Raw genomic sequence first — 72,089 nt, 5'->3', positions numbered from 1 at the left:
TTCCCAGGTTTTCTATCCTCAGAAAATCTGGAAGTGTGCCAAAATCCTTGAATCGATGCGTGGGAACACCCACACTCCACCCATGAAATGCCTTCCCAGTGCAGGGTAATGCAAGGTAGCAATTTGCTCTAACGTGTGTAACTCTAGATTTACTGAAGCAGGCAGAACCACACACAGTGACCTTGCCTGGCTTGGTAAATATAACTTAAGGGCTTCCGTTGCCTTGTGTCACGGTGCATGGAGCAAGGGCAACGCAAGCCCTTAGTAAATCTGGGACTTACTTTCTATAGCAAGCACCTTCCTAAATATCCAAGGTTACAAGCTCATGGCACTTCTGTCCAACACAGGAGACATTTTAATAAGTGCTTAATGAATGTCAAAGTAATCATGGCTGGAACACCCAACACAACACAACAAAACATCAACACAATACAACTCTGCAACTCAATAGCACAAAACAATATTAGCATTTCAAAATATCAAAAAACAACAAAAACAAAACAAAAGCACAAACGCAAAATAAAAACAATACTCAACAAAATATCACAAATACATTATACAACCCAACACATCATAAATACACGGCACACATTGGCATTGTTGTGTTATTTTTTATCTTCTTTTATATTACCTGCTGTGTTATTGTCATTGTGTTGTTAGGTAGCTGTTGTGTTGCTACTATTTTGTAGTTGTGTGTTCTGTAGTATTGTGCTGTATTGTTGTATTAAAGGTCCTTGTTGATTTGTTATTTGTGTGTAATGGTGGTACGTTGTGTAGTGTATTGTGTACCTGTTGTGTTTTTTGTTGTGTTGCCATGGCAGGTGTAGTTTGTTATCTGCTATGTGGTGTATTTTTGTGCTACTCTGTGTTCTGTGTTAGTGTGCTCAGTTGGATAGGGTGCTCAGCTGGACAAGATTGAAAATGAAGAGATGCATCAGGGAAACCTTAGGCTAGTACGGAAGTCCAGGCTTCATATTGGAACTAGGTTTATGTTTTTGTGGTCTCTGTCATGATTTTTGATGCCCTAGAAAATTGTGAGCAATATGGAACCTAGAACTCGGAACTAGAAGATTAATTTTCCCGGGGCTGAGACATGGAGGGGGCCACTATCCTATAATGTAGATCGAGAGTTGGCAAAAATGTGTCCATACAGAGTGCTATCAAACCTGTCAGGACTTTTTGTTTCAGAATCTTTAAACAAGATGACAAGAGTCACATCAAGTTAATTAGATTTTTATTTTCTTGCCTTTTTATGGACTTAAAATGCTATCCAGAGAAGCAACGTCATTTTTTCTAATCGAATTGCTAGCTTCATTCAGGTTCCCGGTTATAACAGGTATAAATCCCCCTGGTATAAATACCATTTGCCCACAGTATAGAGTTTGGCCTTGTACCCGTTTTTCACTCTTGGAGTAAATAATAGGGAATTAACTGGTGAAAATTTACATATGTTTTATGTACAGGACTGTGGATGGGGGAATCCCCAAATTATTACATCTCAAAAGATACCTCTGTAGCACGCTCAGAGGTGGATGGGCCGAGAGGGGGTTAAATCTTAATTTATTGAGGCAATATGTACTGAGACAAGAAACCACGCAGCATATCAGAAATGTGGTCAATTAAGTGAGTTCTGGGGCAGGAATAAAACAATTAGAAAGGTGTATTAAAAAAAATCTTAAGCTATTGTACAGAAATTTTAAATGCATAAGATTGCTACCATGAAGGTGTTTGTGATATAGAACAATACCGAATAAAAAACAAAATTAGAAAGATCGCAAGTCCCAAATGAGTAGCAAAACCAAAAAGAAATCGGACAGCATCCCTAGCAGCATTGCAAAGTCTTCTGGCTCACCCCTAAATGTGAGTGTTCATATAGGAAATCGTTCCATGGAACATCAATAAAACTGCAAAATCATCATGGTGAGATCAAAAAAGTTATAATTTCAGAAAATCGGAGCATAGTTCTATTAAACATGATATTGCCTTACCATTTAAGCTCTATCCCAATATATGAATATTGATTCCACCTCTCTATGCCAATATCATCTGGAGATAGCAGGACAAAGTAGTTACAAAACAACAGTGAACTATTGTGAATGAATACAGTACAGTGTGCTAGCAGAGGGGGCCTTGAGGCCTTGCAACATTACTGATACCCCCTTAGAAAGTTTTCTGCTAGAACAGCAAGAGCAACATCAAATTAAATTAATAAACAAGACTTTGGCCTGACTGTATGCTGCAGTAATAAGAAACAGTAAACCTGCATGATGAGACACTCATTTTTTAAAATTTTATTTTTGGTGTCCTCATTTGCCTTATACACTTCCATAATGATCTCCAAGATCTTTCTCTGCTGATATGGAAACGGCCCCAGGAAGATCAAAGTTCTCAGAATGGGAAGTCAGGGAAAAACAGACTAGTGGGTGATCCCACCTGTCACCACGTCTTAATCCCATGTGGCTATAATCATTGCACGTTCACCTTGCTGCCAAAGGGTTAATGTCGTGCCCTGCCTTCCAACCACCTTATCCAGGGTGCCCACATTTTATTAACCTTTTTTTATGTAGGCTCGATTAGAGTCCATTTTACATACATAAGTTACAGCATTCAGCCATTCAGCTTTAGCCGGGGACTTCAAAGGTGTCCATTGTTTGCAAATCTCCCTTCTGCCCAGTAGCATCAAGTAGAACAGCAAGTTTCTTCTGTGTCCATATGAGGTGTCTACATTGGGTGACCACCCGAAGAAAACCAATTCCAGGCTTACATCAATCTGCAAGTGAAATACCTCATTTAACACTTTACCGACCTCTTCCCAAAATTCTTGACTATGGGGCAAAATACAAACATGTGGAGGTCATCCGCCTTCACTAAGCTGCATTTGCTGCAACACATCTTCCCTGCATCTCTTAGTTTTGCCAATTTCTTGGGAGTCCAATAGACCCTACGGAGGTCAAAAAGGTGTTTTTTTCTTAGGTGCACAGGTTTTACCACTTGATAGAAAAGGCGTCATGATACCTGCCATAAACGGGTGACGACTTTGTTAGGGGAGAGATCTCCCCACAAAAAGTCTGGGAGGTTCTGATCTTGGTCGAGAGTACCTAAGAGTAAACCATAGCAGGCTGCCATTTCTTTCAGCTTGGCCTTTTAACCAGCAGCTACTCCAATCTGTTTGTGTTCATACACTCCCATCGCAGGGATCAGACCCAGCTTTGCAGTTGATGGTATTTTAATTTTGATAATTTCCGGTGTCTTTGCCGAGAGTTCCTCCCATGCGTACAGTTTCCTGTTCTGTATCATCTGGCCCCACTCTACAATGCCTGCTTCTCTCAGGGGAAGTGATAAGCTATCACGCAGGGGCGTAGTTGCTATAGTATGTTAGATTAGTTACTTTCCTTATCTGAGCCCATAACTGAGAGGTTGCCTGTAGGACTTTTAGTCTCACCCTTTTGAAAAAGTTGGGGTTAACGATTTTTGTACATAAATATCGGCCCTCCCCCTTCTGCCCCCGCCAGCATGGTTTCCCTTAACTGATTTCTACCCGACCCAGGTGGCAGGTCCCTCGTATTTTTTTGTTGAAAGGCCCAGGCATATAGTTGGATGTCCAGAAGTGCTATTCCCCCTTTATCATATTTCCTTCTCAGCTTCCTTTTTGTGATTCTAACTCCTTTAGATGCCCAAATAAAGGAGTCTATTTTCCCTTGTAGTTTTTGTAGCCAGGCCTTCTTGAAGTGCAGAGGAATCCTGTTGAATAGGAAGGTGAGTTTCGTCAGAATGGATATTTTTATTTGATGGGCCCTTCCAATCAAAGATAGAGGGAGATGGGCCCAGCTTAGGAGCAACCTGTTAACTTTTTTCATTGCGCTACTAAAATGTACCTCAATGATTTCATCCAGGGTATTACGGATCCTGATACCCAAGTACTCTAATTCTTTTTTTATCAGGCTATGTTCTTCCTCTATGTTCCAAGCCATGGTTTCCATTTTAGATATGTTGACTAAATACCCCAACACCTGCCTGAAATCCTTCATCAAGCGCTCTAGACTTTCCAAAATAGAATGCAGGTTACATGTGTAAACCATGATGTCGCCCACATAAAATGGTATTTTCTTTTCCCAGCCTGCATGGACAAAAGGTTTGATAGTCTGGTCTTTCCTGATCTTTTCCACAAGTGGCTCAAAATATAGGTTACACAATAGTGGGGAGAGTGGGCAACCCTGTTTGGTCCCCCTTGTAATCTTGAAATCTGCAGTTAAGTTCCCATTTAGCAGTATTCTGGCCGTCTGGGTTGTATAGATTTCCTTAAGAACCCTGCGAAAGTTCTTGCCTAGGTTGTAGTGTACCAGAAGCGTATTCAAGTACTCCCAATTTATCCTATCGAAGGCCTGGGTGGCATCCAAAGTGATTATCAGAAGAGGGATTTTATTTACAACTGCCAGATCTATAGATCCGATTAATTTGTGAGAAAGGTCATGCATATATCTCCCCTTTAGGAAGCCCTTCTGATCTTCTACTATCAGTTTTCCGATATACTACCTAACCTGTTTGCTAGGATATTTGAGAAGAGCTTGTAGTCATTGTTTAACAATAAAATTGGCCTGTACAATTTGCACATCAAGGGATCTTTTCCTAGTTTAAGTATCAATGTAATCACCGCCTTGTCTCAGAATTTCGGAAGAGGGATGCCTCCTCTAAGAATGCCATCAAACAGCTGGGTTAGAACTGGATTTATTACCTCTTTCAAGCACTGATAGAGTTAATTTGGCAACCCATCTGCTCCTGCTGCCTTCCCCTTCTTGCCTTTCTAATACCCTGCCATCCTCTGATGTTATTGTATCCTCTAGCACTAGCTTACCCGCTCTGTGAGATTTTTTGTCTGCAACTCTTCTAACCATTCAGATCCTTGGGGTGCTGTTTTTTTGTTTGTCTTGTGTGTATTGTGACCCAATACAATTGACAAAGGCCAGTTGTACCTCCATTGTCTCCTTTAGCTTTTTACCAGTGATGTTACATCTTATCTCCCGCACCTCATTTCTTATTAAGTCTGTCTTGATTTTCCATGCCAAAAGCTTTCCTGTGCTTTCACTGTACTAGAAATGCTCTAATTGGCTTTCCTCCATCTGACCCTAACCCTTGCTTCTACGACGACAGCTAAAGTGACCTTTTATGCCATGATTGCTTCCAACAAAGCTTCTTTCTCCACTTCCTGCTCCTGTAATCCTAAAAGCTTTTTCTCCAAAAAGGTGATTTCCTGCACTGCCTTCCTGTATTCCTTATTCTTCTGGGCTGAGAGGCTAATAAAAATGTCCCTTATAAAGGCTTTAAAGGAGTTCCAAACCACCTGAAGGGCCGTGGAGTTAATATTAACCTCAAAGAACTCGCTGGTCTAAGTCTTCAGAGTTTCTATCACTTCCTGGTCTTTCAGGAGTGAACGATCTCCTTGCTTGATTGCCAGGGTTACACTTCATCTTCAGGATGACTGTGGCATGATCAGCTATATGCCGACCATTTTTTATATATGCCTTGAGTGATCTATCTATCAAAAAATAATCTATTCCTGATTGATATTTATACTTTTTGTTGTGAAATGTATAAGCTCGCTCTAGGCCATGGTTCTCCCGCCAAATATCCAAGAGCGCACATTTTTTCAGTATATATTTGATATACGTCTGCGATTTTAGCCAGCCTTGTGATCTATTCTTACTTGATTTATCCAAGAAGTTATCTAAAACCACATTGTAGTCACTTGACATTATTATTGGGTGTGGGGTGTCCAACAATTTACAACATAATTCTTGTAGGGGCTCTGTGTCGTCTATATTAGGGCCATAGTATCCCGCTAACGTATAAGCCCTCTCAAAGATCTTAATGTTAGCTATAACCCACCTTCCCTTTTTATCTGATTTGTAATCCAGTACAGTGGCACTTAGCTGGTTCTTAATTAGGATCAGAACCCCCTTCGAGTGGCTGGTGTGATCTGCGCAGACCATCTGCTTTACCCATCTCTTGGATTTAAAGATGTTGAGATATTCCTTTCTTGTGAGCTGTGACTCCTGTAGAACTGCTGTCTGAGCAGGGGCATCCCTTAGATATTGAAGGATATTTTCTCTTATGGGCCTCGAAGACCATGCACATTCCAAGATAAGCATCTCCTGAAGATCCCAGTATGTTACGAGGCACACCTTTTTTTCCATTTTCTCCTAATGCTCCCCTGTGCACCCAGTACTCCCTACCTCCTCCCCCTATCGAAATCTCCCAACCCCAGAGAAGGAGAGTCCTTCCCTGCTACTGTTTGGCTGTGATGGCCACTTGGGAGCTATCGGGCTATCTAAACGCAAAAAACAGGGATAGATAAGGAAATGCTTAGTCACATGTTATTATCAACAGGTCGGGGGGGATAAAAAGAAAACACAACTACACTAACAGTTACTTATGACTTGTTCTAAGCATCTCAAGTAGATTGTCTGCCTCTTCCCAGTCCTTCAAGTTGTACATTTTGTTGTTCATCATAACTTTTAAGGTTGCCGGGAATTTCAGCTGAGCTGAGACACCCAGTTTCTTAAACTCGTCCAGCCCCTTTCCTAATTCCCACTGTTTATTTGAGGTGGTGTGGAAGATATCCGATCTAATTTCAAAGGTGCAGTCCTTCCCACTCAAAGTTCCCAGCTTTAGCGCCTTGTTCAAGATCTTCTCTTTGATGGAGTATGTGAGGAAGTTCACTAAGATCCTTCTGGGCTTACACTTATTTGCAGACTTCCGAAATGGATCTCAATGCACTCTGTGAATATCTTTAACCAGAGTATCCTCTGAACCTGCCCAGTCACCACTATGTAGAAGAACCTCAACTACTAGTGCCTTAATGTCCTCTCCTTCTTTTCCTTCCAGGACATTTATCGGTCTGATATTATTCCTCCTCGCGTTATTCTCCAGTGATTCAAGCTCATCAAGGCTTTCCTTGTATTTTGCCTTTAATTTTTCCACCTCCTCCTGCCTGTCCCTGGTAGTGGCTTCCTTTAATTCTTCTACCGAGACCTCCAAGGCTTAAGTTGTTTGAGACAACGCATCCAACTTTTCTGCTAGCCCTTTGCACACTCCCTGTATCTTCTACTGGTTTGCCTGGCATACGGACCAGCCACCTCCCTACCTCCAGGGTTGCAGGACCACTTCTCTACTTCCGTTGCTGCTAGTGACTCCTCCAGGGATTTCTTCTTGCCGTTCTGAGGGACAGAGGCCCGTTGCTTTCCTTCTGGAGGTGCAGTTGCTGTCACTCCAGGAGCCACTAATCTGCAGGAGAATGCCAATGTCACCTCTTTGGTGCTGCCTCTGCTGCCGCTGCTCCCGCTTATCCCCCTCAGCATGACTCTGGAAGTGAATCTGCGCACCTTCCTCACTTCCAGGGCTACCCTACTCAAACGAAGTCAGTTGTCACCCTCTCCCGCTCCATGCATCGCCGCAGCCGTCTGGCATGCTCCCGCTGCGTTGCTTGCCTAAGCCCCGTTGCCGCTCATCAGAGGGGAGATGCGCCAGTAAGTCAAAATTCTCTTCCTCTACTCTTTCTCCATACGCTGTAACATCATACCAGCGCCCTTTGCGCGCTGAGTCCATCCCCCATTATCGAAGAATTGCTGTCAGCCTGAGGAGCGCTGCGATCAGTTGCTAGCTGACCGCCATGTTCTCCCTTGTCGAGAAATTCATTTTGAACAAGATGGAGTTGAGACCTAACAGAGGTGTAGTTAGCATAATCCAGGTCATAGCAACTTTCTACTTTAACAAGTCACAGCAAATTGCTTTCAAAGGTAATAACATTAAAAAAATGTACTCATGTAACTTCAAGTGTAAAACTACATTTTGCACAATATTAATAATGCACAATTTCATAAATGCAGCAAAAACTCTCCCAATACTAACCCTGGTACACATTTTGCTGGCATAATTTCCACTGAGACTGACCTAAAGGAAACTCCCCAAACAAAAGTCATGATTCAGTGATATTTGCACTAATCCTGTTACAAATGCAACTGACTGTGCCTCACCTTTTTGTGGTGCAGAGCCAGTGCATCTCCTGATAGTCTTTTTGCCTCTGCTCCCCTGTCCATAATAATGCATAAGCACGGAGGCAGCATGTTTCTCTCTCATTAGCCCGTGAACGCAGCCCCAGGCTAGTGAGGGAACATACCCTTAGAATGGCACTGGCGCTATATGTGTTCCGGCTTTATCTGTGTTACAGAAGGGGCTGTGTCAACATCTGCAGCCCCATCTTAATAACAATGTGTCCCCAGGATTAAAAGTGCACATGCCTATTACACCTCTGGGGCACTTTACACAATATGGTCTCTGAGCTTTATATAAAGTGGAGGATTGTCAACCAAGGAGTGCCGTATTGGTTAGGCAAAAGGTTTGGTTTCCTGTTTTTTGAATGGTCATGGCAAAATCAATTTTTTGTTTTATTTTTGGTAATCTGTATATTTTGCAAACTAAGTGATCTACCCATGGTTGTCAGAGAGTGGAGATGGGCAATGCAAAAAGATGATATAGAGCAGAACTTCGGAGAATCCCAAAAGTAGCACTGACAATTTTTAGGCTTACTGCATGGCATCAGCCTTTGACTGAGGATCTGGTTCAACTAAGGACATTTGCCTAGAGTCCAAAGCTGGGAGAGGTAATGCCGATGGATGTTATTGTTGACAGTGTTGAAAGCTAAGGACAGATTTTAAATAACAAGGGTTTTTAAAAAGGAAAGGCCAAGTGGCTGAGTCAGCAGCTTCCCTAGAAGATAGGTGGGTAAAGGATTGCAAGGAAGTTCTGAAGTTACTGTATTATTTCTGAAAGATGTCCCTAATTCTGAACCAAAAGCATTTTTCACTAGCATAAATGAGACCATCATTTATAATTAGGAAAACTGCCTAACTTGGTAGTTTATGATAAAATCACACACTTCATCTCAACTGAAGAGGGCAGTGTTTAGATGTTCTCAATTTTGTTGTATGATTTACAGCTACAACCCCCATTTTATCTATATTTATGCTTTTTTCCACATTTGCAATGTACTTCGGGAAAATATTAAAGCAGTGAGCAGTAAACCTCGGAGTATGCGTGCACTTACTTATTAAATGTGTGCCATATGATATCTCAACAATTATGTATTGACGTAGATTGATGCAAGTAGGGAATCCCTTGTGTCAACTGATGTGTGAACCTAAGCATAATTCCCTAAAACATTTACAAAATCTTTAGAGTGTGAAACCAGGCATGGCTTTGTGAACCTGTACTAGTCCACTCTAACCAGTAGTCCACTCTAACTTGTCATACCATGTCCAAAAAATAGATCATGACCGTCAAGACTGTTAAAAGTTAGCCTTATCAGAAAACAGTTTGCAACGAAATCTTATACTTGATGTGATCCATCTGCAGTGTCTCTAACAAAACGATGCACCGAAATCCTCCCAGGACAGCATGGACCAGTGTTAATTAACCTGGGGTCGGCGGACTTCTGGGTGCTGTGGCAGCTTCTCGGGGGATCTGTGACTATTTATAAAATTAAATAATGTTAGCAGTTTGATTAAATATATATTCTTAAAAAAGTGAAATGTAAACTTTAAAATTGTAAAAGGTTCTGCAGATGTGAAGGAATTGGAAATTTGAGACTTAGATTTAAGTTTGCATCTTTAACCTGATTTGTAGTAGTAGATCAAGTACAGATTACACAATCTAATATGGATTACTGGTGGCCTGAACTGAAAGACTGACATACACCAACCAAAAGAGAGAATATATTAAGAGCAAAAACGATAAACGTGATAAACTACAGTCTAGCATATTGCTACGTCATTTAGAAATAAAACCATGTTCTGAAATGTATCAAAATTCCCTTTAAAATTAAAAAGAGATTTTATTTTTATTTTTTGTGAATTAAAGAAGATATTTCATAATTTGTGTATTTATTTGATATATCTGTGCTGATGAATTTTCCTGCATTGTTTTGAGGTTAAAATCATAGAGATTGCTTAGGAGGGAGTCCCTAGCAGTAGTAATTCAGTGGGGGTCCACAGAGGTCAAGTGGTTAAGGACCACTTGTGTGGTCCATATTACACAATTAAAGTAGTGCAAATATTCATAGCTCTCTGTCACAGACAGCATTGTATACAATATCACATAGAGCGAGCTATGAGTGATCTACTTAAAATAATGGATTCCTTGTCCATTATAATCCATCCTACTGATTCAATGGCTTTCTTTCCTATTTTTGCTTTTGCCTTGATCCTGGAGCATTTAGGTTCACCATTGTTTTTGATTGGTAATGTATAGCCTGCTGATGTCAGAGAAACATTTTTTTCATTTTTTTCTCCCCTACCAGGTGTGATTATAGTCCACCGTAACAGGCAATACCGGCCATTAAAGGCCCGCTCCAGCACTCAATGAGGACCTTTAACAAGGGAGTGGGACTCTAATGCTGGTATAGCCCAGCTACGGCGGGCTATAGGGCTATTAAAACATTCTGCCACTAGAGGGCAGAATGTTCTAATAAATAAAACAAACAGGCAGATTTAAAAGCCCCTAGCGCCTCCTTGTGCTACATTAGCGTCATTCTTTTTACGTTAATGTGGCCCAATGAGGCCAAAATACTCACGCCAAATTTACAAAGTGGCGCAATGCATGCATTGAGCCACTTTGTAACCTTTTGAGCTACATTATGCTGAGCCAGGCACAATGTATGCAAAGGAGGGGTTCCTCCATCAGGGGGGGTCGGGGGGAAAATGGTGCAAAGAACCTAAGAATTTAAATACCCTTGAAGAGTCTGAACATCTTTATGAGATGGTGAGATGAAAAACGTGCATGTTAAGGACATTGAAGAGTCCTTTTTGGATGTTTTCAGTGTGATTATCCAATGGGAGTACAGCTTGAGAACGTTAAAAAACGACTTGTTTTTGTGTTTAGATGTAACTGGCATTGAGAAAGGCGATATGCTGAAAGGCGTTTGCCTGGTCAATAAATAATTTTCCTGAAGCCTGGGAGAGCTCCTTATTTTTTGGATTACAAATCTCTGAAGGACGCTAGACTTTCTTTCCATACTTTGGAAATCAGGTAAGGGAGTCAGTGTGTGGGATGGTGGACCTGTGGTGAGCCTGTATTTAACAATATTAATGTTTAATTGGTGGATGGGGTGGACAAAGAAATAGAAGACGTCATTCTTGACTTCAAGGCTATTTTTAATTCTTGGGCTATATTCTCCTTTGTATGTTGTCCTGTCTATGGTAGGCAGTGGGAGTTATGGACCTGATCTAGAGTTTGTTGGATGGTGGGTTGTTCCTCTGTCATAGCGCAACTGATCCATCTGTCAGGCTGGCGGTTAGCAATCCTTTAATACTTAGGGTTTGGGCTGGCAGAAAACCATCCATCATGATGAAGGAAGGAAGGAGTGTCAGCTGTCCTTCAGTCGTCCATCTTCAGTCCCCCATCCTCCATTATCGGGCACCACTCAGTCAATTCTACTATGGCAGACATCCATCCGCCATCATTAGAGTTGTCTTCTGTCAGAGTGGGATCAAGGAGCCCGTGCTACAGAGGCCAGCAATGGCAGACAAGGTTTCTGATTCCAGGTGCGTCTGTCAACATTGATGGACCCAACCATAACACGCACCTGCTTAAAATCTACTCACCAACAACAACCTAGTACAAAAAGACACTCCTGGATCCACACATACCATTTACTACCAGAACACATAGCACCATTAGCAGAGCTCCTTCCAAAAAAGTATTAAGATGTTTGGAAAAAGACAACCCAGATTTTCAGAAAATGAGCTAAATGGTGAATGAAATACTGTCTGATATACTGATCCAGGCAACAACTATAGGAATAGTGGATAAGGTGAATGTTGTCTCCAACACCAGTTGGTCACAGGAAGATATCCGCAAGTGGTGGAATATCCTGCCGAGGAGAGTCCCTTCTCTCACTTCCACAGCACACCAAGATGCCCTAGCAACTGGTGATAGGTCTGTCAAGCCTCAACTTAATGCCTTGTCAGGAGAAATTGATGTGCATAATCCATATTGAAGGCATCATGGGAATTCTAGTCAGAGTGGAGACTGGTAAGTACAAACACTAGCTCCTTCCCCTAACATATCCACCATGTTTGCATTCTGGCAAACCTACATCCTAACACAAGTCTCTTTACTAATGACAACCTATTCCCACAAGAATGCTTCCTGATGGCTGCCACAACTCACTACAGCCCCTGTATCAGCACAATCAATCTACTCATCTAAAATGTCCTTATTCTGTCACAGCAATCTCCTTGACACAACTCAGAGGAAGCAAAATAAATATGACCACGAATCACACCCTCCCCAATGTAACAGAAACATGTTTCAACTTACTCATCCCACTGTAAGCTGTACCCCCTCTTTTGTATTCTCATAGCACATATTAACTCTCTGGAGCCACTATATTCCATATCAAAAGTACACAAAAAGTCAAAGATGACCGGATACATCCATGTCAGTGGGACAAAACCGTTTCTGTCCTGAGTTAGTTTTGATTTAACATGTCACTGCATAATGGGAGCTAGGTTTTAATATTTTACTTTGCCTGTTAAACTGACACACATGATTATATTGATAAGTAAAAGCAAAGTCAAGGAAGGAAAAAGTGGTGTTGCTATGACATTGATTCATCTCCTCATCTAAGTAACACACTTCGGTGGCCAACATTGTCCTCACTCATAACAGTGAAAAGGTTGGGCCTTGAAAAATTATCCTCACTCATAACAGTCAATATGTTGGCCCTTGAAAAGTGGAAGGGCAACTCAGTTTTATTTTAAAACCAATACACATCCATTGTCCCATTTACATCAAAGTGGGAATAAACTCATGTCTGTATATATCTCACCTAAAAGCACTGCAAATCGGCCTAGGTGTACTGAACAGAGAAGTTCGTCTGTCTCACTCAACTGTGGCACAACATACCTCAGTTAACAACAGACAGTAAGTGAATGGGACACTGCTCCTTTCTGCTGGCCAGAGATTGTTTGACGGTCTGTAGGAACGATGCAGTCCCAGGAGCTATGTAGTAACTGAGCGGTAGTACTTCAGCTCTACCGTGCATCCTGCTAATAGACATAACTCTTCAAAATGAGGGTATCAGCAACCCTAGATGTCTTTGCCCCACACCTGCATGTTGCCTGTCAGAAAATGTTTATTTTGTGTATTTTTATCATTAAAAAATATCAACGTTTTTGAAGAAGAAACAGAGTCACTGTGATACTCAATTAACTGTTTATACTGCACCTTTGAGTGTGTGTTGCAATCTGTGCATGCTGTATGCATCTCCCTAACCTTCCTAAGAGGCATATGACTGATCACGATGACTAGTACTGGCAGCCTAGTGATTGAGGGGTTGTACTTGGAACAAGGTTGCTGAGGCAAAATACTATGGAATTTTGAACAGGAGAGCCAAACAACCTTAAACTCCACAGCAGCGGCCACCGGGCCAGGCCTAAACTGTGCACCCCAAAATCACTTCACTTTTTTCTTTATCAATAGGTCAATCACTATTTCTTAGGTGTGTGGCTTAAAATTAAAATCAGGCCCATCAATTCCATCAGTGGGATGAAGACAATTAGTGAGGAGATGTCTGCCATATCTACTGCAGACAATAGGTATGGCAGTGATTCAGTCTGATATTATGACCATCAATAAAGGCCAAAATTGTAAATAGCATACCATAACAATTAATATACTAACAACTATTTTTACAGAAAGTCATAATATATTTTATAATATTTTTGTCAAGGTAAGCATTAAAATAAGTTATTACCCTCAATTGCGTTGTCTGTTTTACCTGAGGATGCAAGATCCCAAGTTTTCAGACAGAGCACCACTTCTGTAGATGAGAATGATCTCGAAGACCTGCCTGGCCCAACAGATTTGAGTGGTCAATGTCCTAAGCCTCTTCCTCTCCCTAAGGACACAAGATCAAGAACATCCAACGGAGTCCTGTCCTCATTACCTACATCAGTGCCGCCTGATGTTGGTAATGGGCAACTGTAGCCACCTCAGTCATGGCTCCTGTTACAACCACAGCCATAACATCTGCTATGCAACTAGGATACACTGCCATCTCTGACCACCTAGTCAAGGTCACAGAGTGGTTTTGTAAAAGCTGAGGCAAGATCTGCTGGGGGTAGGGAGGTTCAGGATGTGCTCACCCGTGTGTTTGTGTTTGCCTCACAGTTTACGCCAAATTAAGGTGTCTCCTTAGAATCTGCTTTAGTGCTTTACAAATTATATTGGTGTACACATTGACATTTGAATCTTGAGATAGATGTATTAGCAATTAATAGTCACTTGAGTTTGATGTTGTATTTGTTTGGTGCCTTACTCTGGTTATCATGTACACCTCAAAAAGTTAACTCTGTGGGCGAGCTTACAGTTTAAGTTTTTCCTCCTTTCAGAAAATCATGACAGTCGGTAGGTATATCCTTGCTTTATATGCAATTTTAAGAGCGAGAGCCTTCCCCTAACGTTACTGTCCTATTAATAAATACATACTGTTACTAGTGCTCTATTCAAGTCAGCACTTTTGTGCTTTTTAATTTAAGTATAGCAAGGTATAGTATTGCCTTCACCACACACTACTCTACTGCAGTTCGCAAACTAGTTTGAGTTTGCAAAGAGTTTGAGTTAGTCGTAGAAAGCTGACTAATTTTGGTCAGTTTTCATTTCACTGGGCGTTTGAACTCATTGTAGGCTGGAATGGTTTCAGTTAGCTGTGTAAGGTTGCTTTTTTGTGTAGATTGTGCTACAATTTGGTCTTTTTGGACATCTTTCAACTCAATTTAGATGTATATTTATGCTACAATTTGGTCTTTTTGGACATCTTTCAACTCAATTTAGACGTCTAGTCGCTGTTTTCATGTTTTGAAGAAATATTGGGGTATCTTTCTGCTAATCCCACCTGGATAAAGCTTTTATTGTTAGTAGTTGATATTTTGAAAATGCACCCATGTGCACCTCTTTGAGATCACTCCAAACAAAGTGGTTTTGAAAGGTCTGGGTGGAAACTGTGATTTTCAGATTTTTTCAGTCTTAGTTTTAGGCTTCATTTCACATGTGTTTAGCAACCGCTGGGAGAGTGTTCCTCATAGTTTAACGTGGGATAAACTCTTGTTGTTTCAGTTGCTCAGATGTGAACATTTTGCACACAGTTGATTTCTAGTGAATGAGAGTAGTCAAAGGGGTGGTTTTGGTCTAGTTACTGAAGGCAATGTTCACACTTTTGAAAGGCCTGCCTACAGAGGAGATTTCAGAGCATATGTGAAGGAGAGTTTGTATGGGGGTATAGGTGGGCTGAGTTGGATTCTGGCTTTTCAGGGTGTATAATTGGAATGCAAAGATGGCACCACATGTGAAATGTAGTGTTTGGCTAGCAGCCTACACCAACTTAAGGTTTCTCCTTCGAATTCACTTTGATGCTTTACAGCTTTGTGTACACGCTGAGGCATGAGTCTTGAGATAAATGTGTTAACAATTGGGTACCTTTGGGTTTATTTGGTATCTCACTCCAATTCTCATGTATACCTAAACAAGTTAACCCAGTTGGTGAGTTTACAGCTTAACATATTCCTCTTCTCAGAAATGTATTACAGTCTCTTGGTATATCTTTATTTGATACAGCGAGTTGATAAGCGAGTTTTCAGAGTGAGATATTTCCTTACAGATACTGTTGTGCTACTAGGAGCATAAGAGCATATTGTGACCAATGTACTATTCAATTCATCAATTTTCTTTTTTTCTTTTATTTAAGTGTAGCATGGTGGGGCATCACTTTCACCACACATTATGCTACTGTGGCACATGAACGAACAGATGGTTGGAAGGAGTTTGGGTAAGCTGCAGATGTAGGAAGTGGGCTCTCTATACAGTGTACTAAAATGAAGTGCACTGTGCAGAGAATCCAGTGCATTCCCAAATGGTATTGCACAAGCAAAAGTAGATAGGACTAATGCGTATTTGTGGTAATGTGGGTGATCATTTAGGCTTATCAGGGAGTAGTGCTAAGAATTTGTTGTACTCACAGAGGCAATAAATTAGACATTCACTCAAAGAATAAATCCAAGACCAATTTAAAAAAATACAATTTATTTTTATATATGTTTCAAACCCAAGAACTACCTACTCAGGTAAGTGGATTTTGAAGAATAAATACTTTGCAGTTTCAAAAATCAAAATGAAGTGCAATTTTTCAGCAATGTTAACCTATGGGAGGAAAACAAGAATGCAGCTTTGCTGGTAAGTACATGACTTACAAACCCAGGGTTCAGGGTTTTAGGTCAACACCAGGCAAGGTTCAAATCAGTACCAAGAGTGCCCCCACAGCGGCACAGGGGCGGACAGGTGCAGAGGTCAAATTCGGAGTCGGGTGCCAAATGTTAACCAATACAGACTGGGGGTGAACGAAGATGCGCTGCTCACTGGTGAGTAAAGCGGTATCAGGGGTTGATCTTCTGCCGCTGAAGTAAGTAGAAGGGGGGCCACAAGGCAGCACCAAAGTTACACCCCAGCGGCACAGGGACGGCCAGGTGCAGAGTGCGAACACAGTACTGGGTGCCCAATGTTAACCAATGGAGACTGGAGGTAACTGAAGATGCGCTGCTCACAGGTGAGTTGATCTCCTGGAATTGAGGCAAGCACCGGGGCCACAAGGGAGCACCAAACTTATACCCTCCGGGGCGGCCAGGTGCAGAGTGCCAACACAGTGTTGGGTGCCCAGTGCAAGTCAATGGGGGAGATCAGCTATGGAAAAAGGCTGTAGGCTCGGGCCAGGAGGCTAAATGAAGAAAACCCTCAGCTGCCCAGGTAAGTTCTGATGCTAGGGGATGTAGGGATACCAATGGTCCAGCTCCCCAAGGCCCAGGGGCCCAAGGTGCAGGGGTGTCCTTCGGCATCTGGAACATCTTACCAGGTAGATCGCAGTTAGGGGGGTCTTTGGTTTGAGGCTGCAGGCTTTGAGGCTGACTCTTGAGGGGGCCAACCCACAGTGGACTCAGACTTGGAATCGCTGGAGAACCTTCACAGAACTGGTGGGCCACTTGGACTCGGGCAGTGGGCATCAGGTGCAGAGGTAGGTCTGGAGGCGGTTTCGCGGTTCCTCAGGGCAGAGTTCTTTTCTTTTAAAGTTTGTTTCTTCTTGAGCAGGTCCGCTGTTCTTGGGAGATCTTGATCTTTGTTGAAGGCAGGCAGTCATCCTAAAGCTTTTGATGTTCCTGGGCTGCAGGACAGGTCATCTTTTGGCACAGGATCGTCGAGGGCTGCAGACAGGCCAGTAGGGCTCGGGCCAAGTCAGTTTGTTCCGTAGTCTTCTCTCCTGGTGTGACTCTGTAGTGTCTGGCTCTTCTTAGCCCATCAGGAAGCTGAGTTCTACGGTTCTGGGGTGCCACCTACATACTCAATTTAGGGGTGTTACATGGAGTACTAGGCAGTAGCCAATGGGCTGGCCACCTTCCTAGTGACCACACTGTTCTTATGATCACTTCCGCTAGGAAGTGGACATAACCCTAACCCTAGTGGCCTAATTCCTTCCAAACAAGATGGAGGAATTTAAGAAGTAGTGTCCACTTCAGCTCATCCACCTTAAGGGTGAGACTGACATGAAGTGGGCACTCCTCCTAATTTAACTGTTTTTCAACCTGTGCTGCCACCAAAAGTGGAGTCAGGACAGGGGGGGTGCTCATTTCCACCATTTGGAGAGACCTGGATCGCATTACAAAGGCAGCAAGGCCTTTGAAGCGCCGCGCCCTGGAATGTCTATCCTGCCTGGGAGAGGGGGTAACACCTCTGCCCAGTGCAGGCCTTTGTCTCTGGGCCTCAATAGCACCGGCTCTAACCAGGGGGAGACCAGAAACACTTCTGTAGTGGCTGAACTGGTCAGGACCAGTCAGTCAACACACTAGTAGCTGGTAGGTTTTCAGGGGGGCCCTCTAAGGTGCCCTCTGGGTGCATTTCTTAATAAATCCATCACTGGAATCATCAAGGGTTCAATATTCTGAGATGTTTGATACCAAAGATCCCAGAACTCAGAGAAGCCATCATGTAGCTGGGGAACTCTTAGTGACCAGTGTCCAGCAAATGCATTTAAAATGGCTTACCTGTACATTTACTATTTCTAGGAATCAACAAAGACATAGTAGCGGCATATTTGCTTATGCTTATACACCCTCACATGTAATGTAATGCACCCTGCCTTATGGCTGTAAGGCCTGCTAGAGGGGTGACTTACATATATTGCAGGGAGTGTTAGGGGACATGGCACATGGGCTGTGTGACATGTCGTGTTTTCAATTTTGGGAGCACCTTGTCACGCAGCCTGCAATGGCACTCTGCAGAAGGATGGTGCTGGGTCCCTCAGAGTGGCACAAGTTGTGATGCAGCTCTGAGGGGCCCTCTTCAGTAACCATGCCCTAGGTACCATTGGTACAATTTACTAGGGACTTATAGGGGGCAGAAGGGCCAGGTCACTTGGGGATCAAGTGACTGGGTGTCTTGTTTTAGGGAAGTAACACTGACACTGGGGACTTGGCTAGCAGGAACCCAGTGCACCTAAAAACCAGGCAGAAAGTGGGGGGTACTGCAACCAGAACTCAGCTCCCTACAGTAGAAAACTGCTTTTTGGGTTCATTTTCATCGGTTTTCATCTCACTGGACATGTTTGACCTCAATTGAGCTGAAAAATGCTCAGCAGAGTTATTTTTGGATTTATTTTTATTTGATTTGGGGTCTTTGGACATGTTTCAACTCTTTGAGACCTGTATTCACTCTTTGTGGTACAGATGTTTTAGGGAGAAATGTGGGTGTCTTTCTGATAATTACCCCTGGTTTTAGCCATTTCTCTCAGTAGTAGAACAGGTGAACATATATCAATGAGCTCCATTATAAGATTACTCCAAACAAAGCGGTTGTCAAAGGGCAGTGTGGAAACTGTGGCATTCATTATTTTTCAGGCCTAATTTCAGGCTTCATTTTCCATTTTTTAACCGGTCACTAAAAGAGTGTTCCAAATAGTTTAATCAAGGTTAAACTCTTATTTCCAGTAACTGTGAAGTGAAAGTTCTGTACAGAAGTTATTTACAGTGGAAGAGAGTGGTGAAAGGTGTGTTTTTGATCTAATTTCTGAAGGAGATTTTCACTGTTTTGTAAGGCCGAACTAGAACTTCGTTTTCAGAGAGTATGTGAAGGGTGGTTTGAACTCTTCTTGGCAACGTTAGAATCACGAAAGATTGTGAAAAACCATAATACTGTAATTCTATGCCTTTGAATTTGCGGGTAGATTCTTGATATCGGTTCATACCTGACTGTGCTATATTAGAAGAATGGTAACTTATGGACTGCAAGTAACAAAATGATTTCCATGACAAACACATTAACCAAGCTATATATATATAAAATATAAACCTCTGATCTGTTAATTACATGTTGTGCCTTGAAGCAGGTACACTAACCTTCTGTGCTACTTTATGATGAGTCAAAACTGGCACTAAACAAAGCACAGATCTCTCCAACAAGTACACTTTCCACCAAAGTTGTATTATTGTTATTATTATCACCGGACAATTTATGGGAAACAAAAACTCCTTACATGTTAAAATCTTGCATGCCACGGTTCACATGCCACGGTTCACGCGCCTACTCTACTATTGTTCCAAGAGCACAAATGGAACTCATGGAGCTCGATCCCAGGTGGTATTAGGTACAGCAAACTAAAGCAAGTACTGATAGTAAGAGTAAAGAGCTGCAAGTGACAATCTGATATGAATATTATGTATTGTGATAGAAGGGTGTGTATGGACATGTGCTGCTTACTAAGACATGGCAAGGAAGACTTCTATCATATCTCACCTGCAGTTTAAAACAATACATCCATATTACCCTCCGGATTTCATTTACAATTTGCAGTTAAAGAAACTTTGTCATGCAAGTTCTTCTTTGGTCGAGAATCACTCTTTAAATTGCAGTACATCTTTCAGCTTGAATCACCAGTGAACCTTCCCTTCCACTGTACAACAGTTTCCAAGCAAACCAAATAGAAGCATGTCACCAGCTTGCCTCCAGATCAGTACACCAAGTATAGGCTGCTCCACTTAAAGCTGTAAGTGTTCCAATGAGTGGTGGGTATCTTGTTCTGCTAAAACCAATAACAGCAAACTCTGTAAATAGCAGTCCCTGTTTTCCAAGCACAATTACCAAATGACAGTGACTTACTACCTAACTTAGGAACACACTAGGAAACTAAGCCATTCAATCACATTATTTTTCTCTTCAGATAACACATTCATCCAGAAAAGTTGTCATTCTGTTTGAGACTCATTTTCTGGCATACTCCAGTATACCAGCATCATAATTCGCATATGAATGTTTATCCACTCCTTTGTCTACCAAAGATCTAGGCTTTCCCAAAGTGGAGATTATTCGAATTTGTAACAGAGGCATGAAACGTCATACACTTCTACCTATGACTCAAAGCATTTCAAGCTGTTAGGACCCCAATGTGATCAAAGTGCAGTGCAGAGGAAATGATTTGGGCATAGCCACAGGGCAGCTTGTAATGAAAGAGACTTTAGCAGAGCTGAAGATGAACCTATTCCTACCATGCAGCCTTTGTCTATTCCATCAGATGTCAAAGGCAAAAGTGGCAGTGGTCTAATCAATGTTGTCCACAAATTGAGAAATTCCAGAAACCTGTCAATAAAGTAATGTTAGCTTTTCTGTGAGATTATGGCATGTGGTCCATCTACCACTGTAACATGAGCTTTGACATGCCTGGTATCTGCAGAAGAGATGGAATGCATTTCGTTTTACCTGTAAGTGTGTACAAAACACTATAAGCACAACAGCTCTTGTCAGCGCCATCCTGTTCTCCATATTAGAGATGTTATATTTATTGAAAACAATTTTGAAAAAAATATATATTTAGGTACCCTAAAACAAAAATTAAATCATCAATTGTAGCCAGCCCTCCACATGCAGCCAACCATTTCACAGCACATAATCTTCAGGCTAGGCATGTGCCCAGCTCCTCAAGGGCAATCTCCGCCCAACTGCTCAGAGACAGCCAATCCCCTATGATCAGTGAACCACCCCGCTGCGCACCCTCCCCCCTTATGTGCCCCTTTTTAACTCTTTTCTAGGACTCAAATACCAAGTCCTCGAGTCCTGAAATGGCAGCCACAGGATTGGGTCCCGAAAGTTCTGGTCAGCCAGTCTGAACGCTCTGGTATAGAGGTTCTCTCTGGGGAACTGCAGTACTGAATTTGCTGATGGGAGGAAAAGCTGCTGTGGCCAATCTGCGTGGACTATTTTTTTAATTTTTGATACTGCAGGAGTACATGATACCAAACAGTCTAGATATTACAAACTTTTTTGGAGGGTTAAGCACTTCATGACCAAACCGAGCTACTCTTTAAATGCTAATTTCTTGAACACAGTGGAGCAGATTTACCAAATCACAAAAACACACACTTTCCATGTAAAGACCTAACTTTGCACCAAATTTGGAGCAATTCTAATCAGCCATTTTTATGTAATGAGAGCAAAATGTCCTATTATAATCAAATGGGAAATGGCAATATTAGGCCAGCTCTTTTTTCTTTTTCCTTACTTAACCAATAAGTGCAAAACTTTCCATGAAAGAGACAAAGTAGAAGACATTTTTGGAACGTCTCATGTATATTTAGCAAATAACAGCAAAGTTAATAACAAAACAAAAAAAGTATCTTCCTATGGAAAGTATGATCTAACTATAACTACACTGGTGCTAGTGCCACCAAAGTAAAATACATATATCACACATTCATTTCCCTTTTTACTGGGCTGTGGGTGTTATTCATTGTTTACCACCACATCTTGGATCAACGGGCTCATTGTCATACTTAAAACTTTGGTGGGCCTGCTAATAATTTTGTGCAGGTGAATTTTCAGCTGACACCCTGGCGTTTGTGCCCTTTCCATTGATCAATACTTTAAAAGAGTGGGGAGTGCTTAGCATCTGAGGGCCCAGCACCATTCATCATATCGAGATGGTTTGGAGATACTGCTCTTCTGTACAAATTGGAATTTGGTCCAGAGTAATTACCAGTGACTAAGATGTATTAAAGCTTTCTACCTCGTCGTTTTTTTCCTTACATTTTTCAACACTGCAAGTTTTCTGCCACAAAATTGACATGACTTCACTTTAATGTTTTTCTTTTATTCCAAAAACAATTGTAATAAATGTTATGATTACTGTCCAAAAACATAATAGACTCAGGCAATTTTTGATGAGACAGTGTCACTGCTCCACGCATTGGTAGACCAACAATCATTGAGGCCCTGCACTGTGTAAAACATCATGTTTGCATTGCTATTGTCATGTACTCTTCTTCCAAGCGGAACAGCAAATAATCCATGTTTATAAGTCTTTAATCAATAATGAATCAGCCTTCAAGACACAACATAGTTGCCACTGAGAAGGCAAGCTTTCAAACAAATGTATGTTTATTTGAGCTCCTAAAGAGGGCCCTTGAAATCAATTGTCCTATTTAGAATTCACAGCTTCCACCAAGCACCCACCAACATTGCACGCGGCAGTGAATATTCCCGTAGACTAGCAGCCATTAGAACAAATCTGTTGTGCAAAGATGATCAAAGGCTAATCGAAGAGTTGATTTGGCAGTTGTCATTTCTCTTGCAGTCTCTTGAAGCAGACTTGTGCTTGTCATGAACTTTACATTGATAGCTGTAGCTGCCCTAGAGTTCTGTTAGAAAAGGCTGGTAAACCTATCAGTTTCTTGGAGTTCTTTGGCAAATTGTCCTTTGTGTCCATCAGAACCCACAGGTGAATCCTATTAAGTGTGCAGAGACTTGTAAAATCCTTTACATCAAGTAAAAAAAGAAATATAACACCATCCGACCACTGTGATTTCGACAAGTAGGTAGGACAGGTCGGAAAATAGGAGTACGATCCATAAACTAGTGTCCACTACAACTAATTTTAGTACTTACTGCACTGGTCAATCTCATACTGTTGTATTTCAACACTTTCCCAAACAGTTCAGTATGCTCACCTACTGCGGAAAGGCAACATTTGTACGTCAACACTACTGTCCCCATAGCACCTCCATACCTAAGCTATTGAAGTTCTGCTCTGGAAATTTGATCAATTACCTCAACAGTCACGTAAGAAAAAGCTGACTAGAGTAAAGCATGATCTACCACCTTTTCTTACAATTCTAGCTTGTTACCACAGTAATACCTGTAGATGTGCAGTTGGAGGTGGGGAGATCTCCCACAATGCAAGGCTATGAGGGCTAAGCTAAAGGGAGAAATGGCAGAAGACTGAATTTTAAAATTCTCCAGTTTTAACTATCTTTTTCTCTTTTTATAAAAAATAAGTATCTAAACAAATTGTGTATAGCAAAAGAACACTTCCCTTTGCAAAATTGTACAAAAGTAGCAAATCTGGCAGTACATTCAAAGCAGCACCCTATAACTTACCAAATAGACTCGCTATTGGTTATAATACTGAAATTCTATTTTTGCTTTCTTCTATAAAATTGCATTGTGCCCTAGATCGAAGACTATTGCAGTAAACTGCATAGCATTTTAAATAAGACTTTATATAAAAAATACTTGTGGGCATGCAATCTACTATTATTGTAATTCTAGTTCAATGCTCGTGTAACAGTCCCAAATTAGAAATTGTTCCTTTTTGCCTCTGAATTAATAAGCAAAACTAAAAAGAAAAAGTAATTGCAGGCATATGTCCCCTGATTGATTCTAATCACCGAGGTTGAAAAATAACTAAGAAAATGCTACTGTTTTGCCCATGTTTTTCAATGTCTATAGTTGAACAGACTGCGAATCACTCATCTTAATCAGGTTGTATTTTGCCAAACTAATGATTTCATTAAGTACTTGGGCTGGCATGTGTAAAAATGTGATAGTCGTAGAACTTTGTGTGGTAAGTTGTTATCCTTTTAGGGGTGGAGGGCAATGGGATGCCATTGTCAAAGTTTCAATCTAGTAGGGATCTTAACTTTGGTTAAGTTTGGAGACACTGGAGACCGTGTTCTGGCAGCTGCCTGAATACAGCTCGTTCATCTCGTTTTGCTCCCTTTCTTTCAATGTCACTGTCTTGCTCTTGTGGTACTTGGCTCCCTTCCTGTGTCTCCTGCAGACAGCCTGAATGATCAAGAGGCATAGCTCGGCTACGTTCAGCACCATGCAGATGCCAGACACAACCACCATGAATACGGTGAAGACCGTCTTCTCCGTAGGCCTGGAGATGAAGCAGTCCACCACATTGGGGCATGGCCAAGCGTCGCACTTCACCAGGCGGGGCATGTGGAAACCGGCGTACATGAAGTAGAACAGGTACATGAAAGCGCTCTCAAACAGAAGCCTGAAGAAGATGCTGGTGGTGTAGGTCCACCACAAACTGCCCACGATGCGGATTTTCCTCATTTTCAGCTCTTCTATTTCACTGGGGTCTAGAGACCCGTTCTTTTTCTTCCTCAGTTGCCGTTTCTCTTCATGCCTCTTGTAGGCGACATGCATGGCCACCAGGAGTGCAGGGGTGGCCACTATGATGAGCTGCAGGCTCCAGAGCCTGATGTGAGAGATGGGGAAGTAGTGGTCGTAGCAGACATTCTTGCACCCGGGCTGCAGGGTGTTGCAAGTAAAATCCGATTGTTCGTCCCCCCAGACTGCTTCTGCAGCCACCACCAGGATCATAATTCGGAAAATGAACAGGACAGACAGCCAGATTTTCCCGATACTAGTGGAGTGGCGGTTCACTCCTCCGATCACCTCGTGCAGAGTTCCCCAATCCATCTTTTCTTCTTTGTTTTGCTTCTAAATCTAAAGAAATAAAATGCAAGCGTTAGGAGACTAAATCTAAAGAAATAAAATGCAAGCATTAGGAGACATTGCCATCAATCGCAGATTGAACACAACACAACTCTCAAAACAGGAGCAACATGACCTATTGGCACAAGAGATTCTTGAAAGCTAGTAACAAGATGGATTACACGTTTCCTGCACCAGTTGCGGAGATGTTCCTGCAACCTATTGTGGACCACTTTCAACCCCACGGAATAAAATCAACTTTTATCCTTCTGAAGCCAATCGTTCTACTAAAAGTGAGTTAGATAACGTTTACAAAAAAATAAGATTGTACTATTATATCCGGTGTACGGGAGACAGTATTTTATTTACTAAGTTTTTGCGCATCATGGACTAGACCACAGCCACATTGACATAGGACCTGATTATGACCTTGGAGGAAGGGATTACTCTGTCCCAAAAGTGACGGATATCCCGCCTGCCATATTTCAAGTTCCATTATGTCCTATGGAACTTGTAAAATGGTGGACAGGATATCCGTCACTTTTGGGATGAAGCAATCCCCTCTGCCAAGGTCTTAATCAGGCCCATAGTGCCTAACAAAAATATGGTAAAGGTTACTGCTAGCCTTCCCATTTAGACTGAGCCCAGCAATCTCTGCTAAATGGGTTTATTTGTTCATGGACATCATCCACACTGATTTGTAATAATAATCACATACACCAGAACTAAGGTATATACTTATTGCAGTTATCTTCAGGGCATCTGTCAGGTTAACATTTGATAGTTGTAAACATCTTTTTTGCATCAATGGAGAATGTGAAATGGGGAATATCTGCTGAACATAGAGAAACAAGGACAGACCATCTCCTTCACCTTCTAATGTGCATCTCTACCCCCAGGGCCTGACTGAATCCTCAGATTTACCAAGGCTTTGCACCATGTTTTTTTACTTCTCTAAGGCAAACCTGATGCAAAGTGTTTGCACTGGATAGTTCCCTAAAGTAAAACAAAGTTGCACTATGGTCTGCTTTGCATTACTTTGCATCAAGGAGTCGTTCCAATAATGGTAGATGGGTGTTCCCATGCAACAACCCATGGGTTTTCATGCAAATCTCTGTCTAGAAACATTCATAGGTAGGTATTTGTGCCAAAATATTACACTTCCTCAAGGGATGCATAACCCGGAGCAATGTTTCCATTTCTCCTCCTTTTTTCTAACTTTGCGTGTGTGCTGCATTGTACACTCCACCTACAAAGCAGGAAAAGTGTTAGTGGATCTTCCAGTAGAAAAATCTATTCCTTCCGGAATGCACACACCCTTGGACTATGGCGGAAGGGTGTGTGCATTGGGGCACAGTGGCCTCGAGTGCGCCAGTGTAGAGAGAGAGGAAAACATTGCCATATCTTAGTACTGTCCTGCTCTTTCCCTTCTACACAAAGCAGCGCAGCAACTAAAGTTGCTGCTTTGTATGAGTTTCTTATAAACTGTGCCACAGTTTCCTACACAGGTTGAACACTGGACAATGTACCTACCTCATGTATCAAAGGCTCCAGACCTGACAGTACAATTGGGGACTAGGTCAAAGCCCAAAAGAGGGAAACTGTGACGCCGCACAGACCGGCGGCGCACCAGTCGCGGGCCGCAGTCAGATCGGTGGTCCGGGTCTCGGACAGCCGTTCCTGCCGTGGGCTGCTTTTCAGTTTGTGACTTGTTTTTCTGGCTACAGCGCGACCTGAGACCTTTTCTTTTGGCTCGGGTTCTCGCTGAATCCACTTTTTGCCCCCTTAATTTTTCTTACCTGTTTGTTGCTGTTTTTCTTCTTCTCTTCTTTTTTCCCTTTTTTCTTTTTGTTTCTTTTTTGGCCATATTTTCTCTTTCCCAGAAGTCTGTATTCTTTTCTTGCATGCTTTGCTTCCTATCTTATACTATGGTTATTTTTCCATTTACCTTTATGTGGCTCTTCCCAATCCAAGATGGTGCCTTCATTACTTCCTTCATCTCACTTCCTGTCTTGTCTGTATATAAGCACAGTTTGTTTTCTGTTCCTTGCATTGCAAACACTTCCGTTCCGGTTGTGCTCCTCGCTCCTGTATCCCGTGATTTGGATTCTACCTTTTTTGCCTGACTTCAGTTTTTGTTCCAGTCCTTTTTGTGCCTCAATATTTTTTCTTTTCTTATTTTTCAGGAGTTCCTTGATTAGATGTTTTTCCCTGCTGGGTTTTTTCCTCTGGAACTTCTTCTGGAGGTTACGGCCTCCTTGGTATTTTATTATCAGCAGCACCATGGCTACTGGAAAGGGTCGCCACTACCTTGGTCAATCTAGAACAAGCAAGAACCCAGGTGGTGCACAGAGACTGGCGTATTACTGAGGTAAGAAGCGTTCAAGTTGTGACAGAAACTGCCCAAAACTAACAAGGTGGGTTTTGAAATTTTGAGGATGTGCCGGCAGCGCACTGGTACTGTCTAGCAGAGTGCTGCTACCAAAAACTGAGCACTGCAGAAGTGCTCCAGCAACCAACAGGTCTACATAAACAAAGGCCTGCATGGACCCTGCTCCACTGCTAGGCGGATGTGGCACTGTGTGCTGCCCAGATCCTCAAAGCTGGGACTAAGCCAGGTCCTAAGCTGAAGGTCTTCTGGAGGGTCCTGCTGCTGATGCTTCCTACGTGGAGGCCACAGACAGCCCAAGCACCCATGAAACCAGGAGCATCAAGAGGTAGAGGGCAGCCCAAGGTCCATCCAGGAGGGAGGTGAGCTGCACTGTCTGCAAGCAGGCCCCCTGTGCCAACACTGGCTGCGTTTGTTTCCTTTGTGGGAAATCAAAGGTGAGAAGACCTAAGAGCGAGGTGAGTATAAGTGCAATACTGAGGAAATCGTTATTGCTTTGTAAGCAGCTCAGTTTATTAATCCAAGATATTGATAGGTCAATGGGGTCACCAGTGAAACCACTGAAGTCACAAAAGAGGATAAAACAGATCGAGAACATCAGGGCGCCTGCAGCTGAGATACAGATGCCAAAGTAGCTGCCTCTAAAATGTCAACAACGCAGGAAAATATCTCATATGTCAGAGTGAGGGCCTGGGGTGAGTAATGTGGCGTCAGTCATCACATATGAGAATGTCAGCTCCACTTGCACCTACCAGGCCTCTTGAGACAATTATGTGGTAAATGTGGCAGAAGATGGCGTTCGCAGAGCTATGTGTCTTCAGTGACTCACAGAAGGAGTATTGAGAGCAGTGGGGGCGGGGGGGGGGGATTAAAAATAAATTACCTAAGAGACAGCAAAAAGTAAACAATGAGTGGAAGGGTGAAGGTGGGGGGGAGTTTGGATAGGACTGATGTGTGAAAGGGGTGACTTGCGTCACAACCTTTGGGGGAGGGGAGGCGTGATGAGGTGATAGACAAGAGGAGAGGGACAGCAGTCCCTGATGGGGGTGTATTTAAATCTGCTTCTGGAGGGAACCTGCCAGTCTCGCGGAGGCATCTGGAAAGTGAACTAAGATTATGAGAGGGGGAGCACCGGATGGCAATCTACACTGAACAGACAGGAAGCAAGGTTAGGCCGGTAAAAGAAATATATCGACAATCTGGCGTGTCTTCATTTTCAGCGGTGCCCGCGAACTCCGGGAAACCCGGCACGAGTAAATAGTTCTGGAAATGAACATTGGCCTCCGAGAGCTTACACTGCAGTTTTCCTGAATAGTTGAATATGCAATTTGTTGTAGGAAAGGATATTAGCTCAGCACGTCACAAACGGCAGAGACACGCCCCTCTTCAAGGCCTCCCCAGCAAACATCCTGTGGATTTTCACTTCATGCCATAGAAATGCTTGCTGAATCCGATAATTTTGCTTCGTGGCAGACGCTTGAGATGCCCTAACGCACCGGGAGGTTGTTTGATGGCATCAAACGGGTGAACGTCCGTTTTGCTCGTGTACTGTGTGACCCGTTCTTTCCTAAAGAACCTCCCAGATATTAGCTTCATACAGAAGGCCTTCGAAGCAGTCCTATCTCTAATCAGTCTTATCAGCTCAGTGGATCTCCCGCTGCTCTCAGGGCGTTCGCGGTGTTATCTGTCGAGGGTTATTTGTCATGTTTGTAAACTCACTTTTAATGCAAACCTGTGTTTTTTAGAAAGCTGTACCTGATATTTTCAAAAATGCATGCACCTAAGAGGAAATTGGGTGTGCAAAAACAATAATTTTACACTCTAATTCACGGTTCACGGATATATTGAATTTGAGGAACATACAGGCCTGATGCACTAAAAGACTGTAAAAAGGGGTTGCAAAGTGTGCATTGACTTTTTGAAAACAGTTTTTGATTTTGCAATGTGACTAATGTACTACTAGGTCGCATCACAAAATGATCTGCCTGATGAATATTAATGAGGGAAGTCGTTATTTGTGACGCCTTGCATCTGGCAGCATACACAAGGGTGCTGGGCTGCAAGGAACAGAATGTTTGTTCAGTGTTTGCATACCCAAACAGGATAGTTTTTCAAAGCAGGCTGAGTTCACCAAAAGAAATGGATGCTTTTTAAAGAAAAAATCCCCTTTGGGAAGATATCAGAGGAGAAGGTAATGGCCCCTTGGACCGCTGTCTGCCCTCCTCGCAGTCACTCAACACGATTCACTGTCCAAAGGGGACGGTTTTCTCTTTGTGAAGTAGATATCACTTCTTGAAGGAGTAAGAAACTGTTCAGTGGTTTCCAACCTCAATCGTGATCGCAACCCATTGATACATCCTATACAAATCACAATTAGGAGGGATCGCCACTTTCAAGCCCCTTCTTACTGCAGTTCTGCGTAAGATGCTAACCCCATTTTGCACAGCAGGACCGCTTTTGACTCATAAAATGGATTCGATATGCACCAAAAATAAATGTTGAGGTTTCAAACCCTGTTATTTTGTGAATTCGAGGGACTGCAATAATGCTTAGTCCATGAAGCCCACAATTTGTACCCTATATTTTCTATATGTTTCTTTTGTCATAGGTTTAGTGTCACTGGTGAGTATGCAGAAGCGTCAAAGGGGCAGGCATGTAAAATGCATTGAACACCTATGACTCATGCGTTTGCTAATACTGACAAATAGTTTGTATGGTCATTTCCACACTGAAAACATGTGTAAACATACCCTAGTAGAGTTTTATGTAATCGTGTTTCCAGGGTGGGAATGTCAATCTGCCTGTTAAGCCATTTTACACCCATGTATTTAAGGCCATTCTACGCACATAGAAGCCTGGGTTGTAACTGGAGTGAAGTCTCACGGTGGCTATTCACCTTGGAGGTGCACCGCAGTGAAACGCACTGACTATACAGTTGTCAGAGTGAATAGCCTAACTATAAATCCGACAAGTAAGAAATCAGACAGAACTGGTGATTACCCCAGTGTTATTTTACTACGCATTCCGAGCTCCTTAATAATTGTACACACCATCATTTTAGAACAGGAAAGTGGGAGGTTTTGAAAATAAAACTGTGGGAATGCATTTTTCCCATTGACTTCTATCGAAGCAGAGGCAATTCCTGGCGGGAGACAGCAAAAATAAAGCTATTTTTGTCTTTTAAAAATGTTGAGGTCCCTGCCCGAATCAAGTCTATTGGCATGTATCTAAAAATAGGTATTGAAACTATTGATTACAAATTCCTTAACATCTCAGTCTGGGTGACAAGCATTAAACCTGCGTCTAAGCAATTTTGCTCTGGTAATGGACAGCCGTCGGCCGGCCTTTGTATTGACGGACCACATATTAACACTGATCAAATAGTGCAAAAATGACATTTGCACTGACTGAAAATAAAGTTCACTTGAGACCGTCGCTGGTGCAATGCATGCAACCTGTCCTTTGTGGCAAAACACCAGCCTTAATCTGACCCCTCCCTTTGGCACTAATCCGTTTTAATGTCAGCAGTTTGGTAGAGCTCAGTTTGACGCCATGAACATTTAAAAAGGAAAAACATGCAGGGCGTTGGGAATTAATTATTGTGTTAGTCAGCACATAGGTAATTTAATACCAACTAAAGAATGATGGTACTGTAAAAAAAAAAGCCAGGGCTTTGACCAGGGCTTTAAGTGAGATTAAAAGAATTCTCTATAGGGGCGTGTCCGATGTAATTAAGGGCCTGGCTTAAAAACACCTAAGCTAAAAATCAGAGCTTAACACAGTGTGCCGAAAAATTGGTATTTTGCTGCTTCTGTCTGACTGTATCCAGAAATACCACAAGTAACATTAAACCTACAAGAAGCCAGGACTACTGCCTTTGACAATGGTTTTTAGCTGCATAAAATAAATAAGCAACAACAATGGCTTCCATGTATAAAATAATGAAAATGCTTCCGTTCTGAAAAGATGAGACTGTGAAAGAATTCTAAAGAGCATCTTTGACGTTGCATCAAAGGCAGTGATGGGTGGTCCTGCAGCCCAGTTAAGAATTTTGTTTTTCATCTGAGGGCAAAAATGGAGCACCCGATGGTGACCCGTCGCAGCACCCGCTTTTTAGAACTTTCAGTGCTGAGCGCCAGCAGGACGCTGCCCACTTAAAGCCCTGGCTTTGACACCGTGTGTGCAGACACACTCGAGGTGTACGTTTTGCACTTTTTAAGTTCCTGCAGATTTTTTTGCAGGACACAAGAAAACATTACAACCGGCACAGCAGGTAGGTTGGGGATTTTGTGGAAGCTAACTAGTCATGTTAACCTTTGTACCAACAAGTCAAAACTCCTTGCCATACGGTGATAAACAAACGTGGTGCGGTTATTTATTTACTCTGAACTGTTGAAATCGTACATCATATGAGAATAGAAAGCAGGCAACCAGTGCTAAACTCAGATTATGGCTTTTTTTCTCTCGGTCTGAAGGTGAAAGGGGATGTGGAAGAGATATTAAGGATACATGACTAACTTTTAAGAACATTTCCTGTACTTTTATTTAAGCATATTACCATGAACGTCAGTTCATCCAAATGACCGGGGTAGCGGAAGTGACATCACATACCATTTACCCTTTACTTTCACTCAGACAAGCATGCATGCTTCCAGAGAGAGAAAGAGAGAGAGACACACACACACACAACACACACACACACACATTATCTCACTTAAACACGCTCTAACCGGCAAGCACGCACCCAACATATATTTAAAAGCATTTGTTACTTCATCTAGCTGCAAGGGAGGGTCACATTCCTTCTAATTATAATATATTCTTTATTACAATAATAGTGAATAATAATTCTATAATATTCTATAATATAATTCACTATTGCTGTAATAAAAAATTGACGTAAAAACAAGCAAAGTGGGGTTGCAACTGAAGGACGAGCTGCCCCCGTTTTCGTGGCACCGATTTTGCCACCTCTGAGGCCAAGGGTCGCAGAGGCAGTGCCAGGGTTCGCACGGGGCAGGCGAGCCCTAAATGACGCCCATGCATATCTCTTCCGAAACAACTGTATATGACAAGTGGATGAACTAAAAACACCCGTTAGTAAAGTATTCTCTTAATTAACACTAGAGGGTGCGCGCGATCCGTTTAGTTGAGAAGCTGGAACTCTTTTCCAACGCAGCGTGTGCAGTCTGACATGCGCGGCGCCCTCCTAAGGGCATGACACGATCCCCTCAACCACATTTCTATCTCCCCTCAACACTTAAGTCCACTCTATATGCAAAAGGGGGGGGTCAACTCTTCACGGTTATATGCAAAACAATATCAATCTGAAACGCTTGATAGAGCAGTTTAAAGAATAAAGTCGTCATACAAAGGTAGAAATCGATGTAAACAGAGTTGCCGATAGTCCCATTTCCTTGCGTGACTAGTTAGTCCTGTCACTGTTTTTTCTTAAAATTCGAAATCTTCTAGTCCTGTTTATCGTAGTATAAAAACAGGACTACAAATCCCAGAATTCTAGGCAAAAAACGAGACTAGAATAATAAATCACGCATGGACAGGGAAACCCGGCTGCTATGTGTAAAAGTCAACATTATTGCTAGTAATGAAAAATGTAGTGTTTTAAATCTCTGGCTGAAGTAAGTCTGCTCTTGTTCGAAAAGCTCTGCAACGCAGTCCTCGTCAATGTATCCTGCAAGGTGCACCCATCGGTATCCCATGCCGCCTTCACTTTAAAATAAGATAGACTTAATTTCACTTACATGTATACAGACGTCTATGCCCTGACCTGAGCTGCAGTATGAGCACGGGGTGAGACTCTCAAAGTGCAGCAGGTGCAGTGGCACCGAGCCTAGGAGTGTCATCGGCCCAATGCACCCACGCTATGGCTGTATTTTGCTGTCAGATGGGCGATGGAGTAACTCACATTGCTTACACCAGGGTCCATGGCACTAGTGCGACGCTGCGCCTGTCATGCACCTGTGCAGTGGTGGCCACTGGTGAAGAGGGCTGGTCTCAAAGCCTGTCCCCCAAATAGAATGCATTGGGGTTTTCAGGATATCCACAGCACACACAGAAGATTTTAGTTGGATTATTTGCATATTTGTTGATCGTTCTGAAAATATAGCAGGGTTTTAGTCCTTAAGAGCTTGACAAGCCTAGCATCACGCGGTGGACAGCAGGACAGGTACTAGTAAGTCAGTATTGGACTCATGCTAACAAACCCGCAACACTGCTTGATTTGTAAATAAAAACGTGCCCGTGCCCAAAGCTCTCTTTTGAAACACGCGGCTGCTGCATTTGAATTAAATTGCGAGCCATCTCGGGCCTCTTTAATCGATTTCCGTCCTCACTCCCTGCCCCTTCAGCTCACTCTTGCAGCTTTCTGCTTTCTCCCTCTGTGACACATTTTCGTTTTCTCTTCCTCCGTCTTTCCCATATGTGCCGTTTGCTCACAGAAAATGCCTGATGCAGAAAACTAAGCGCCGGCCCTCAAAAATAAGTGTCTGTGCCCCACACCGGCTCAAATTAAGCACGGACCCGCAAAAGATCCGTGGAGGGCGTGAGAGCAAACTGAGCAGTCTCTTGTGGCCCTGCCCTGCTGTTCACCCCCTCCGTTTAGCCTCTGTGTTTATTTCAGCCACACTGTATTACATTTACCCCAGTCCTAATCATAACCTTCGCCCTAATGCTAAACCGAGGCCTAACACTGTTACCATTATCCTAGGTTAACACTGGCCTTTAGCGTAACCCTGCCCGTATACTAACCTTTATCCACTGCCTTTCTCCCAATTTAAAACTTATTTTTTTTTAACTATTATCGAAATAGCGTTTTAACAGATTGTTTTGTCGTTGTAGCAACCCCAGATTTCAGTGTACATACTTTTATCTATAGTGGTTTCTATTCAGGATTATTTCTCTGTAACGATTTAAATCTGTGATGATTTCTCCTTACTGGTATTTTTCAGTACTGACTTTAATCTGTGGTGGATTCTCCCTACGGATGTTTCTCTCTAATGCGATTGGGCAGCGGTGGGCTCTCTGTCCAGCTTTCTCTGTAAAGACCACCATCTAATGTATGCCCAAGAAGAGACAGCGAGAAGCCCCTGAGTGCAGCCTCCTCCAGGGTGCAGAAGCAACTTCCGGTCCACTTGTGTCAAAAGACCCCAATCCCCTCTTTGTGGAGCCACGTCCTGGCGTTCAAATTTGCCTTCAGCCTCCGTGTTCAGCCACTTCTTGTGGGCAGGCTTGTCCTCTGGTTCACATGTGCGAGGAGACCTCAGATGCATCTGTACACAGCCACTTCCTGGTAACGGACTGACCCTCTGGTCCACAAGCATGAAGAGTCATGTGCATCTGTGCGCAGCCGCTTCAAGGGGGCACACTGAACCTCTAATCCACATACAAGTAGAGAGCTCATGTGCATCTGTGCGCAGCTGCCTCTTGTGAGCAGACTGGGCCTCTGGTGCACATGTATGAAAAAACCTCATGTGCATCTGTGCGCAGCCACCCACTGGGGGCTACTGGGGACAGACTGAGCCTCTAATCCCCATGTATGAAGAGACATCATGTGCATCTATGTGCATCAGCCTCCTGGCGGTAGACTAAGCCTCCACTCCACATGCCCAAAGAGACCTCATGTGCATCAGTGTGCAGCTGCCTCCAAGGGCAGACTGAGCCTCTGGTGCACATGTATGAAGAGACCTCATGTGCATCTGTGTGGAGCCACCTCCTGGGGGCAGGCTGAGCCTCTAATCTCCATGCATGAAGAGCCCTCCGATGCCTCTGTGTGCAGCCACCTCCTGGGAGCAGTCTGAGCCTCTAATCCACATGCATGCAGAGATCTCATGTGCAGAGCTATATGCATATGTGCGCATCTGCCTACATGTTGTGCATCTGTGTGCAGCCGCCTCCTGGGAGCAGACTGAACCTCTAATCCACATGTATGAAGAGACCTCATGTCCATCTGTGTGGAGCCACCTCCTGGGGGCAGACTGAGCCTCTGGTGCACATGTATGAAAAGAACTCATGTGCATCTCTGTGGAACCACCTCCTGGGGCAGACTGAGCCTCTAATCTCCATGCATGAAGAGCCCTCCGATGCCTCTGTGTGCAGACACTTCCTGGGAGCAGACTGAGCCTCTGGTCCACATACACAAAGAGACCTCAAGCGCATATGTGTTCAGCTGCCTCCTGGGGGCGGAATGAGCTTCTGGTGCACATGCATGAAGAGACTTCGGGTGCATCTGGGTGCAGTCACCGCCTGGGGGAAAACTGAGCCTCTAATCCACATGCATGAAGAGACCTCATGTGCATCTGCCTCCTGGGGCAGACTGAGCCTCTGGTCCACATGCACAGTGAGATCTCATGTGCATATGTGCGAAGCTGCCTCCTGGGGGCAGACTGAGCCTCTGGTGCACATGCATGAAGAGACCTCGGGTGCATCTGGGTGCAGTCACCTCCTGGGGGAAGACTGAGCCTCTGGTCCACATGCATGAAGAGACCTCATGTGCCTCTGTGTGTATCTACCTCCTGGGGGCAGACTGAGCCTCTGGTCCACATGCATGAAGAGACCTCATGTGCATCTGTGTGTATCTGCCTCCTGGGGCAGACTCCGCCTCTAATCCACATGCATGAAGAGACCTCATGTGCATCTGCCTCCTGGGGGCAGACTGAGCCTCTGGTCCACATGCATGAAGAGACCTCGGGTGCATCTGTGTGTATCTGCCTCCTGGGGAGACTAAGCCTCTGGTCCACGTGCACAAACAGACCTCAGGTGCATCTGGGTGCAGCCACCTCCTGGGGCAGACTCCGCCTCTAATCCACATGCATGAAGAGACCTCATGTGCATCTGCCTCCTGGGGGCAGACTGGGCCTCTGGTCCATATGTATGAAGAGACCCCAAGTGGCTATGTGTCACTTATCCCAGGATGCAGATTGTCTGTGCTGCACTTGTGATGAAGGTGCTCACCTTTTATAAATTGTTGGAGACGCATCTAGGAGTGACATCACGAGAACCTTGGAGGATGTGTTGTGGATGTGGAGAGCCACTTTTGTCCCATAGCCTTTCGCTTGCTTAAATGTGGCCTGCATCTCTATTAAGAACAAATAACTTGCTTTGCTCTAAGACTCATCTTTTACAAGTAGCATAATATACAGAAAAGGCCGGTCCTTAAGAGTCATATTAACAGATGGTATTGTGACCTAACAGAAAGCCAGAAATAGACATTTGGTTTGAATTGAGGATGCTCAGGTACCGCCCTATAGGGCAGAAGAGCTTGTCTGATAGGTCAGTGTGTGGCCTGTTTATTGTCTGTTTGTGGCCTAGGGTCTGCTGGGACAGTTTTTACCGTGATTTCCCTGATAGTAACAAACATATTGCCTGCAGCAAGCACAAATCCATGTTTTGCATACCTTGAAAAAAAACATCTATACAGAGTGTCTTTACAAGTAAAAAACTGTCCAGATTTGCAAATGTGCCCCCCATTTTTAACTACTTGATTCAATAACCGGGGCGGGGGGGGGGGGAATTTTATTTTTGGTACCCGGGACTATTTTCTGTCCCAGTCAGACTCTGGGTGGCAGTATTTTTAAATTCTCATTCCCAACAAGATGTTAAGGAATCATGGTGAATGATGTCATAATAAGTGTCTAAACACAGGCAGGTGGTCAAGGTACAGAACATTCTAGAAAGCTGATTGTTGGTTATTGTTAGCGAAGCAGGAGTGGGTAAAAAGAATTACAGTTTTTTTCTTCACTGAACGACCACTTTAATCGAAGAAGGCATCACTGCCAAAGTCTCTGAAAGTTTTTTGAGATTGCCGGCGAGGCGACATGCACCTCAGACAACCCCGACGTTGACATAATCAGTGCTTGGAATGGAAAATAGAAGTGCAGGTTCTCTGTGTCAGAGTACCTCCTTGTTTCTGAGAAGTGCCGGTACTCTCTAATTCAAAGTATTACGATTTCCTGAGAAGTGCATACTCTCCCTCTCAAAATTAAAAAGTGCCGGTAGTCAGTACTGGACAGTTCCGGCCCATTTAAAGCACTGGACGTAATCAAAGTCATATGTACAGATGATTTTACAATGTCCCCAAATCCTGGTAGAGAGAACATTTTTATTGCAGCAGGCGCACCTGGAGCCGTGTACATGTAAAGCGTGTGGATGAAAAGGGGGGGGAGGGGCAGGGCTCAAGGGTGAGATTGGGAGAGGGACGAGGACGAACATGTGATTAATAGAGTCTGTATTGACATTATACACCTGCTTACAATGAGGGGATTTGGAAGGATGAAGCGATTTCCCAGCATGAAAGGATCATCTCAAGTGCCAGGGCCTGACTTACCAGGCAAGTCGCCATCTTTAAAAGTCAGGCAGACAGGGCCATATTTTCCCATAGACACAGAATGGGTAAACCCTTTGCTACATCTGGCCCACAGTTCCCAAACTAAAGAAGCAGACTCCCCTAAAATGCATGTTACGGGCAGACAGAATGTAGTGTCGCAAGGAACGTCTCTCTGAATTTTCCTGTGCTCTTTTTTGTCACATTTTAATTAGCCCTTTATTTAAAAGTGTCCCTTTGCTCCCACTGTGACTGGAAGATGTTATGCTGCAGAAGTCCCCACCTTTTTCATCCCACTTAAAAGACTAAAACTGAGTGAACGGAGTGGCAGGTGGAGATAAGTGCATCTCTAGCCAAGTACAGAGGTCGGGGAGGGCCGACTGGAATTGTGTGTGAACGGTGCTAGAGATGCACTTACCTCCACCTGCCACTCCGTTCACTCAGTTTTAGTCTTTTAAGTGAGATGAAAAAGGTGCGGATTTCTGAAAGGGGCTTGGCCCAATAAAAGAAGCCTAACTAGGAATCCTTTACAAGAAATGTGTCCTATGTAATTAAAGTCATGGCTTAAATATATGTTTGGAATTCCCCCTGCTTCACACAACGTGCCACCTGACCAGTATTTGAGTGTTTTCATCAGGGGCGGCTCCTCCATAAGGGTGGTGGAGCCCCCCGTCAGTCCCCCTATCCACTCCCCACCCCTGGAAGCGGCAGCTGAAAACCTTTTCCCAAAAAATGATCATAAACTGTGTTTATGATAGTTTTTTGGAGAAAAGGGGCGGGCCACTGGGGTTACAATCAATGAGGAAGAGTGCACAGCACCCCACCTCACTGCGCATGTCTGTTTGGCCGGCGTCTCGGGTAGGTCAAACACACATGCGCACAGGGCTTTCTCCAGCCCAGCAACCCAGGCAGGCTGGCCAGTCTGAGGATGGGGAGGGCCGACTGGAATTGTGTGTCACAGGTGCTCGGTTCAAACAGGCTGTGGTTGTAGTAGAAAGGGGGGGGGGGGGGCGAATAAACGTGAGCAATGCAAAGACATTTCATATTAATAGGTCTGATCATTCTTGGAAAAAACTTTCACTCAACAAAAGCACAGACTAATTTGACTCAAATGACAAACAAATAAAGGATTCAGCTAATGAAACTAATTTGTGGAACAACATTGCCACTGATTAGCTCCACTGTCAGCGGCGCCTAATGTGGGCAGCACATGAACATGTTTTTTGGAATGGACGACCCTCAATTCAACAGTGCCTAGGAGGGGTGCGTTATTCTGTCCTAAATCTCCATTAATGCCTGTGCAGATGGTAACACAATCTGCGTCTAATTCTTCACCACCAAATATGCTTACTTAGAACATTCAGCGGATCCGAATATCTTAAAAAGTCATTACGTGCCTCAAAAGGTCAGGCGATAATTCTGTGTTATAAAGCATGACCTTGAAGTATGACCCTCCCAGTGAAACTCTCCATGGCATTATAATACAAGGCTTTCAAACGAAACCTCCTTGGTGGCAATGATGTCTGACATGCCACATATGGCAGTGATTACACCAAAAGGAATACATTCCAGTAGAAATGAAAAAAAAAAACATGCACCTGCTGGTAAACAAGCAAGTACTGAAAGTTCACAGGAATGTTCAAAACACTGCCTGCCGAGAAGAACGAGGAAGACGCGTTTTACTGCTTGAAATAAAAAAACAGAGCGCAAAATTCCAGATACAGCTCTAGAAAGTGAAACAAAATGCTACCAGCGCAACTGGTTACAAACTTTAGAGAAGTAGACAAATCTATGAAGAGCAGAAGAGTAATCCCACGAACAAGAGGAGATGCAAACTTGAAACACGGAGCACTCAGTGGACGCACAATACCTGAATTTGCTATTGAAAAAAGACACATGCAACCCACTGGCAATCTCAAGTAGAAACAGAACAAAGTGAAATGCTAGAAACCAGTAAATAGGTGCATACTGACAGGATACGTAAGCACTGAAGAATCTTAGAGCCAACTAAGGACCAGACACAAGGTTAGCGACCACCTTAGAGATCGAATAAGCAGAGACAAGCAGACCTGAAAGCAGAGCAAGACTGACTATGTAAATAATGCAATCTGGGACTCACTGAGAGTGAAATATGCTTCCTCGTGCATTGTTCTCCATAGGAGGAAAGAAGGAACTACTCAGAAGGGGAACTTTCATGAAAATGACTAATTTTACAAAGTGGAAAATGGTCAGAAGACACCCCTCTCCCCTCAGAAAAGAACCAGAGATTGCAACAACAAAAAAAGCTAAATTGTCTTCAGCGTGCAGCAGCTTGAGATCTGCAAAAACCTGTATGCAGAGCTGCACGGTACCACCGACGAAAGCACAGAGCTTCAGTGCTACTTTATAACCCATGGAGCATGTCCGTCAGTGCTTAATTTGAAAATAAAAAGGTGCCGGTGCCCAAAGCCCTCCTCTTAAACACGCGGCTGCTGCAATTAAATGTGCGAACACAGACCACTGAGGCAGAGTAATGCTGAAGCCATCTGGGGCCTCCTCAATCCATTTAAAGCCACTCCGTGCCCCTTCAGCTCTCTTGCAGCTTTCTACTTTCTCTCTTTGGGACGCTTTTTCGTTTTTCTCTTCCTCCGTCTTTCCCATATTTGTATTTTTGCTCGCAGCAAACGCTTGAGGCAGAAGAATAAGCCCGGCCCTCAAAATAAGTGCTAGTGCAAACAACACGCACATATTAAGCACTGATGTCCGTGCAATCCGCGCACCACCACTGGACTGAACTGAAGTAACGTTATGCATCACTGCACTGTCAGGAACGCAGACATCGACCTAGCACCTCGCAACTTACTTTTGAGTGTCCATTTGTGATCATGTCCGACTTGAGCTGGGTGGGAGTTGAACATGGCCTGGGAGTGCTGTACAGCCCATAGCGCCGCCAAACCTCATTTCCAAACATGCTCTTATTTCCGATTTCTACAGTCAGTCTCATGGTTATGGTTATAACCTGGAGGTTATTTCAACGAATGTGTAATTCTACAATAGTTATTTTACACTATTGATTAATGTGTTTACTTTATTTGCACTAGAACTAAAAGTTTAAAGGCACAAATGCACTAGATATAGGAGTTTGCAAATGATCTCTTGCCACTGGACCGCATAAAGGTGATAGAAGGAAATGCCTGACTCAGCCTAAGACATTGGTAAATATACTTAAATTCATTGTTTTTTAGCTCATCTATTCCAATACGTCATTATAGACAAGGGCCATCCATGTGCATTTTTTCGTGGCCCTGTACAAGAAGAAGGTGGCCTAGCCTGTGTCACAGAAGTTAAAAATACCCCATTCCAATCTTTAGTTTAAAATGGAAGGAATCCTGGAAGTTGTAGATAGCAATGAACGAGCAGATCAAGGTGGTGTGAAAATAAAAAAAAGGGCAAGTCTAGAGCCTGGTGGTGCCGAGTGATTTGGTAATACTTAATAAGCACTTAAGTCACCCACTCTTAGTTTATTGTGTATGAAGTTCTTTGTATAGAGGATTCACCTGGGTAGGGACCATCACTTCAGAAAGCTCAAACTAATCTCTGCATGATCTGTCCAGAGGAAAGAGCAATAGAAGCAAACACCAGCACTGGAACCAGCAGAATGAGATGATTCATGTTCAGCGATTCTGGATGGTGGAGAAGTGATAGCTGAGATTTCAAGCCACAAGTGAAGATGCCCAGAAAGGACAACATATATGAATAAACTTAATACATCTCAGTGGGCTTCTCCCTGCAGCATCCTTTCACTGCCAGCTCCAACCAAACAGGTCACTTCATTGCAAATATCTTTGGATGAACCCCTGCCAAACAGTGCCTGGTCAATGTGAACTCGCTCTCGGAAACGCCCTGTCAGCGAACTCCTTCCCACGACAACCCTGGAGAGTGCCAGCCATTTCTAGATCCCACAAAAGTGCCCACGCATTGTCCCCTGACAAAGGTGGCCCATTCCCAGCACTAAATAGAAGGTATACTCCCTTCCAAAGGTGCCCTTCCTTACAATGAAATGCTATTAGCAACTCTTGCCCTGAACGAGTTCAACAATGCCATTAATGCAAGATCATTTCCTAAAAGCACGTGTCACTATGAATTCCACCCCGGCAGTGTCCGGTCAATGTGAATTCAGTATCAGTAGCCCCATGATATTGTAAACTCTTTCGCAGGAAGTGTGTGCACTCAGCTGGCCCCTGTTAGCGCAAGCTTCCTTCCAGTTGTGTATTATCAGTGTGATAGACCTCCCTGTACAGTCCTAACAGTGTAATAATTCCCCAGTATTGTTCACTTCTTGTGGAAATCCCAGTCCTGTAGGACCCCAGCAGCATGAGAATCCCTGTGGTATGATTAGACCTTTCACGTGCAAGCTTCCCCGATGTTCTGGCATTCTGAGAGTGTGGGATTCCTCAGGTAGGAGTGCAAGCTTCTTCAAGTTTCAGCTGTGAAGCCCAGGGCATCCCCAGCACTGCACGTCCTGTACATTAGGATACTAGCAGATGGAGCTCCCTCCTGCAGTGCCCTCTACTTCAGTGGGACTCCAGTAGGGCATTGTATCAACCCTGCGGCGTGAGCTTCCACAAGTAGTGCCTTGTCTCAGGTAGGAAGGCTGGAGCACAGTGACTCAAAATAACACAACTTAAGCTATGCGAGCTTCCTTTCGCAGTGCCCCGTCACTGCAGTGAGGCTGCAAGGCGAGACTCAAGTAAGGCAGTGTATCGGCTAGGAAGACTCTATCTGGGCGCCTCCACTCATCAGGAGGGAACCCGCGGACCTCCATTGTGAGCGTCCTCCAGCAGTAAGCTATCACTACCACATGAGCTGGCAGTGCAAGTTTTCAGCTGCAGTGTTCCATCACTGCAGGGGTGCTCTGCAGCGTGAGCTTCCTTCAGTCGGGCTTTGTCCTAGCTGTGAATACTCCACCAGTGTTAGCTTCCGCCAGCAGTACTCAGTCGCTGTTGTGGGACACCTGTACTGTGATCTTCCTGCGGCAGGACCCTATCCTCCAGCAGTACTCTGTCCGTACAGGAGGACTCCAGCAATGTGAGCTTGCCGCGGAAGTATTCCCACACTGCAGTGGGACTCTGGCAGTGCAAGCCTCTTCAAGTAGTGCCTTGCCTAAAGCTTTGGGACCCCAGCAGTGTGAGCTACCTCTGAATGGTTTGGCGGCCATGTCTTCTTCTCCATAGTGCCCTGTCTGAGTCATGAGATTCCAGCAGCGCAAGCCTCCTCCGCCGATGGTCAGGCATGGCGAGACTAGGGCTGCGTCAGTGTGTAAGTGTCTCCAGCAGTCCTCTGTCGCTGTTGTGGGCACCTGTACTGTGACCTTCCTCCCGCAGGACCCTATCACCGACTGTGAGCTTGTTTAGTGGTGCCACAGCAAACCTGTCTTTCTTCAGGCTCTTCCTACCAAAATATGGGTGGGCAAATAGTAAGACTCTTATGTGCATCTGGCTGTCGGGGGAGGGGGTAAAGAGGCCCAACACAGCCTAATGAATCCTGGGAAGAGATGAGTTTTGATCTTATGACAGTGAAGGGAGACTGAGGATGAAGGATAGAAGGGCAGGGAGTACGCGGAGATGGCATCTGGATATCTGTTGTAAATTCTGGGGATAACTTATGTTCAGCTCTTGATACATTTATTGAGGGTTAAAGGATCAACTAAACTCTGTGAGGTTGTAATATGAATGTATAAAAGCGTATTATAATAAAAATCTGCACTTTTCCCTAATCCAGTGGTTCCCAACCTGTGGGCCGGGGACCCCTGGGGGTCCGCGAAGCCTCCTCAGGGGGTCCGCGGCTGCTTAAAAAATGTAATAATATTAGGTCTTAGCTATCAGTAATGAGTCCTTGGGGGTCTCCGTGTTCCAATAATGATTCAGTGGGGGTCCCCGGGGTCCAGTATTGATAAAATGGGGGTCCACAGAAGTCAAAAGGTTGGGAACCACTGCCCTAATCAATTATTCAAATGTTCTTGCAGATTAACTCCAACATCACAAGGAGTCATTAATTTATCCGTATTGTCTTCATGCACATAACTTCTTCTGATGTCAAAACTGATGTTACAGACTTAATTCTTCAGTTTAAAATGTTTGACAACAAATAAAATACACATCTTGTGAATTAAAATGGTAGTCTACATCGGCAACACAATTTTTGTGCATGAGGAATTTCAACCCAAGCCTGTCACCTCCCAAGCCGAAATGGAGCCAGCCCATGTGCCGATGCATGCAAGTACAGCCTCCCCCTTGAAACGGAGATTAGCGCAAACCATGGGATGAAGAATAAAAGTTTCGAGCATTTGATTGAAAGGTAGAGAGGCCTAAAATCTGCAATGTCTGACCACTGTCTCTGTGCTGACTTTACACCAAACTTAAATCACTGTTATGACTAATTCAATATGAGGTGACAACAGCCAAACTAATTGTAGATAACCCTTCATCACCAACCCTGCTGTGCTCTACCCAAAAATGTATTACTAAACCTGGCTCATATTATATGTACTATGAGTTACATGGATAAGATTAAGATAAGACCCACAATACAATAGACCGTGTTTGATTGGCATGGCCCACTATTTCATTCAAGGCAAAGGAATTCAGTATGAACTCATGACCTCAAACCAAGGCAATTGAATGTTCTCCAATTGTATTTAAATTGTATGACTGACTCAGTGTCAACACAAGACTGTTGCAGGGCATGTAAGCTATGTTGTAGCCTGATATACAGGTCTGGTGTAAGCAGCATAGAGGAGGATGGAAAAGTAATTATTCCTCAATCTAGGAAGAGGTAATGGGACTTTAGCCAGGCAACCGGGCAATCCTACATATACAGATGGAATAAGAGCTTGTCAGGGCAGGCACTTCTCTGTTTTAATTGTCTGCGTGTTGCCACGTTTTCGGAGAGCAACACCCACTTTTGCAGGTAATCCCTAATTCAGGTTTTGGAATACAAGAACTGGATCTGACCCAGCAAAAAAGGTGACATCCAGACGATCCGGCTAGTAATCTGCCAGCGTTCGTGGAAAAATCCATGAAGCACAACGAAGATGAAGAATTGTCTTCATCAGCAGGGCAGGTGAAAAGAGCACATGAAATGAGAAACAGATGGTAACCACCCTGGGTGGGATCACTATTTGCTCAATCCGGCAGATTCTGGATTGGCTGGCTGCTGGCAGTTGCCTGCTGGTTTAAGGGAGTTGCCCTATTTGTTTTAGGCTGCTTCACTGTAGGTGTTCCCATTCCTCATGTACTTACTTATGAGAAGTTTTATGAAAGTGCGGCCTGAACCCCAGAGAGGAATAACACGGTGCTGCATAGGGAATTTAGAACAGATGAACAATAATAACAGAGATGGCATTCTTCCCGCACGGGGTTGAAGTACTTGAAATGTGAATGTGGTATCATTTTATAAGATATACATAGACATAATATATTGTGAAAGTCACACAAAGTTTAATAGTTTCTTAGGAGGTAGCAGGTATCTAAAGATTTTTGTACAGGGCACAGCTTACTGCAGCTATCAGTGTTACAGATTCTGTAGGAGAATGAAGTACCCCTCAAAGGCACCTCTGCACTGCTCATGTTCACAGTGCACTGAGGTGTGCAAGGGATTTCCCACCAATACTGTCAAGGTATCTGGCCAGGGCACTTGAGTCTTCTCAGTCTGCCACTGGAAACCACCCAAAAGTATATTTCTCCTGGAGTAAAGAAGCTTTTGTCATTTGAGTTCTATATTGGCGGACTTTTACTACTCCTCCTTTGCATCTCCTGACACTTGCATCTTCCTGGGCCACAAAGGCATACAGGAAGTTGAAGGGTGTTTGAGCCATTTTGATTGACGTCCAGGCGCCAATCCGAATGAATAAATACAGAGGTCAATTATGCTTGATCGAAAGGTGGTGAATCGGATTGGTAAAAACAACGATTTGTCTCAGCTTTTCTGATTGACTTCCTTTCAATGCGTTGACTTTGCCCCGGAATTTAGGCTAACCTACTTGTCTGGGGGACTGTCCATCAGGATGCCTGGGGCCTTATTAGACTACTTTGACCAGCAGGAACGACTTGGGGTGTCGGGTACTGGGAATCGTGACCGTGCCTGGCAGTGGAACACCCCCTCTATTATGTGCCAACCATTTTTCCTACACACTGCTGTGCATGTCAGAAATGGCACAACCCTCCAGGAAACACATCTGCAGACAAACGAGGGAGAATTCTGCCCATAGACTGGTGCACAACTTGCTACTTAAACCAGCACTCGCGTATGTTGTATAGCCAAGGGTGTTTTTTCAACTCTTGCCTAAATTCCTTGAAATATATTATGATCTTGAACACACTGATTCAAACACAATAATGTTAGAAGTATCTTTTCCATCGGATTTAAAAGAGTGAGGGGTTATGTGACCTGTGCTATCTGTTGGAATGGAAAACAGCGGCTGCTGGCAGTGGGATTAGCAAACCACCGATAAAGAGGTATTGTTGGTACCAAGCATGGAATCCAATCACTTTTGAGCTGTGCATCAAGGGGCATCAGCCCTCAAGCTGCAGCCGGAGACCCTCCAGCATCTAGATGGTGCAATATGTGTTGTATCTCAGCATTCAGGCTCAGAACCGTGCATCCTTCCACTGGACAGGTATGGCAGCCTAGCAAAAAGAGGGGGACCCAAGGACCCGAGTTCCATTTCTGACACTGCTTACTAGTTCTGCTCCCACCCTGCTACCAGTACTCCTGCCTCACCCAGTGCTTCATTTTTAAAACAGTAAGTGTCGGGGACAAAGATTTTCTCAGAAACCTGCAAGCGGCACTGACGAGTGTCCGGACTGTGGAATACCGAGCGGTTGATGTGCACTGAAAAATTATTGGAACTGTGATCCTGAGGGCACTAGTGGTAGGGGGCGGAGCTCGACCCAAGGGCATGGTAGCACTTTACACAATCTCAGATTTATTTTTGTTTTGTATTTTTCACATTACTGGAGACTCCATTCCCTCCATTCCAGCTCGGGCATCTCAGCTGTCGAAATTAAGCATCCCCTGATAGCTGCCTATTAACAAAAGGTAGGGGAATTAAATTAGAAAAGTATGGCCTATTGTGCTCCATAGACTCTGTCCACTGTGACCTCTAGTAAGAACAAAGCTACATTTGCTTGATTCCACCTCCTGGCTCTGTGATCCACCGCCGGGCACTCTCTGCCTCTTTATCTCGCGCTAGCAGGTTCTTTTTCATACCTGCAGTCCTCTTTTGTCACTATTTATCCGTCGTTCTCTTCCTCCTTCGTTCCACCTTCGTGTTTTTCTCTCTTTCATTCTGGGTTAGAGACTGTTGAGGAAATATAATAAGTGCTGGTCTCCTAAGGTGAGTGCTAGTGGGCCCTCCCTGGTACCCCTGGATCAAATTAAGCACTGTTCTAATACTGCCTCTTTCAGTTCTGCACGGCCCAGCATTGGCAGCCCACTCCCCTCTGCTGTTCTTTGCTTCAAACTCAGTGGCGGCGGCCGCAAATCTCAAGGGGAGGAGTGGGGGTGGGAGGAGTGGGGACACGGGGGAATAAAATAATATTTGTTTTAAAAACGTACCTGTTGCTGCCTACCTCGATCCTCTTCCGGCGATTGTGTTGGTGTCCCAGCATTTCTTGGAACACCAGCATTGTCTCTCCAGCAATCCTGGTGCTGCTTTCATCCTATAGCTAGCATGAGAGCAGCATTACGATTGGTCTGAGCAGCTTGTTCTGCCACTCACACAGTGCACTGGGGTCTGTGCAATTTCTCCAACCTGGCTGAGAAACCTAAGTGCGCATGTCAGTTTGACCCACCTAAGATGGACGGCCAAAATGACATGTGCACTTAGTGCACTCCACTCGTCCCCCTGCCCCTCCCTGCACCTGCTGGCTGAGCTGGCTGGCTCCTGGCTCAGCCAGTGGGGCGACGCTCTTTCTCCATTGCGAAGGACCCCCGTTTCCAACTCTTGCCAAATGTGAAATCCTCACTATCCATTCTCAGTTGCCCACCCAAGCTAGACCTCGGCTACCCACTCACCTCTGCCCAGAGTCTGGCGCACTTCCGGCTGGTCACATACTGCTGCACGCTCCCTGCTGCCCAGTCTCCGCTCTACACTGCCCTCATGCTCACTCTGCCCTTCCTGCACTGCCCATTACCTGCTGCTCTGCCTTTGCTGTTCAGTCCCTGCAGCCCACTCCACAGTGCCGGCTCTCTGCTGCAGACCTTGCCCTCCACACTCGCCGTGTGCCCACGCTCTGCGTGCTGCCACGAGATCCCAGGATCAGCGCGTGCCCCAGACAGGGCACGGGCTGTTCTATGTGACGTCATAGGTGCTTGAGCCCTGATTTCACAATCCTCCTCTTCTTTAGTCATGAGGAGTGTCACAGTAATCCTTGTATTAACCTATTTTACTTAAGTTTATTGTACCATTCACTCAATCTGTTCTCCACAGCCAACAGGCTCTACGACTGCCCCACAATGCCTGTCGAACCGCAGATACCGTGTTTTCATTGATCACTTTCGCCCTTGCGGTCACTCAGACGGAGCGAAACTGTGGGGAAAAGTCTCTTAACCCGTAGTGCTCCGTCCCAAACACACGTGGCTGCCACAGACTCCCGGAACCTGTTGCACTGCCCTGCAACCCGCCTAACCTGCCTGGAAAATAAATGCCAGAGAGTCAAGTAAGCGTCCGAATACATATCCCGTTTCTGTCAGTGACCTAGTCGGTAAAAAAACAGCACTGATTGCACTGAAAGCCGTATTCATTCAGTGCAAGGGCATCACGAATTGGGTTTCAGTGTATGACATCCCCAAAAGAAATGAGTCAGTCACAGGCCGCAATAAAGGCATAAGCCCACTGTAGACTTAAGTATCAACCACAGAACGAGCACAGCAATGATGAAACCGCATCCATCACCTGACACTCGTCACTCGCACAAGGCACTTGCGTTCAGTCCTGTGTTTTTTTGCCCTTCATAAACAACATTTACAGACGACCATCGCCCACTAATCTTCCCTATGTTTGCCCAGTGCCACGCTCCACATGCGGCAGAGACACGAGTGTGCGCAACTGAGTCGAAAGTGATGCTTTGATTTGCTTTGTCCCCGGGTGTGTAAAAATGCGGTCCGGTGGGTGTTCTGCATTCCGCTACCTGCCAAAGGTTGCTGGCAGACAACTGGCCAGTCCTCGGTCCCCGTCCTGATCGTGCAGCAGTGAAAGTGTTATTTATTTCGCTGTTGGCCCTGGCAGGGTATACGCTGAATGCTTTGGCTCTATGAGTTTCATGGGACTGTGGACGGTTTTCTGCCACAACAGCAGTGCAACATCAGGGTCCATAAGAGGAGGAAATCAGCAAAAAGTCTTATTTTCTAAGTGTGCTTGTGGGGCCCCCTGGTGGTCGCGCGGGGTCACGCAGCCCTCCACGCATCGCTCTTACCTGAGGAAGCGTCGTAGGCGCTCAGAAGGTTTCCTGCTGCTGGGGGCTCCCTGCCTCAGCAGCCGCGGGCATAACCCAGGTGCCTGAGGTGAGGGGCTGCTGAAGGTGCCTTGTCCCTGCTCGGGCGCCTCTCTATCGGTACCGGCCCTCGGCCTCTGCTCGGGCTCCTCAGCCTCTCCCTCTAGGAGGGTATGTAGACTCCCCCCACCTGCGGTGGCTGCCGTGCGCTTTGACTTCTTGCACTCCGCTCAGCCGTCACCAGACAGGCTCTTACTCTGAGGTCACTATTAACCGCGCGATAAACGCAGGCACCTGTTTTAAGTGAAGGTGGGGAGGAGGAGGAGGAGGAGGAAGGCCAGTGTGAGCTATTACATCAAGGGGAGTGAGCTGAAGAGATTGGTTTATCTCTCACACATAAAACGGTCCCGTGGATAACTTAGTAAGGGATTTTAAGATATCAGATGTTTGAAAGTCGCCCTTGCCTGCTGCGTGCAGACCGGAACAATGCAGCCTCAATACTCTATTAACGAAGTCACAAGAAAAACAAACAAGTATCCTGGCGTTTGTGTCTGTCAGTCATGACACGCAGGGAATCTCAGGAGTGTCTCGACCCTGCCCATCCATTTACAACCATGGAACGGGGCAGCGCATCCAGGGTACGTGTTCTACTTCGGAGAGGGTGACTTTTCAAGAATACTTCAAAAGATTAAGGCTTAGTTGACTGCAAGTGTAGTTTGTGCAAGTCCAAGTTTATGCAGAACTCCAGACAATGCCTCACAAGTGAGGACTGCAGACATTACAGAAAATGATGTCGAAAACAAAGAGGAATTGGAATCCAGTGATAATGTGGAGGACGTGTATTTAATGTGCCGAAAGGGCATACTCGTGACAGAACCCAGCACTAGCTTAAGAGGCAGAAAAATACACGTGCAGACCAGTATAAAAAGGGAAAATCTCGTTAAGGTGGAATTGAAAAGAGCTTGAGTAAGGATTTTGATAGAAGAAATTGGCACATCCACTTCAATTTTAATAGCTAATTGTAAAGGAGGTCTGTTACATGTGAAAACTGAAAATTGAAAGTAGGCTAATAAGAAATAAATCCAAATTGGGAGTTAAAGTACACCCCCATTTTTTTTTTTTTTTTTTTTTTTAAGAACACTTTCCTGTAGGAGAAACCTTTTTTAAAGCAGTCCCAATTTTGACAAGTAACAGTGCTGAGATATTTCGAGAAAATGCAGTTTGCCCAAAAAATACAGTTTGGTCTTGTGGAGAAACCACAGTTATACTTCCGGTCTCCTGGTTCCACGGTTGACTGCTTAACTAATAATTAAGTCTTATTTCCTTGGAAAGAGAAGGACAGATGAACATTATTACAAAAGGAACAAGTGAAGATGATTGTGAGGCCAGGAAGGCAAGCAATTTAGAAGGGTGAAGCAGAAACCTGTGGGTGTCCATGCTGGACTCAACAAGAAGAATACAGGGATCATTAGAACATAGGACATTATGGAGTGATGTTCAACTTAGCAACAGGAAATTGGGTAAGGACACAATTGGCCCTTTTCAACTAATAAAAAGTTACACAAAGAGCTTTACTAGAAGTAAACTTTGGAGTACCTTGACTTTTAGCTATTCACCATTTTACAAGTGTAACGCTACTCAAAAAAGATGTAGACTTACATGTCCCCACACCTGAAACCAGGAGGTGAAGTCTAATTTATGAGCGCAAATTACTACTTGTAACTTTTCACATTTAGGCAGACATCCCCTCCACTCACGGCTGAGATCTCCTAATGGTAAAGTATAGGGAAAATGTTTAAACATTATTAAACTTAAAAAAGAACAGTAACAATATTTTAGGTTTAAATTAATGTAAATAATTTATAATTATCTATTTGAAATATAGAGATAACAAAAAAGCAACAGCATTCAATTTGGTTTGAATTAAATATTGTCTTTTAAATATATCACATTAAAATATATTTCTTAAGATTGAAAGTATAAAATATTCCCTCCTAAACTATAACATTTATATTTATTGATTATGTTCTGAAGATTATTAATAGTTATATATAGAATTAATTAATGTAAATTCTTTATTTCTTTAAAAACATGTTTACATTAATTTTGACATTAAAATGTTATTTAGATATTGTATAGTAAACGAATAGGCTGGCTTTTTTGAGTTGGTGCCCAGGCCTATTTTCTGTCCCCGTCCGACCCTGCTCACTGAGAAGAAGTACAGCACAAGAAGCTGGGTCTTCTCCCAGAAACAGACCATACACCCTTACCCCTTAGGCCACATACACATCTCTGTAGCAAGTACATTAACCTGCTGAAGCCTCTCATATGTATACAAGGAGAATGGCTGACCTCAGCCAAGCCTTCATCAGCCATCTCATCCTCTGGAGTTCACATGCGGATTTCGAAACCAGCCTTCAAATCCGGGAAATTAATTACTTCTACCCACTGAGGCTACCATGGAGGGACTAGGTGACTGGTTACACCCTCCTGTTTCTTCCAACACATCATACAGGGGTTGAGGACTCATGAGCTCAGGAGGATGCATTCTTTACGCCTCGCAAAGGGGTGGAGGGGAGTAGGTGCTGGGCAATGAGCTGCATTTGAAAATGTACCCCTAAAGGCCAATGCAACAGCTGAATTAAGAAATCGGGTGACCTTTTCTGATCAATCAAGAGCTTTTAAAAAAAAATCAAAATCTTAATTCTCCCTATAGAGAAAATAAATAAAAACGAGTATTTTATGGTTCTTGTGACCACATTGTTTTAGTGGCGGTACTGCGAATGGCAGATGTCACTTTTCCAGTAAAAAAGGCCCTTATTCGAGTAAACGCAGCAGCCTCCCAAAGGACAGCACAGTGAATTTGAGGATTGGCTATTAGACCTCCTCCGTCCCCGGTTTTTGCTTGTGCTTTATTTTATTACGAGTTTAACAGTATTGCTTCGGAGCTGTTTTCCAGCACACCCGATGGGCAGGCTCATAGTCATACTGCCAGCACAGCAGTGCTTAATTTGTGCTTGTTGTTTCCACTTATTTTTGAGGGCCGGGGCTTATTTTTCTGCCTCAAGCATTTGCTGCGAGCAAAAGACACATACGGGACAGACGGAGGAAGGGGACAACGAAAAAGCGTCACAAAGGGAAAAATAGAAAGCTGCTAGAGTGAGCTGAAGGGGCAGGGAGTGGCCTTAAATGGATTGAAGAGGCCCCAGGTAGCTTCAGGATTACGCTGCCTAACTATTCCGTGTTACCACGTTTAATTGCAGCAGCCGCGTGTTTAAGAGGAGAGCTTTGGGCACCGGCACCTTTTTATTTACAAATTAAGCACTGCAGCACAGGTATGTGCTGCTGTGACGTGAAAACAAACATCATCCATTGAGTTCCTATACCGGTTCCCCGATGGACAGCTGTGGCTCAGGGTTCACGCTGCTAGCTCAGTCTCCTGCCCCTCTCTCCCGCCAAGATTGGGGGACCAGCGTGGCACTTTGAACGAAGCACTATGTTCTGGTGAGCACAGAAGGTGAGGGCTTGATTGGCTGCCGCAGCGCATTAAGCGTGCTGCGTGGTGAGTCTCTCGGCCCATGAAAAACACGCGCAGCGCACCTGTCAAGGAGAAAGTTAGTTCTCACACCGCGGGCGGGGAATCCACCTTCTCCCACCCATAGGAACAGCAGAGGGGCGGCCAGGCAGGAAACCTCACCGCGGACCTCGAGTGACTCTGCCCCCCTAGGAGCAGCTGCTGCAGACAGGTCGGGACCCTTCTCACCGGGACCCCGGTGCCATTGCACAGGCTGCACCACTGATTCCCGTATGCAACCACATACTTTCCAAAACAGAATAGAAGCAGTAATTTAATAGCTGTGAGAAGGAGATGTAATACATGTACCAATTAGTAAAGTATCCTTTTAATGAACACTAGAGGGCGCATGATCTTTTTGGTTGAGCAGCAGTTTCCAAAGTCGCTTGTGTCAGGCTAAGGTGTTGTGCCTTCCTAAGGGAATGACATTGCCCCCCTCCCCCCCCACAACCTCTCCATTCCGTCACCCCTAAATCCTCTCAACTGTCGGATGGGGAGACAGTCTAATTTTCACAGATATCTGTAATAAAAAAAAAAATCTGAAAAGCTTGATAGAGTAGTTTAAAACATGTCATCATTCTCCCAAAGGTTGAAATGTATTTAAAATTCAACATTTTGGTCACTAATTATCAACGCTGAAAATCAGTGGTCTGGTTTCGAAATATCTGATTGGTGTAAGCCTACTCTAGTCGACTTCCTCAGAGAGCAACAGAGTTTGTCGGGTTTTATTGACTCAGGCAGGGTTTATTCTGCAGCGCTCACTACCCGATGACTCACCGAAGCGCTGTGTGGTCTTTACGTCGACAAACAGCCCGTGGTTTGTGGGTGAAACTCAGTCGTATATCAGTGGTCGCCACGGGAGATGCGTTTTACAAGACGCCCAACTATCACTAGGGATCTAGGCATACTGCTCCTTATTCAGTATCCCTCCTTTAAAGATGCGCAAGTCCATTAGCATCTGCTACGTAAATCCTAGAACGAGCCTATGAGGAGGAAGGTGTTTTGATCCCGTTGCTGTCCGGGACTGTTTTCCCTGTCACCTGTAGTGAAATGATTGCGAGCTTAAACATTAACATTCAATTGGCGGAATGCTCCCCTCTGCTCATTTATATCTCCCGTGCTCTATTCCAGGTTATATCATACCGCTCACCTCTCCCCCTTTCGTTAGATAATCATGTTCGACAAGACAAGTGCGACTTGAGTGCGTTTCCCTTAGAAACAATAGGCAGCCTTAATCTGGTTCCTGCAAGGTGAAGCCTGAGATATTCAGACTCATAAGACAGCATTGGAACAAAGTCTATGAACCACTGAGAGAGCAAAGAGCAACAAAACACATTCCATAAGGATACGAAATACCAGCAGCAGAGTGCACAGAAAGGCCTCATAGTCACAGCCTTTACAGGGAACACACCACAGAGATGCACACGCAGGAGAAATGAACAAGCAATGGGTATGCCCATGGCAAGCTGGTGCAAGGGCTTTAAAAAAATATTCTTTTATTACAAGTATATGCAATAAGATACAGAGAAAAGAGAACACATACTTCTGCCTAAACATGCATCCATGTCCTTGTAATAAGACATTTAACTAAAAAACAATTGCACATAATTTGAATAGAACTATATGGGTGCTTCTCAACAGACAGTTGTACGTAGAACAGGTATCGAAACCTTTTTTTAGTTTTAATGCATAGCACAGAAAAATATGATTCATGTTTGAAGGCATGTACTGGCTTCAAATTAACATATCTTGAAGATAAAGTGTGTTGTAAATCTGTTTATTGAAGATTTTGTTTGCAACAAGAATACACCAGGCAGAGTACAATGTACAATTACGTCTGTGTGCCGCACTACACATTTATTCCAAGCCTTACTGCAACAAGTATCATACAATTATGATAAACAGAACCCAGTCAGTTTCAGGCCATGGTGCAGTATTGAGTGAGAAGAGGTTCATAGGATGTGGTTACATGACATGTGCCCCCAGTGAAACCGGGACGGTAACTCAATGGAACAAATTAACAGTACAGGTCGTGGTAGTATACCCCAAGATCAGCAAACCATAGGGGTGCCTAGGAGCCACTTGGGAGGAGATATCGGGGGGAAGTGGTCAAAGTGTGGCAAATCCAAGGATCCAGTATCTCTCTGTCTGCTGCACCATGTCAAGAGAGTTTAATCAAAAAGTTGGAGTGCTTTGAGTTATGGTAGTGTGTAGCAGGTATGTTCCAGGTGGGTGAAATATTCTACCAATGGTTGCCAGATGGGTGAATTTAAAATATGTTTGAGCTATCTTGAGGGAGAGGAGCTCCATAGACATCACGTGCCAGATGGGTGTGAACAACAGTGCATTGTGGAGGGTGGGCAGTGGATTTCTTCCAATGTAGTGCTGTGAGTTGTTTGGAAGCGCCTAGCATATGACTGATGAGGCGCCAATCAGCCTGAGTTATCACTTTCAGTTCCAGGGGACGAACACCCAGAACTGCCACATTATACAATGCAGGAAAGGGAAAGACTACTGTGCCCTTGATGTGGACCAATATTTCTTTCCAGTATGTCATGAGATGAGAGCAAGACCACCATATGTTGTGAAAGTTCCCGGGATGACACCACATCTCCAACATTTGTTGGAGGTAGCCAGGTTTATGGAGTGTAGATGAGTTGGTATATAGTACCATGGGGTCATCAACTTGTATGCTGTCTTACACTGTAGTATGCTTCTATAGATTCTAGGGATGTCTCAGCAGAGCATCTCCCATTGTTTTTGGGAAATGCCCTATGTAGTGTCACTCTGCCATTGAATTTGACATGTGTGGGGACACACTGATGAGGAGTGTTGGAGTACCTGACATGAGTGGGATATCAGGCCTCTAGTGCCATCAAATGCTGTGACCAGTATCTCAAAAAGGGTGTATTGCCATGCCATCCCCTGGACGTTAGAGGAGTGAAGTGCCCAGTGGTGCACCTGACAATATTGCAGCCCCACCATTTCAGGGACGTGGAATTCTGTCTTACACTGCTCAACGATCTTGATAAGTCATGCAAGGTGCAGCAATCTCCTGCCTCCGCGCTTGGAAAGGAACGGGCTTCAAGGGCTGGGGTAAAGTCTGGATTATGAGCTAATGGAGTGTTTGGGGAGGAGAAGATTGTGAGGCCCTGTTGGAAAATGGCCCTCTCTGAAGAGTGACCCCAAACCTTTTGCCTTCCTCCTCCTCTTTTTCTGACCTAATTTTTGTTGGCTTTAGGACTCTGGGCACGTTACCACTGCTAACCAGTGGTAAGGAGCATGTGCTCTCTCCCTAAAAACATGGTAACATTGGCTCAAGCCAATTGGCATATTTAATTTACTTGTAAGTCCCTAGTAAAGTGCACTACATGTGCCCAGGGCCTGTAAATTAAATGCTACTAGTGGGCCTGAAGCACTGATTGTGCCACCCACATAAGTAGCCCCTTAACTATGTCTCAGGCCTGCCATTGCAAGGACTGAGTGTGCAGTTTTACTGCCACTTTGACTTGGCATTTAAAACTATTTGCCAAGCCTTAAACTCTCCTTTTTCTACATATGTCACCCCTAAGGTAGGCCCTAGGTAACCTATAAGGTAGGGTGCTATGTAATTAAAAGGCAGGACATGTACGTATGTTTGTTTTCCACTACTGTGAGGCCTGATCCTTTCATAGACTAGCATTAGAACTGCCCTCATATACTTTTAATTGGTAGATTCTGATCTGGAAGGAGTAGCCCTGTCATGTTTAGTATGGCCAGAATGGTAATAGAAAATTCTGCTTACTGGTGAAGTTGGATTTAATATTACTATTTTAGAAATGCCACTAAAAGTGGGAATTTCTTTGCACTTACTACCACCATCTGTGCCTTGCAGCCTGTCTCCAATCCACGTCTGGTCTGTGCTGGTTGACTGCTCCCCTTGTGCATTCCACCCAGACAACGATAAACACAGGACACTCAGTCACATCTGCATTCATCTGCATACTGATTGGGTCTCCCTGGCCAGGAAGGGGTTCTCTCTTACACTTCAAAGGCCAGTGGCCTGCCCTCACACAAAGGACTGACAACCCCCCACAGGGTTCCTGGCAGACAGGACTGGGCTGAAAGGGGACGTTGTGCACTTCAAAACCACTCTTTGAAGTTTCCCCCATATCAAAGGCATTTTTGGGTATATAAACTGGGTCTCTGACCTCATCAAATCAGACACTTCTGGACCTACACCTGGACTATGTCAGAGAGACTGCCTAGTTGCCCAAAGGACTCATCTGGACTGCTTTGCTGAAGGACTGCTTTCCTGCTTGTTGCCCTGCTGCCTGGTGCTCCTGACTCTGCTGGAAGGACTCTCCCTTCCTCCTAAAGTGCTCTCCAAGGGCTTGGATTGAGCTTCCCTCCTGTCTCAGGACCAACAAAGACTTCACCCATTTAGGAAATCCTTGTGCATTGGAAAATCAACCCAACACCAGCAGAAATCGATGCAGCACCTGCATCGCGGTTGGAAAATCGTCACACCGCTGACTGGAATGATGCAGCGCTGGACTCACAACTGCAAATCTGACGCAGCGCCTGCCTCGCAGCTAAAAAATTAACACAACACCTACCAAATCGACGTAGTATCTGCTTCTTTCTACCAGCTTGTCCAGAATTTTCAGCTCATCGCCCCGGGGCGTCAACATATCCCTGCATCACAGTGAGGAACTAAGGCTGCACTCCTGGAAATCAACGCATCACCTTGCAGTGTGGAAACAACGCATCATCTGTTCCCCATCGGAAAATCTGATGCATAGCCTTATTTTTCAGTGCATCTCCCCCTCTGTGGCCCCTGTGCAATGCATCCCAGGTACTGTGTGTTACACAGATACAACAACTGATTCTTGAGGATTGAGACTTTTTTAAACCTTTAAAAAGTGATATTTCGGCTTGTGCATATTGGATTTTTGTCATTTTTATTTTATTTTATTCAGATAAATATTATCTAAATTAGTGTGGAGTGCTTTTTGTGGTGTTTTCACTGTGTTACTGTTTGAGTTATTGCACAAATACTTTACATATCACCTTCTAAGTTAAGACTGCCTGCTCTGTGCCAAGCTACCAAAGGGTGAACACAGGATAATTTTGATTGTGTTGTGACTTACCCTGACTAGGATTGTGGTCCCTCCTTGGACAGGGTGTAAACCTCTGCCAAATAGAAAACCAGCTTCTAACAGGCCTCGTTTACACACGTCTAGCCCATATTTTGAGGACTGTTTGTGTAAGGGTGGCTATATAGACTCTGCACGGGGTAGCTTTTTTGGGCAGCCAATCAAGGCCCCAACAGGGGCGACAAGCCACCATCCAATCCATATGGAACCAATGCTTTTCACTCTTCTTGGCCACCCATTCAGAAATGTAGTGAAAGTGAGCCGTCCAACAGTATTGAAGGAGAGTAGGGCAGGCAAGCTTCCCCCAATACCTGGGTAGCATTAGCACAGTGTTGAACAGTCTGGGTCGCTTGCTTCCCCAAATTAAATTTTGTATGTCCTGTTGAAGGCGTACAATATCCCCACGTGGAACGGGGGTGGACAGTGTCTTGAGGAGGTAAAAGATCTTTTGTGAGGGGTCACTTTGATGGCATTAAGCCATTCCAGCCAAGACACATGCAGTAGTTTCCATTGATGGAAGTCTTTCAGAAGGGATTTGCGATAACTCAACCAGTTGGCCTGGGTCCAGGTCATCAAGGAGGGGGTTTGACTTCTGGCCTCTGGAACTGCGACTGGAACCTCCAGGACCCAATAAGCTGCCTCCAAGAAGAATAACGCTTCTGCAATATTGTTTCCAGGGCTCCTGCCAGCAATTGCCACATTTTCACTGGCTGTGCATCCACTGAGGGCGGCGTGTCTTCAGTCTGCACTGGAAGAAAGAAGGAATCTCCCTTGGAGTGAAGGAGTCACTCCCCTGCAACCGCAGGCACTCGCTGCAACGACGACCGGCTGCGTGGATCTCCTCTCATCTTGAGCTGCATGGATCCTGCATCACAGTTGGTGGTCCAGAGTAGTCTTCTTGAACCTCTCTGCCAGTTATCCAACTTTGGTGGAGGTAAACCTTTGCCTTCCCACATAAGACAGTACCCCTGTGCATCGTGTCTCTTGCAGCTGCCAAGGCTTGTTTGCATCTCCTCCAAGGGATCTTCAGGCGATGTATAGCTCCAGTCCCCAGCACTCCTTACTGTGATGCACAGCCCTCTGCGTGGTTCGCCTGCGATATGGGATCCCTTTCTGTAGTGCTCTGTGGCCTCGTTCTGCAACTTCTGTGTTTCCGTCCTGTGGGACTCCTGTGGGTGCTGCCTCTGCTCCTCTGGGTCCTCTGCATTGCAGTGGGTTGTCTGTGACTCCCCCTCCTGGGCTGAGTCCTCCTGGGCCTTGCTGATCTCTCGCAGCACCACTTTTCCACTAACTGTGAATTTGCCTTTGCCAAGGCTTGTTGGTGGAATTCCTGCACGACACACATCCGCAATCTTCACTTCAGCGTGGGACATCTTCTGTATCCATCAGGAACTCTTCTCTAGCTCCAGGGCTGCAGTGCTGACCTGTTCGTCCTCACTGTCGGCCAACTCCTGCAAGTACAGCTAGGTGGGTAGCAGCTCCTACTCCTCCTGGTCTCCACAGTGACTCTTGGACTTGGTCCCCTCTCTCCACGTCTTCTTCTCCAGGAATCCACTGCTGCTTTCTTGCAGTCTTGTCTGGGTGTCTTCTTTTCTTCTTTTGTTTGATTTTGGGTGTTTTGGGGGAATTTCAGTGATTTACTCTTGCTTTCCTGGTCGCTGGGGGGTATTGTGTTACTTACCTCTGTGGTTTTGTAGTACCACAAGCTCCCCTCTACACATTCCACTTACCTTGGTGGGGGTCCTGTGTTGACATTCCATTTTTTTAGCAAATGGTTTGGGCTCCCCCTAGGGTCACTATTGGTTATCTACATTTGCACTGTTCCTAACCTTTTCTATGCCTACTTCTGATTACTAGCGTACATATTTAGTGTGTTTACTTACCCCGAGGGGGTATTGCCTTTTTAGTAATTTTGTCATTGTGTCACTAAAATAAAGTCCCTTTATTTTTACAACACTGTGTAGTTTCTTTCATGTGCGTAAGTGCTGTGTGACAACAGTGGTATTGCATGAGCTTTGCATGTCTCCTAGATAAGCCTTGGCTGCTCATCCACAGCTACCCCTAGAGAGCCTTGCTTCTAGACACTGCCTACACTTCACTAAGAGGGGATACCTCGACCTGGTATAAGGTGTAAGTACCTTAGGTACCCACCACACACCAGGCCAGCTTCCTACAGAGGGGCAGCTAGCCTCCTTTTAACACACCTGCGCATAATCAGTTTTATGGCCAGTTGAAGGCTATGGCCGAAACACATCGCCATGTGTTTGTGAAGGACACTACTCACACTATTCTGTGAAAAAGAATAAAATGGATTAAAATTGCACCTGACTGTGACGCTTCTTCTTGTCTGAGCCGCTGTGAGCATGGGTATATACAAACAGATGGTGAGATGGTATATACAAACAGTCTTCCTCCTTCAAGCATTGCTCCATGGCCCATCCATACCCATGCTCACAGTGGCTCATAATTTTATATATATATATATATATATATATACATATTTGCACACACACACACACACACCAGGAGCAGCTCGTGTGACTGGGGCGGGGCTGGGCGGTGGGTGCAGGGAGGCACAGGAAAAAAATAATTAAATAATAATAATAATACAAAACAAATTACCTCTGCTCCCGCGCCACGCGCCACTCCTCTCCCGTCGCTGCTGCAGACACAGGCTCCCAGCCTGCCCTGCGCCAATCCTGACGCTGCTTTGAGCAGCATCAGGATTGGGTGGGAGCACCCAGCCAGGGGACTCCCAGACAGACTGGGAGCCTGTGCAGTCTCTTTCCAGCCCAGCAACTATGTTGCTGGGCTGGAGAGAGCCTACAGCGTCTGTGTGTTTGCGCTCCGGGGGAAGTGCACAGAGCATTCCCCTCGGCTCGTCACCTCCAATGCCCCTCCCCTTTTACACAGAAAGGATAATAAACAGAATTTATTATCCTTTCTGTGTAAAAGGATTTGCAGCGGTTGCTGCTGTCGGGGGGCGACGCTCCTCCGCCCATACGGAGGAGCCGCGTCTGACACACACACGTTTATGTATATACATATATACAGATGCATATATACAAACATATATACATATATATATATATATATATATATATATATATATATATATATATATACATATGCTCACACACATACACACACACATCTATATATATCCAGTAGTCAAAATCAATTAACTGCACTCCAGGTATCTAGTTTCATTGCCAGGAGGACGGTGACAGCTGGAAACATATGTTGGAGATCTGATACAGTACAAACAGCAGCAACCAGGGGATGACAATGGTTACCAACATCTTAAGAAAATGCACTAATGTTTTGGGAGCTTGTCACCCACTACAAGTGAACTTGAAAAGCATGAGGAATATACAACAGAGTGACATGGATTCAATAGGGTTAGTACATAGAACAATGCATTTCAATGCAACAGGACTTGCATTTGCTCGAGTTAGAGCTATTAGCGTTTTAAAGAAAAAAAAATACAGTGTGATCGTGCTGCTTGGAAATTAAACAGATAAAGTAGTTCAGACATCATTCTGAAAACATCGAGCCTCGTAGGTTTTTAGTAGTTACCGGTGCTGTGTAGGTGGGCTAAACACCGGAAAAGGCATGACGTATGCATGCCTTTCACAAATGAAAGCAAGTGGATTTTAAAAGGCAAGCCCACGAACCAATGACAGTGACTGACGTGACTTGGGCGTGGTTGGAAGCCCAAAGACAGATTACAGAATGGGATCGGAGCGCTTTGCGCTCGCCCATAAAAAGCCGGCTGATAATTTGGCTCAGCACAGAACACAAAGCAGCAGCAGAAGATACATTGTATCCAAAAGGATTAGGAAAGCTGCATGTGACCCCTGCGGGTTGGAGCTCCTAGATCAAAGCGAAACCTCTTGCCGGATCAATGGCCCGATGTAGGTGTACTTAGGTGACACATGGAAGGAAGCAATCAGCCACATATCTTAAAACTTGACTGATTGTGCCTTATAGAGAGGTAACGAGATAGACTTGTTTCGAAAGACAATTAACAAGGCCTAAGCTTGCTACCAGCAATAATATTCTACTAATCAACAGGATGATCGCAGAGGCGGGTTGGAGAAGGATCTCGTAAAGTGTGCACATGGACTTGAAATCAGAGCCTGAATCAGCGAAGAACATGTTAAGCAAGCTATTCGGGCTGAGATAAGGAAAACACGTACCACACAAATTGAGTGCCACGGGACGGAGTCGAAGGACACTGAATGCATGGGATCGCCAGATAACAAGACATGTGAATTTTGATATTGCAGTGTGTTCAATAGCACAAAAAGATGAAGCACTTGCTGGGTACAATTGCGATGTTATAGAGTGTCGATGCACCCTTAAACATGTAAGGTTGAGATAATTGACAACTTTGTGAGTTTGAACTGAAGGATACTTGTATTTCATGATGGAAGCTAGAGCTGCTAAGTGAGCTCAAAAACCTGAACCTCTAACTGTGACACATCAGTCATATACAGGGGGCATTGAGGAAAGAAACATAACTAAACACTGTCCCAATATACAATCCCTTTTCTTTCAATTGTAGAAACTATATAGGAAAGAATTCACGAAGAGCTTCAAAATTTTGACCTTACAGAATTATATTCTATTATATTGAAGTAGGTAGAGGACCTAGGTGACTACATATTTTTACTTTGCCAAATCACCCAGACATTAAACATGAACTTTTTATTGGAATGGGGGGGGGAAATAACATGAAATGTTAACTAAACATGACGCTGATTCTTATAAAATAGTGCAGAAATAGATGTGGAGGAAGTAACTAAGGCAACACATGAGATAGAAGAACAATTGAAAGACATCAATGAAAAAGAGGAGATCACAAAATTAAGAAAAAGAATGGAAGAAAGACAGGACAAACATGAAACAGAAGTAGAGCCACAAAAGCATAGAAAAATGGCACTCTCTTGACTTTTGCAAAAAGATTTTAGGCCATTAAAAACAATACCCCATGGATTAAAAAGTCAATTACCCAGCTGCTCCAAAGACAGTAAGTGAATCTGTTGTGGATCTCAGTGAGATTGAAGACACTAATGAGCCAAAAACAAGACAACATTATTAGAAGAGATCCACCTTATGTATCTAGACCAACAACCCTCAAAAGGCAGGGGCTGAGGACTCAGTCAGGGCGGAGGACAATCAAGCAACACTCACTCAAGCACAGAAAGATCAGGAGAGTAGGTGGGAAGAAGAAATTACCCTCAGAGGAACAGACAATGAAAATGAGGGAAATATAAAGAAGAGAGGATAATCTGGTTGTCAATTTATCTAATTATAAATTAACAGAAAAGGAAAACACAGTTTTGAATAAAGGTATATTATTCTGCCCAGGATATCACTTTGGGATATCAAGCTGGCCAAATACTTTGTGAAACGAGTTGGCAAATCTGACACTGGTTTAATATCACAAACAGACACTAGATTGAGGATTCAGGATGTGAATGTTATGAGCTGATGCATAATCTTAATGAGGAGAAATATTCCACAACACCAGTTCTGGAACAGTTGGGTAGATCAATCGATGATCAGATGAACAGCCACTTCGAACCAAAGTCCAAGTTTTGCCCTAACTTAAAACTAGGCAGTAAGATTGATTTATTTCACGATCTCGTAACAGCAAGTTTGGACAAGCTGAAAATTAAATATTATCCTCAAAAGAGAGAAAACCTGACTCAGGCAGAAAGAAATGCACTACAACATCTGATTGAAAAAGAAAACATCATTATCAAATCGGCAGATACGTGAAGGAACTGATGAGGCAGCTACAAGAGAGGAATAACTATTTGTAATTGGACAACAACCCCATCAACAAAATTATTCATACTTTCAACAGTAAGCTTCAGCTATGTCGTCAAGAGCTCTTATTCAATGATGAAGAATGTCAATTCTTTAGAAATGATCACCCCAGAACGTCTGCTATTTACTTCCTCCCCAAAATTAATAAAACACTTACCAACCCTCCAGGGAGGCCAATTGTCTCTGCAAGTGGTTCTCTTTTTTAAAACATTTCCAAATATGTAGACTTTTACATTGTCCCTCTAGTTACATCTTCAACGCCAGACATCAAGGACACTGAGATTTTCTGTGAATTATTGATGACAACACATGGCAACCACATTTGTTTTAGTTACTGTAGAGGTAGTGTCACTTTATACTTAAATCCGTCATGAAATTGGTCTACATGCAGTGCAATATTTCCTCACACAGAGGAATATCAGGGAAACAAGCACTCAGAAATACTACTGGAAATGATTGAACTCTGCCTATATAATAATCTTCATACTCACTCAACAGATTTACCAACTGATATGCAGGACTGCAATGCCCAGCTATGCCAATTTCACCATGGACGGGTGGGAGAAGGAGTTTGCTTGGCAAGACCGCTATGAAGAACATCTTTCCAAAACTGTGCTGTGCTTGAGATACATAGATGATTTATTTGTAATGTGGGATGGAACCAAGGATCAACTGAACAGATACACTAAACAACAATTGTGGATTATAGTTCACCCACGTTCGAAAATGGATTATTGGTAAGGGCAGGTAAGTACCTACACTTAGCAATAGGCCACTAACCTCCAGTTAGGTACAGTTAGGCCTCAATAAGTTAAACCCAGCTCAACACTTGGTAGTTTGGCATGGAGCGACAAGACTTAACTTAGGAGACAAGTGTGTAAAGCACTTAAAAATCAACAAACAGTAAATAAGTAAAACACAAAACACAACACCAATTTATAAAAATAGATTATATTTTTATCTTTAAAATGACACCAAAACAAATAAAATCGGGTAAGGCGAACCAGAGATTTGAATTTTTAAAGAATTAATGTTTTCTAGTGCATAGAAGCAACTAGCGCTCAAAGGTTTTAAAAAAAGTCACACTGGAAAGGAACAAAGTCCAGAGTTCAGGCCACCCACAAGGTAACCCTGTCACACTTACTTCCAGAAGTGTTTCTTGATTTAGGAAAGTGGTGCAAGGCACCAGCCAAGGGTTCAGGGGCTCTGGTTTGCCTCTTGGGGTCTGGGACTACAACTCCCACAATGCACCTCTTCAACTTATGGAGTTGCTCTTAATGTCTCCACACTTCCAGATCTTCTTCCAGAGGTCCCTTTTAGGTCCTTGAAGTGTTCACAACTTGATCCAAGGTTCCAGAAGCTCTGAGTTGCTCCTTAGGAGTTGGGACTACAATTCCTAGAATGCACCTGGTCAGAATCCTCAAATGGTCACTGGACGCTGGTCAGCTGTGCTCTGCTTGCAGGACTTGATGCAGGGAATCTGGGCAGCTCCTTTGTACCTGTAGTAAACAGGGAGTCCCTTCTTAAAGCAGTAGAAGCCAGGCAAAGTCCTTTTAGTGGTGAAGCCCAAGTGTGCAGCTGGTGCAGTCCTTCATAGTGCAGTGTTCAGGTGCAAGTCAGGGGTCCAGAAGGGCAGTCCTTCTTCTTCTGACATTCTTCCTTGTTGGGATCTGGTAGGGATCTGAGGTGTGGGTGCAGCTCTGCCAGTTTAATCCTTGCTACTGGGTAAAAAACAGGGGGGTCATGGTTCTCCAGTCAGATGCAGGGTCCTTCCCCCTGTGATGACCACTTCCTGGGAAGTGTGGCAAAAATCAATCTCAAGGAGCAACATTCTTCAAAAATCCATCATGGCTGAAACTGATTTTTGGAGGTTACATCTGGCTGAGCCCACCCACTGGTGTGGCTAAAAATCTCAAACACACCCTTCGCCTGCCCTCTCCTAATCTAATCAAAATGGCACCTACTTGTCTGGGGTTCAGGGATGTGAGGGAGGTGCTGGGCTCCTTCAAATGTCCTTCACTGTCTTTGAAGACCAGTTTGACAGCCTTCCCCTCTTCCTGCTTCTCCATCTGCTGAGGGAAGTTCTTCTCCCACAGGCACATTCCTTTGTGTTCAGCCCAGGATACTTCACACCTCATCAATGCAGCCTGGCCAGGCTGCCAGAGGCTGTCCAATCAGAGCAGAGCACTACAGGGCTGAAGTTGGCACTTTTTAGGTAGAGTTTAAAACTCTTTACCTGAAATAGTTATAATAAAGTCAACAATTGTAAGTTGTGGGATTTATTATAACAATTAATTTGATACCAAACTTGAGTTATCTGACACTTAAGGGGACTTTAGAAATTAAAATGAAGTCTCCCCATTGTAGCCTATGGAGGCCATTCACTACAATGAGGGAAAAACAAATGTGGCTGTTTTACCTCACCAGGGCTTGTAAAACTATTTTTATAAGGTCCCTGCTTATATTTACATTGCACACAACCCTAGGGGCACACAGGGCACACCTCAGGGGTGACCTATATGTAAAAATAGAGTAGTTTAGGACTTTGGAAGTACTTTTAATTCCAAAGTCGAATTTGCATATAACTTTAATTTAAAAGCAGGCAGTAAGGCAGCCCTGCCTTTAAAATGGCACTGGGCACCTCAGCGGTGCATCTATGGGTGCACTATCTATGCTGGGGTCCCAAAAACTTACATGCCCTACCGTATTCTAGGGACTTATAGGTAGGTTGACATAGCCAAATATAACTAGCCTAATTTGTATACTTATTTTATACAGAGCACAGGCCATGGGACTAGTTAGCAGTACCCAGAGCACCATCAGAGTCAGGAAAACACCAGCAAAAAGTGGAAAATGGGGTAAAAAATTTAGGGGGCCTCTGCAGTCAGCCCTGTTTTCTCACAACCCACAATTGCAGTGCCAAAAAGGTGGAGTTCCTGGATATTCAGGTATATATTGAAAATAATCAGCTATGCACAACAACATTTAGAAAAAACACAGCAACAAACAGCGTCTTGCATGGTCCAGCTTCCATCCAAAACCACTATTGAAAAGCATTCCGTATGGAGAATGTTTATGTACAAGACAAAAAAGGTCAATTGACACAGATATGAAAGTACAGTTTGAAGCTGTGAAGCAAAGGTTTTTACAGAGAGGCTACCCACATTGAATTAGGTGCCTCAAGAGCTGGGTCTAAGCCTCAACAACAGACCGTGGTAGAAAGAAAACTGAAAAGAAGCACACTGGAGACCAACTATCCACGTCTGATTTTAACATATAACAAGGAGAGCAGAGAAACTGTAAAGATATTTAAAAAGCACTGGAATATCTTAAATAGTGATGCAGATATTGCACAAATCATGGCCCTCGAACCACAAGTGATATATAGAAGATCAAGGTCCCTCAGGGACATGCTTGTCAAAAGGCACTATAGACCACTGACAGAATTGGCAGACACCTAACAAATAGGGGATTTTGAAAGTGCAACAATTGTAAAGCTTGCAAGGTGGCCAACAATGTCAAAAAAGTTAAAGATGGCAAAGGGAGAGAGATAAGCATCATGCAAAGAATAACATACACCAGCCAATATGTGGTCAACAGAATAGAATGTGAATGTGGACTACAGTATATAGGTAGTACCACATGCTTATTAAAGAAGAGAATACTTAAACATTTAAGAGCAATACAACATTGATCTCAGAGCTATGCTGTTGCAAAACAGTATGTGAAGAAACATTCCAATGACTGGCAAACTATTACATTCTTTGGCATAGCTCAGGTCAGCAAAGATGAACGTGGTGGGAAAGAAATTTGAAACTACAACAACTTGAAAGTAGATACATTGGCAAGTTATGCACGAAGTCACCCTCTGGGCTGAACACCAATGAAGAGCTTTATGTTCAGCTATAATAACTGTGATTTATTTCCAGAACTGTTGACATCACATAAGGAGATGCAGTGTTATGAAATATTCTTAGGTTTATCTTGGATCAATTTAGTCTATACTAATATGCTCCGGGTTTTTAAGAAAATTGGTTTGAATTGTTATGGTGATGTGGAGCATTTGGAGGGTGGATTGGAAGAGGTCTGTGGAACAAGAGACAAACAATGAATGCCTCAATATGGTCTAGTTCTACTGCGACACTATGACAAATGAAAGAGCACACAGCCCTAACATATGGAAACGCGGTTATGATGTGGAGTATATGTAGTAAAATGTGATTTAATACACACAGAATTAAGCATACGGGGCCTGATTCTAACTTTAGAGGACGGTGTTAAACCGTCCCAAAAGTGGCGGATATACCACCTACCGTATTACGAGTCCATTATATCCTATGGAACTCGTAATACGGTAGGTGGTATATCCGCCACTTTTGGGACGGTTTAACACCGTCCTCCAAAGTTAGAATCAGGCCCACAGTGTACACATGCTTACAAAAAGTGTGTTTAAATTCACACTGAAATAAGCGCGGGGTATACACAGGCTCAGAGTACATATAGGTTGGTATCAGGCACTCAGATGCACAATATCATAACAATATACTACCAGAAATAACATGACATTGAGGTGCCAGGAAGCCACTGACTACCACGCTACAGAATGTATTGTAAGGGCATGTATATAGTACAATATAAAAACCCTTCATAATTAGATAATTGGGTTAGATAACGTTTATTTACTCATCATGATTTCACCCATATGGTTAAAAGAAATAAATGAAGCACCACTGTCTCTCATAATTGACCTGTGTGATTCATAAACTGATCCACCATAACTACAGAAATGTGATGTTTATGCGTCAACAATGCTTCTAAGAATGCCCCAAGAGTATTACTTCATGGAATATAATTGAATATATGGACTAAACCCTCATGCAACGGTATTGTGTATTGTTTTAAATATTGTTACTTTTGCAAAACTACAAGATCCAAAATACCTCTTAAACGGCAGGATGTATCGACTGTATACACATACAAACTGTGAAAGGACTCACTAACCATGAGCATGAATTGCAAGAGTTGAAATACGTTATTGCCAACAATAAAGGCAATAAAACTGGATTCTTGGAGTGCAGTGAATTTCTTTAGGCTACTAGATATTCCCAGGTTAGTCACCTGCGTCACCAGCACCGGCAGTGAAGTGCGCCACTCTAACTATTTGACCAAGTTGCTTTATATATTTATCTATATACACACACACACACACACACACACACATATGTGTGTGTGTATATATATATATATATATATTTGTTTTTTTATATATATATATATTGCAATATTGCAAATGAAATCTTCCACCTCGAGTAACGATGAAGAATGAGCTACTGCGGGCTGGACCAGCAGAGTAAAATTGGTTATTTTATTTCAGGCACAAACCAAAGGGTGACATGTTTCGACTACTACGGGTCTTGATCACATAACACAATGTCCGATTCTTCGCTTTTTGTCAACGTCATCTAACAATCAACATAAACAAAACACCATGTATCTAGTGCCACACAAACATTTTCAACATGGCTTTTAACACAATTGATGCACCATAAATGAAAATATTCCTTTTCATATAACCAATATAAATGCATTAATTAAATAGTCTGGAAATACATAGTCACATTCACGTATTTTATAATTGCACTCTCAGCACAGTCTCCTCTGTTCATTCAATAATATTATACAATCCATGATACAATGTATCTTATTTTGATTTACTCAATCAGGGAAGGGAAGTACAACACAAATAAAATTATTCATCATACTGTGTGAAATGTGTGTGGGACCAGCTGGGAAAGAATAAAGGCTTTAGTAGCCAATCACAGTTTCTCATCAATGTCTTAAAAGTACAAGCACCAGTTTGTAATTCTGTATATATATGTATGTATGTATGTATGTATATATATATATATTATATATATATATATATATATATATATATATATATATATATACATACATATATATATATATATATATTCTGGGGATTTGCAGTATATATTTTATTGATCAAGCAGGCGTGTTTCAGCAAGGAATTGCGTTTTTCAATGCTAATAGTGCGAGTAACATCACATGGCATGTTTGTAAATCAGACCTGCCTTCCTCTCATTGGAGGCCAGATCACAGTTAGAGAAAGCGGACTTTCCCTATTCCATCAATCACTTTGAAGGCAGGCCGCAATTACAGCGTGTATTTCTTTCCATGTTGTTAAATCATGGTTACGGTATTTGTGTGCTCAGTATGACTTCAGTAGTTTGGGCTTACCAGTCAGCCACACAGCACTTTCATGGTACAAATACACGCTAGTTGTTATCTCCCATTGACACTAAACTTGTAACTTCCCACTAGGTAGTTATAGTTAGGACCATGATCCCATTGAAAAAGCGTTTTTTGTCTTGCCTATATCTTTGGCGCTGGTTGATGAATCTTCATGAAATTTTCCAAAGGAGTGCCCCGGTGATTCTTGTTGTGCACTGGAAGTTTTGGGGTGATCTGTCAAGCGGGGCCGAGATAAAAGAGGGGGGGGGGGAAAGTTGTGTTTCCCACGTTAATTCCTATAGGACCTTTGAACAAGGCTACAGCCCGAACCACTGGACGGAATTACCCAAATTTGTCAAAAAGCTAGCTTTCAGTAGGCAGAATATGCTTTCAATTATTTGGTGCAAATCTGTTCAGTAGGTTTGGAGGTATTAAAGGGAAAATAGATTTGTATATCTCTGGCTGTGACAACTTCGCAAAGATTAAGAGCTTGTGCATGACAAATGCACAGCTCTGATTGGCTGCTAATACTTCAAACCAGGAAGTACTGGCTGCCATCCTGGGACTCAGCTTCAGCTAAGTCCAAGAAAAAAAACATAAAAAAGAGAAAAGGGGCCAGGGTAGGGACACCTCGACCCTTTAGCTCTGGTGCTGGGATCCCAAGAGCTAAAAAGCATTTTTTTTATATTTCTGCAAATCCAGCACAAATTTTATAAAACAAGCACAGGCTCCTGCGGTTGTGTTCTATAGCAGCCCCAGATGGGTCAGGTCCAGGGGGAATTGATTTATATATGCAGGGACCACATGCAGTCCTGTGGACCACCACTCCCTGTGGCACTTAATTCACCTGTTATAGTTAGTTAACTTATGTAACTATAACATGTGCCCTAAGGTAACTATAACTTGCACCCTCACCATGCACTGCTAATTACCCCACAAATTAGGGAACACATGACATCTTTGATAACATTATTGATATTCTCAATGTAATATTTCCAGTAACATTTTTGATGAAAAAACTGTGTATGGCGGAGGCGCAAGTTATAGTTACTTTAGGGCACGAGTTTTAGTTACTTGAGTTAACTCTAACTATAACAGATTAATTTCTATGGTTTTGTATGCCTAAAATGTGAACCTAACTATAACGTCTCTGTAACCTTTATTGTTTTAAGTGAATTTCTTTGGTTTTTTTATTCTGTTTCCTGATTGTAACGTCCCTGTAACCTTTGTTTTTTCATATTTATAGATATATCTGTATATATATATATATATATATATACAGATATATATATATATATATATATATATATATATACATATATATATCTATATAAACATATATATAAACATATATATATATATATTGAAAAAATAAAAGGTTAGAGTGACTTTATAATTAGGTGAAATTGTCAGTTTACAGGTTACATTTTTAACTACAAAAAAATACTGACATTCACTAGTTCTAGCTAACTGAAGTTATCATAACTCATGCCACTACCATGCAGTGTTGTCATCAATATTGTTGTTTTAGATGTTGCATTGATGTTATCAATCGATGATAGAATAAGTCATGAATGATGTAATATGTGAGGTAATAAGTAGTTGATGGCGAAGGCACGAGTTATAATTATTTCAGTCAAATATAACTGGTGAACATCTGAAGGCTATGCGGGGCATAGTGTTGGGTATAGGGCCCAACACCATGCGGGCAGCCAATCCACAGCTGTGCAAGGCGATTCGGCCACAAAAAGCATTGGGTTGGCCGCAGGGTCAATCCTGCAGCCAGGCCTTGCACCCAATCCCCCACGGGCAGCCAACCTCTTGCTGCACATGGCCTTTGGGCAGTGAAGGCTCCTTTGCTGGCCAACCCCATGGTCTTGCAGTGCCCCAAGACCCTGATCTTATTTTGCGGTGTCACAGTACTGCAGTACTACTACAAAAATACACAGGGACCATGCTGAGCCCCACAGTAGTAGTTTAGTTCTGTGAAAAAAACATTATTTTTAATGTGATCCTAGAGGGTATCCAGCTTGGACTTCCTCAAGGACCAGGGTGTCAGGGAACCTCTACCCAGCTTCCTTATTCTTTATTTTTCTCAGTTTTCTACAACATGGAGACCAAGTCCCCAAGTCATAAAATGACATATGCAGCTGTCTCCTTATGTTGCGGTTAGCCAATTGTATCATGTGTTTTGACCTCGGAGTAC

At 43.6% G+C, this 72,089-nt stretch overlaps 1 protein-coding gene across 2 annotated transcripts; it reads right to left on the bottom strand.

The window, feature by feature from the left end:
* Positions 1-22,218: 22,218 nt before the first annotated feature.
* Positions 22,219-49,422, bottom strand: LOC138248586 (gap junction beta-2 protein-like). 2 transcript variants are annotated; one of them, XM_069202283.1, is made up of 2 exons: positions 49,058-49,422; positions 22,219-24,885 (listed from the first exon to the last, which is right to left on the bottom strand). In XM_069202283.1, the coding sequence occupies exon 2, from the start codon at positions 24,856-24,858 to the stop codon at positions 24,058-24,060; it is 801 nt and encodes a 266-aa protein (XP_069058384.1). In that variant the 5' UTR covers positions 24,859-24,885; positions 49,058-49,422; the 3' UTR covers positions 22,219-24,057. The 2 variants fall into 2 exon arrangements, with proteins under 2 accessions (XP_069058384.1, XP_069058385.1); XM_069202284.1 differs by lacking the exon at positions 49,058-49,422 and adding an exon at positions 47,777-47,866.
* Between the last annotated feature and the right edge of the window lie 22,667 nt (positions 49,423-72,089).

This window comes from Pleurodeles waltl, chromosome 8 (genome assembly GCF_031143425.1).
Source record: "Pleurodeles waltl isolate 20211129_DDA chromosome 8, aPleWal1.hap1.20221129, whole genome shotgun sequence".
In the NCBI taxonomy this organism is placed as follows: domain Eukaryota; kingdom Metazoa; phylum Chordata; class Amphibia; order Caudata; family Salamandridae; genus Pleurodeles; species Pleurodeles waltl.
The sequence above is the reverse complement of the archived record's forward strand: the minus strand, read 5'-3'. Positions and strand labels throughout refer to the sequence as shown.

What these genes read in the sequence shown, in the direction of transcription:
- LOC138248586 (XM_069202283.1), bottom strand. Translation starts at nt 24,858, where the DNA reads ATGGATTGGGGAACTCTGCACGAGGTGATCGGAGGAGTGAACCGCCAC.